The sequence below is a fragment of the Strongylocentrotus purpuratus genome, unplaced genomic scaffold, assembly GCF_000002235.5.
Source record: "Strongylocentrotus purpuratus isolate Spur 01 unplaced genomic scaffold, Spur_5.0 spur5_scaffold_18, whole genome shotgun sequence".
Classification (NCBI taxonomy): domain Eukaryota; kingdom Metazoa; phylum Echinodermata; class Echinoidea; order Camarodonta; family Strongylocentrotidae; genus Strongylocentrotus; species Strongylocentrotus purpuratus.
The window spans coordinates 5,939,395-6,011,483 of NW_022145603.1; the positions used below are offsets into that span (position 1 = coordinate 5,939,395).

Here is a 72,089-nt window from a genome sequence, read left to right on the forward strand (position 1 = left end):
ATGGATTCTCTATTTCAAAACAAGCAAACGGAAAGAAAAACAAGTAAACAAAATTCTCCCCCCCCCCTTTTTTTTTCTTCAAAGGTCCCATCTTCCCTTTTTTCCAGGATTGTGCCCCCCCCCCCTCCCCTTAATTCCTGCAACCGTTCCTGGAACAGACATCGGACATTAAAGGGAAATCCAACCTTGATAGCAAATAAAAGAAAAAACACCAGATCGGGCAATGAATGAAGCGTTTGGAAGTTGTAATCACTACTATACACGTATGAGAACTTTAGATTGGTTGTATCTTTAAAGTCACTATGATGTATTAATGTGTCGTACAACTTTCCCATTTGTTCGAACAACATATTACATGACTATCTTTTTTCTCAATTATGTATGAATTGGGATCGTCTTTTCTTTTTAGAGGACTGGTAATGATATACTCTCCATTAATATTTAGAGTAGTGGCCCAAGGGTGAAGACAGAAAAACAGAAACAGGGGGGGTAAGAGGTCACTTTTTTTTTCTTTTTTTTTTGGTCCCAAAAAATCGCAACGACTCAGTTAAAATTCCCAATTTGAGATTCGCATAGCTGTAGTGATCTCATATTTTATTGATATCCGATTTATATCAAAAATTCACCATTTTTTTCTTTTATTTTCCCGCTTTTATTCAAATTAACTTATTACAAGCCAGGATGGGATTGCCCGTTAATGACCACGTTGCCATGGTAAGTCCGGGGGGGGGGGGATATTTCCCCCCCCCCTTTCAGGACATGATTACACGAGAACATCCTATTATAAGTAGGAACAGACTCTATACGTTGACACTTTACCACAATTCGTGTTTGTAATTGAGTTAGTACAACATTACACATGTTACTATATACACTGTTTATTAAGCAGTTAAAATTCTTTGGAAGATAATTAAAGCAAATTGGTGTATAAAATTCATTATTAGTATTACTGAGTTTATCATTTATAGAAATTATATTGAATTTGTACAAGATATAATATGTTAAAACCAGACTTTGGAAAGAGGAAAAGGTAGAATTTAAAAAAACTATTTGCATTGTTCTTATTTTCGAAACAAATTAAGAATGTGAAACGAATATGTCAATTATTTGAACACTGTTAGTTTATATATTGATTTGTGTAACCATGTAAATATTGTACTCTGTAATGGAGTTCCTCGGAAGAGGTAAAAGAAAACAATATTTGTATACTGCAGTTTTTTAGTCTACATTGGAGACGTTTACGAGAACACATTAATTATTTATGACTTTGACTTTGTTGCATGGCTGCACGCCTGCACCATATAGTTACCTACATGACTGTGAGCAAGCTTATAGGAGAGAGGTGCCTAAGTTGTGTCTATACTATTCAGAATATTTTTTAATCAACATAATGTTAAGGTGGACTTTCTCTTTAATGACGCAATTTGATATGGTATTTTTGGCAGACGGTCGTTAATGTTGGAGAAAATGTCTTCATTAAAAGATGTGAGAACACCGCTTTCTTTTCATTTTCTTTATCATTCCTATTTTTGTTATACTTCTTCGTCGTCTTTTGGCTTTCTTCTATTTCTCTTTGACCATGTGCTCCTCTTGTAATAAAATTATTTAAACAAAAACAAAAACAAAGCTAGAAAACATCAGAGGCTACGCATGAGTTTCACCTCGAAATTAAGCAACGAACTGGAACAGGACAAATATATGGCGCTGGTGTGGTCATCACGCCATCGTTTAGCTTACTGTTTGGAACCAGCAACCTTGACATCTGGGCCATTATGACGTCACACTGAGTCATGATCGTCAAATACAATAAATGGTTACGAGACTATTTAAAGGTAATACAAAGTTTTGGTATGGGGTCATGAATTTGGTTCAAATGAATATACTGGAAGCATAAAAATGAAATCCCCGGATGCGATCCCACAATATTCAATGATCGTTGTCGCGGTTATAATCTGAGTCTATAAAGTGATCATAAAGTTGTGACTAATAAATTGTATAGCTCCTTCTCGAGATTGATGTTGATATTTCTCTAGCTTTAAAATCGACTGTTTGGAAATTATATATCACTTGAACTGCATATTCCTAGACAAATTCATGGTCGCAGCTACTATTATAGGCGTTATTTGAAATTTTGTCGGGAGCACCGAATAATTAGATATTTTAATTTCCCGAAACCCTTAGCGTTTTAGAGCCCTATTTTTTCAAAGTTGCTTAGTCTATAACACTAGGTTTCACAATGGTAATGCAAATTTCAAATTTCAATTATACAATCATGTTGAAATATTTCCAAAACTTTGATCGAAACGGGAGGCGAATTTAATATGGTTGATGATGTAGAGCTAGAAGCACCAGCAGGATTTTATATGTTTACCAGACAAAGCGCTTTTGTTTCTTCAAGGCTCGATTACATATTTGTAGCGATTAGATAAGCATGGTAAACAAATCGGATATTTTGACTGGCCTATAAAGCTATGTAATAGTGTTCTTGAAACTTGAGTCCTTGGACAACTCAACCCTTGATCGTGTGAAGCGATGCTGATTTTTTTAATTATATTATCAAAAACAATATTAAGCAATTTGAAGAAATCCATACTAGAACCAGTAATTCCAACTCCTTGGTAATTAATAGGCCTACAGACTTGCACAGTTAACATCTAATTAATAATACCCCCTCGTTAAATTTGATGTTTGTTTTTTTCATAACTCAAGAATTGAAAGGTGGACTGGTTAAATTATTGCCTTTGTTGAATACTTTTAAATGTTAGCTTTAAAATGTCTCATTTTAAGGAAACACAAATCGTGACAAATCAATTTGTGTACATGCATGCTAAAACGATTACGGCAAAACTTGGTAAGGGTATGAATAATTGAATTATTAAATGTAGGCCTAATAAGCTATATCCAAACACAAAATGTGATTCTGTTAAATGTTTTACAACATGTTATAGCCTACTGTGTTGAATATGGAACCAGGAAAAGTAAAGAGAGGAAAATAAAAATAAGGAAGCACTGATGGGTTGAATTGTGGATGTGCCCCTGATCACGAGTTTTACCATTTCATAAGATAGACGGTGCCTTGTTTGGAAATAAGCTTCGTCATCTTGTAAAACGTCATCTGCTATAAATAGATATCCCCATTGTAGTAGTACTAGGTTCGTGCGCAAATCTATGTTTATTCTTGGGGGAAAACAATTCGCTCACGTTATTGTGCGGGCGAGTTGGACTTTGTACTGGGTTTGTGTTTGTGTGCAAAACGAAAGGCGTTTTTCAGAGGGAGAAAAACCAGTTAAAAGAACACTGCTGAAGAACTGCATGATCACCTGACAAGAACACTGTTGCCAATTTTATCAATCGCTAGATTGGTGTTATATGTATATATTTTTCAACAATTTTTTTTAAAGTATCAAAATGAATTAAAAACAAAGTCAATTGCATAATTTTCTTTATATTATGAAAGCATTTTCAAATCTAAAAATGATACAAATTCACTTTACTCTTTTAAATTTTAAGTTGGCAATGTGATGATTGGGTCCACACATTGATGATATGCATTGATGTAGAAAACGTGCTCGAAGAGTCATTTTGCCATAATATTATGTGATGTCTCCTTTTCCTGGATTTTTCATCCCTGTGGCATTTTTCCAAAGGCTGGGATTTGCATGTGAACTAGGATGAAGAGTTCGAAAAACAGTTTTCAAACGTTTATTTCCAATAAATGCCACCATAAAGCAGCGAATATCTTGCGAATTTTCTAAATTCTAGGAAATATTATATGCATGCTTTTAAGATCATTTGTCATATAGGTTAACACGTGATAAGAAGGATTAGTTTAGGTTCTTCTTATTTTACCGTTAATCTGCAAAGGGCTATGCAACCTATACCAGGAAGATATTATGAAGGCCTGTGTAATTTACCAGTTTGGTATATGCCTACGCAGGCATGCACACTAACACCTGGTTTAGTACTCATTGCGAGATTATATATAATAGGCGAATATAATATTGTGTTCGTTTTAAAAACTAGTCAAATCATCATCAATAGTGATCTGTCAGTTTATGACAGGTTCAGTGACCCAATCAAAATTTTATATCAAGTGTTTCTCCAAGTTTCTCTCCAAGTTCCTCGGTCTTGAGCCATCGTTTCAGCGTTTCAATTGCTCCACATTCGGTGATTATACATGTCGTCTATTAAATTTACGAACTAGTATGTCCGATGGTCTATCTTCTTTCCATGAATACGACCTTCTATGACTCTGAGCCTCAAGCCCTCATCGTTGGACAGTCAAATGTCCAGAAGTAATAATGAATGCCACTAAATCAATTGTTCTTTGTTCAGGAATATATGTTTAGACAATGTATGAGTTTTCAACTCGATCATGGCAAAGTGCATTAATAGAATAGCATTCATGTCAGAAAATAGACTGTGACATAATTGCCATAATGTATGCTAAATGACAGATGTTTTTATCACCTCTCATCTCCCCCGAAACAATGGATTTTTGTGTAGCCTCCATAAATTATGAGCCCCATTCGACTGAGAGTAATTTTTCAGAAACATTCCCCAGACTAGCTCACTCGCTCCACCCGCTTGTTATAGTTTATCTCATTAAAATATATTAAAAACCTTATTTAGGGATTATGCCTAAAAAACCCATGAAGGTAATTTATTGCATATAATCAATCAGACCATTATCTACTAAAAACAGTTTGTTGTTGTTGGTGTTGACTGGGCTTTAAGGCTGTCCAATCTGAAAAGATTATTTCCGTCTGGCTATACACTGTCTTTCGAGTTATTCATCGATGATGATTATAAGGCGCCAAATCCAATTGACAGTCAAATGCTCAAGGCGCAGCTTGTGTAAAAGATGAAATACATACATGATACATTTATACAGAGTGCAATAGGAAAGGTACAGACATGAAAGGTTATGGTAATCAATTATAAGCTAAATTAAACAGATATTTCTTAAGATTGTTTTTTAACACTTCAGCAAAGCTGCAATTCTTAATCCATCGAGATGGCGCTATTTCTTTTTCTCTGGTTCATATATTGATTCAGCGAGTTTCACACAGCTTCCGTTCAATCGATGGTGTGGGCAATCATTGTACAGTAAAACCTGCTTTAGTGACCACCTGTCTACAAAGATCACCTGTCTACAAAGGCTACATTTGTTGTTTCCCTTGAAAATGGTTTCTCATTGAATTATGTACTAAAGGAACCTGTCTACAAAGACCACTTTTGTGTTTCCCTTGGGTGGTTGCTATAATAAGGTTATAGGAGTCGAACGACGTGAACAGGGTGCGAGTAGTAATAAAGGTTAACTGTGCAGTGTCAAACTAGGCTTTTCTTCCTTTATCTTTTGTAAATTTGTTTAAATCCTACGGAATATGTTAATTATCAATGTTCACAAATTCCACAGCCAAAATAGTGTTGAACTAGTTTTTTTTCTTTTCTGTCTGCTATTCAGTGTTCATTGTCGAATCAATTACCTTCCTGCCAGACATTCTGCATACAGCAATAAAAGGTCTTAAATATTTACAATAATATGCGATCAAAACTTATTAATATAAATTATATACCGTGTTCAAACCCTATTGTGATCAGGCGCGTACGCATGGGGGGGGGGGGGGGGGGTTAACCCTCTTCATTTTTTAAAAATATTTGTTTCTGTTGAGAATTAATGCTATCCCGCTCTCTCTCTCTCTCTCTCTCTCTCTCTCTCCATTGGCACTCCTTCCCCTCTTCCCTTCGTTTTTATCTCTCTTCCCATCTCCCCTCTGTCTCTCCTTTTTCTTTTCATTCTTCCGTCCTCTCTCTGTCCCTATCTTACCTTCCCCTTCACTCCTCTCTCTCTCCATTGGCACTCCTTCCCCTCTTCCCTTCGTTTTTCTCTCTTCCCATCTCCCCTCTGTCTCTCCTTTTTCTTTTCACTCTTCCGTTCTCTCTCCCCCTCTCTCGCATTCCTCCACTATCTCTCTCACTCTATAATTATACATTCAGCTTCTCTCCTATGAATACGCTCATCAGCTGCCTCTCATTCAGATAAAAATGTCTTGCATCTTTATAATATACTTTCATTCTGTATGCTTCATATTCCATTTGCTAAAAGAAAAATCCTTCAGGTACAATTTAAATTTGTTGTAAAATCAGTATAAAGTTTTATGAGAACAATATGAAATGTGTGGTGACAATGTCCTAGGGATGTTTCACAAAGACTAAGATCGACTTCAAGTTGGATTTAACTTTGACAGGCCATTCGTGCCACTGGTTACTCTCACTATTGGTCTCTCAATTATGATCTTTAGATATTTTTTCCTTCAATAATGAACTTTCAAAAATATAAATTCTGTAGATTTGAGACCACGATTTATACAATTTTATTTTCAGAGACCTATGCCAGTAAATGTGAAGACCAAACACTGAGTGGCATACACGGTCTGCCATAGCAAGTCCAACTTAAAGTTGATGTTAGTCTTTGTGAACCACCAACTGGAGTTCCTTCCAGATTACAGTTATGATTTGAGTGTTCATTGAAGTATTAATATAAGTCCCTTTAGAGTAAGTTGTAATAAAAATAATAACAATATTTATAAAGCGCAACATATCCATCTCCTGACAGATGCTCAAGGCGCATACAAACAATTTAAATTAATATTCAACATACTTACGATTAATGAAATATTAAATGTTAACTTACATTAGATAACACAACTTCAAGGTGCCATGGTACATACAATGTGGCACAGAGTGATTATTCGTTTTGCATGCATTGTATAAAAAGAACATTGAAAATTAACAATATGCATTGAGCATCAGGTGAGTTTTAAAAGTAGAGAGAGTGCAATATTACTGTTCCTATTTCATGGACGTGGCATTTTGTGTGTGATAAATACAATCAGAAATACAATCAATTGATTTGAATTTTAATATTTGGTAAAAAGTTATTTTGTTTTTTTTGCACATGCCTGCACATATTTGCTATCAAAAATGAAATAATCATCGTAGCTTGAACATATCACAGTGGAATTTACCTTTTCATAAAGTTGGTCTCTATTTTTTTACCTATAGTTTCTGAAATAACATTGAAATACCATGACAATTTATGACACGCTACAGAAAACAAGGTATGAATGACAAAAATTCAATTTGCTCATTGCGAAGTTCAAGGATGAGGTAGACAAAAATACATTGATTAAAAAAAAAACACAATACTTTTTCAAATTTTTCACGCAACATGTAAATTAAGAACATAGTATTTAGCATTCCTTTCTGGTTGATATCCATTCAGTAACATATGTAATACCTACTCTGTTCAAAATAATAAGATATATATATTTTTTTTTTAATTCCTTCTCCATCTAAAATAAATATAATAAAGATGTGACATGTCCATGGAAGCAAAACATGTTTTGCCAAAGCTGTTTACTCTCATGAAAACAATTTTATAGGTTCATGAAAAAGTTAATTACATTGAAAGTCCTCCAAAACAATTTTACAGGATCATGAAAAAGTTAATTACATTGAAAGTCCTCCAATTGATGTAGAATTATACAAGAGTTAAAAACAAGAATAACTAACAGGAACTTGAACTAAATTCTGAATAATTTGTGCCAAATCTAAAGCAGTACATGTATCAACAACAAGGTAAAAATGTACACTTTAAAATATCCTCTTTACATATGGAAATGATATATATTTAGAGATAAATCCATGATTTGGCAAAAAAATATCTAGAAATTAGACGAAAGCATTGTGAATATGCGTACTCCACATAAACCAATGTAATCAAATCAATAGCTAGTTTTTATGTAGAAAACTTCTGATTTTCAAAGCTTTAGATTTTGAGTTTTTTTTAGAGAACTGTTACTCCTCTGACAGACACTAAAATAGCATTTGATTAATATTATTGGAATCTATGGCTCATACACTTTCAATTGATAAATCATTCATCTACCGGTATGTTCTTTTACATTTCCGTTAAATTTAAACGCTAAGCAAAAATTCTTAATTTTTTTTTTATACAAAAAATTAATATATGATCTATTAAAATAGGTCAACATTAATAATAATTGATAATACTCAGCTTTTGTATAGCATCAATTACAATTAAGTCTCTAAGCGCTTCCAAACTTGGAGATTATTACCCGGCTTTAGCTGTGCTGCCATTACGGCGCTCTAGCATTTCAAGGAATTAATCCCGGCTTGTCAGGTACCTATTTGCATCACCTGGGTTTGGTGTGGCAAGTGTAGATCCATGTCTTGCCAAAGGACATAAGTGGCGCAGCGGGACTTGAACTGCGGACCTTGTGGTCAATAGTCCGGCGACGTAACCACTCGACCACAACATTAACTAGCCTTTGCTATGTGTTGACTTCATTTATACTCCACTGTCTTGCTGCAATTCTACGAAGCTCTGTAAATTCTGATGATAAATAAACACCCTATAACACAAACAAACAATACTATGCAATACAAGACATAGCCTATCAAGCCATATATCAAGTAGACCAGCCCGGCTTGCTGATGGCCACTGATCACTGGATGGGCGTCGTTGTTGAGGAGGACCTGGTTTGGGGGTACCAAGATGGAGGATCCAAAGAAGCCAGTCAGGTGATTGCAGAGGCAGTGGGTTGTGGAGGGCTTCGAAAGAGGCCCAACCTGTTTAGAATTATGAATTAAAAACAAAAATACAAGCAACATTAAAATGATGGCTAATGCAAGGTTATCAGCAGATAGGGACGGGACAAGGGTGACTGTCATATAAAGTTGTATACCATCAGTCCCAATATAAAGTTGCTTATTTTGTATTTAGATGTGGCTATTTCTTATGTAAATGTAAATGTGGCTATTTCTTATGTAGATGTGGCTTTGTCTTATGTAGATGTGACTATGTCTTATGTAGATGTGTTTATTTCTCATGTAGATGTGGCAGTTTCTTATTTAGATGTGGCTATTTCTTGTGCAGATGTGGCCATTTGACGTAGATGTGTTTATTTCTTATGTAGATGTGTTTATTTATTATGTAGATGTGGCTATTTCTTATGTAGATGTTGCTATTTCTTATGTAGATGTGACTATGTCTTATGTAGATGTGTTTATTTCTTATGTAGATGTGGCTGTTTCTTATTTAGATGTAGCTATTTCTTGTGCAGATGTGGCTATTTGATATGTAGATGTGTTTATTTATTATGTTGATGTGTTTATTTCTTATGTAGATGTGGCTATGTCTTGTGTAGATGTGGCTATTTCTTATGTAGATGTCGTTACTTCTTATGTAAATGTGGCTATTTCTTGTGTAGATGTGGCTATTTCTTGTGTAGATGTGGCTGTTTCTTATTTAGATGTGGCTATTTCTTTTGCAGATGTGGCTATTTCTAATGTAGATGTGGTTATTTCTTATGTAGATGTGGCTATTTCATGTGTAGATGTGGTCATTTCTATAAATCTCAGCTTCACCTCCTATATTTATTGAATTAAATCACAACTCCTTATCAAATTTGGGGTATACAGATAAAGAAAGACGATTACCATGTTAACTACTATGCATGGTTTTATCAAGAAATTCATATTACATTTGAAGCATTCAAACATGAAATACAACAGCATTCAAAATTTGTGTTGTACACAGTAATCAATCAATTACATTCTTCAGAAAAAAATTCTTCAAAACTCATAATTAAAGCAAGTATTCTGTATCAAAGGTCATGGCAAAGATTTGTTTTCAAACTGAGAAAACTAATATCAGGCATATATTTGAAAGCGGGAAATGTATAAACCTTAATGCTAGGCTTTCAAGGAATAATGCACAGTGGAAACTTGTTATAACGAGGTCCTAGTTTGAACCAAGGAAATTACCTTGTTACATCAGGGCCCTGTCTTACAAAGAGTTGATTTCAATCACAACTTATTTGGGACTGATATCAATCGCAACTATGTACATAAGAGATAGGAGACTGCAAACTTGTGATTGATTTGGATCAATCGCAACTGTAAGGCTGGGCCCTGGAATCTTGTTATATCAGGGTAAAAAAAGCAAGTGAATATAATGAGCTGGGACCAAAATCACCTTGTTATAATAAACAGATACCTCGTTATATCAGCGCTCCTTATGATAAGGTTCCACTGTAATGTACACTATACTGATCACCAATTGAATGGTGTAGTCCCATACCTTACATCCTGTGCTGTCCCATTCCTGCTGGTCTTCATTCCAAAAATTGCACTGTAAGGTGTGCATGAAAACAGACAGAGTGATGTTGTCATCTTGATAGCAAGGCTGATCTTCAATATCGTATAGTCTAATCATGATCCCATCCGCAGCTGCATAAAATAGATAATATGAACACAATAAGCCATTAAAATAATTCACAGCAGCGAGGGCATTAATAAAACTTACCCACACAATTAAGGTACATTTAGAACAGTCTAACGTTAGGACTGTTTTGAAGATACCGAGTCTGGATAATTTTACTAATGCCTGAACAAAATGATGTGTATTATTTGTTTTATAAGATTATGTTTTATTAGTTTTATAACATGATGTTGATAATGACCGGTCATTATCCAAATTAGGCGTCAGGCAAAATAAATGCCTGGTCAGGTGTACACTTTCAACCTCTCATTTGATTAGGATCCACGTCATCATCTTATGATTATTATAATTTAGAAGTGAAAAGAAAACTGAAATAAAGCTTGTTGAATATGGATAATAATCAGCATATAATTGTTTCAAAATATTGATGAGCCGGCCATGCATATATGTTTACATTACACTATGATAAACAACAATTTTTGTTATTGTTGCAAATATCTGAAAGAAGCTCTGAATCGATAACCTAGCTAGCTCACCCAAGAGTAATCTTACCAAAGTTTGTACAGATTTAGCATTCACACAGGTTTGTTGGTTTATAACATACAGGGTGGCTCCAAAAAAATGCAACACAATTTTTATTGGCAACATTTTAAAAAGTTACTTGATTGTTCTCATTGAAATATCAGAGATACTTAATTAATTGTCAGACTTTCTTTTACTACACTGCTGATCGACACACTTTCCAGTCAGATAAAAATTAGCTGATCATCTAATTTTTTTCCTGCAAATGTTCTTTTTCATGGCAAACAATTTTGAATGTAACAGCATCTCCAATGTGGAAAATTACATTGTTTTAGTTTTCATTTCGTCACTATAATTGTATTATTGTATTGCTAGTGACCAAGGATATCGCCGCCTGGCTGGCAAAAGGGCCTTAGCTCGAATTTTAGGTAAAAAATGAAACTTTAAGCAGAAGGGCGTTAGCACTAAATGGCCTCAAACTTTTATAAAACTGACTTATTTCCAAGAAAAAAATAGTGGCTGTGTTCTACTACAACATTTCCATTAGTCTTCTATGTCTTCAATTTTCGGGACGGAAAGCAGTCTAAATATAAAACAAATCTTTAAATGCGAATAATTCAAAAAGTAGTTTTTGAGCTGCTCTCGTGCTAACGCCCTTCTGCCACCCAGTCAACGATATTTTTGAATTGAATCCCAAATTGTCTAAATATCATAGTAAAATGAATATTGAATATGATACAAACTCCTGTTTTTTAAAGGGATTGTTCAGTAAAATAAATGAACATGAATCTGGTATTGTGAAGACTAACCTTTCAAGTCAACCAGAGGGACAGTCCATGTGAAGTTAGCATCAGTGTCCGGGACCTCATCGCTGACACCCAGTGTGGTGTCGTCCCCAACACAGCTAGTCTCAGAAATGCTGATTCTTGCTGTACATATAGACAGGGCAACCATGGGCTCAGTCTCAGATATGACCGTCAGGTGCAGAGCTCCTTCGTCAGGCATTGATGAATGGTCGATGACGATGGAAGAGGAGGAATTCTCGGTGATATGGACCAAGACGGGATCTGCTGACAGAGTTTCTCTCATTGGTATGTACACATCGATGTAAGCACTCAAATCATGGACTGTAATAATTGGAATGAGAAAAGTTTATATATTTATATCTAAAAATAATGGGGGCTTCTAGTACAAAGCGCCCATAAGAAATAGCCACATCTGCCCATTACGCTCTAACGGCCCTGGGCAGTGTTTCACAAAGACTAAGATCGACTTTAACTTAGACTTAACTATGGCAGGCTGGTCATGCCACTGTTTGCTCTGATCATTTACTGGCATTTGTCTCTCAAGGCACGTACAAATGCTGGTCACAAATCTACAGATTTTATATAGATAATTGATGATTTATTATTGAAGGAAAAATATTATCTGAAGATCATAACGGTGAGAGAAACCAGTGGCATTTAATTGCCTGCCATAGTTAAATCCAACTTAAAGTTGATCTTAGTCTTTGTGAAACACTTCCCTGGTGCTCTAACAGTATAATTACTCCAGTCATAGATGAACAGCCAAATGTGTACGAGGCTCTAGCAAAGTGTGTACCAATGACACCTGGGTGGAGAGTGGTAATTGTGGATTAATGTCTTGCCAACTGATGTCATATCAGGCTGGCCTTTGAACCCACAACCCTTTGATGTCATAGATATACAATCAATCAAGATCAACGTGCTATCGGTCATGAATCATTAGAGTGGCATTTAAGGTCAGTGAAAACATTATTATCATTTTTAGGAAGGTTATGGATTCGTCTGTGACTGCAATTATTATTATCATTATTATTATTGTTTTTATGAAGGTTGGTTTTGAAAAATATAAAACAGATATATCATTCAAACCACTAGTGAAATTATTGATTCCTCGGCGACAGAAATAATGCTATTCCTGCCACCTCGATCCATAATTTCAACTAGAGCCTCTCAATGCATGGTATATTTGATTCCATTTTTTATAAATGATCTTACACTCTAGTATATGATCCGCTTTGAGTTGGATTCCTACGATGCTAGACTTGACAGATTCTCCACCAGCTCCCAACCAACTAAATGGGTTCCATTTCATAGCTGACATCTGAAATAAAATAAAGCAACCCATGGAATCTCACATTCACAACTTAGTCAAGAGACCAATAATATCCACTATGCAACATATTAATTTAATGACATTTGAAAATGCGATATTTGACACGCTTCAAAATCGACTAGTTTGACTTCATTCATTAAAATTCAAATGCTTAAATTCTACATTAAAGAAAAAAAACTTTTATACTGGGTAGTCATTGTGTATGCCACAATAGTGATAGTGGTGGTTATTTTACCTGACAGCTAAGAAAGCAATAAATGCTTGTTAGTAAGCAACCAGAAGACCGACGGCTTAAGGTCCTCTCCGAGGGACCTGATAATGAGGATTAATGCCTTACCAAAGGGCACTAGCGCATCGACTTGATTTCGAACCCCGGGTCACGGGATAACGAGACCACTGCTCTACCGACTGAGCTATCGCGTCTCCTTTGCAACTGGTAGTTCTTGAAATAATTAATTCACATTTATAATTTCATGACAGAAGGGAAGAGAGATAGCCTGCCACGTGGAGTATATTCATATCTAATGAAGATGCCATGAATAGCGCTCTAATATTCTGACCACCACTCATCTTAGAATACATATCTCCTACAGAATTAAAATGATCAACTTCCTTTAAAGCTATTCTAAAGGTTGAGAGCCCCCCCCCCAAAAAAAAAAAAAAAATGGATGGCAAAATATCACTTCAATTGTATAATGAAGTGAAAGAGGATGTTATTGAGCACTGACTTTTGCAAGGATTTTCAGAATAAATGTGTTTGAAGACGAATTTCGATGAAAGAATACAAAATTCAGAATCGTAAGAGCCATATTGATTAATCATTTACGTTCCCAGAAGATATTAACTTTATTCATTAAGAAAGATATTAACTTTATTTATCAAGAATAACCATACTGTCACAATCATTTCATTAAAAATGAGGCAAGTATAAATAAAGTTGCAGTTAGAATGTTACCTTCATGCTCACAGTTGTCCCATTAACATGTGCCATTGTTTGATTCAGGACATCATCAGAAGGCATCCTAAAGCTACCAAGATCCTCCTCTGAACCTCCGAAGGTAGCCTCTGCAAGCTCGTCTCTGCTGATACTGCCTACTGCTATGCTGAGGGCAGGCGATGTAATGACGGTAGCTGCTTCACTGGGAATCTTGCCGGCTACTATCGCATCTTGTATGTCATTGACTGCAGACACAGTGACTTCTATCAAGTTCTTCAGGAGGAGCAACGATTTATGGTATGAAACGATATGATATGATGGCAAATATTTGCCATTTCTTGCCGGCTACCAGCTATTGCATCTTGTATGTCAATGATTGCAGACACAGCAACTTCTATCAAATTCTTCAGGAGGAGCAATGAGTTATGGTATCATCCAATATTTTGTTGTTGATTTGATTTGATTTCTGCATTTTTTCCAAATAAAATATAACTAAATAACAAAGAACATATAAATGTAAGGTATAATACAACATAAACAAACAATAATTTCTTCATGTCAAAATGTTTTTTTTTACATAATATATGTACATATAATAACAAAACTTAATAACATATTATCATAAATTTAAAGTATTATCCAAACTATTCTGTTGGAAAAGTGCAGGAGACCGCAATCAAAAGCAAAGATTGACAAGGATATGATATGATTGCATATTTTTGCCAAATAACAAGATGAAATAAATAATAACATTAACATTGTTGTTAACAATATGAACACGTTATTCAAATTTATTGTGAACAGAATAAAACAAGACACATGCAAATTCGGAATAGGAAATGGATAGAACTATCTGTGACATGTCACAATGAAAACAAAAAACCTATATAATCAATGTCAACCGACGAATATGATCTTGAAAGAAATCTCAATGAGATTGTTACAATTTCTTTCTGGCAATCTTACTATAAGGTGCACAAAACACCTCTATCATCTTTAACAACTGTACTGCCTTGCCATTTCTGGCATCGAAAGGCTTTGCCCCCCAAAAAACAAGGTTTTTATGGCGGTGTTTTATGAAAAAGAAATGACAGAGGAACATACAAAAAAGGGATAAAAAGAAGACAAATATCTTATCAGATTTTACCTTGTGATCCTCTGCCTGTTGAGTAATGTTGTTTGAAAGAAGACTTTCCGTTTCCTTGGCAGCGCTTAAGATATTTGACAACCCCTCAACCAAAATGGTTCCTGCTGACTCAATATTCTCCTGATCTTGCGTATAAGACCCAGATTGTGATTTGAGGAATGATGTCATTTCAGATAATGTACTTGCAGCTAGCATCTGGTTTAGGGGATAAAATTGATATGTTCAAAATAATGTACACTCAAAATTGAAAATAGAAAATAAAGTTTACACTCTTTAATATTCAATTTTTGTGTATGAATTACGATTCATTAATTAAACCGTTAGAAGGTCTCATTTGTATGAATCAAGAATGAAAGACGGACAAGTCTAATTAGGAACTTTGTTGAATACTTCTAGAAGCAAGCTTTAATATGTCTTATTCTCATAAACATGAATTGGGAAAAATCTTTTTTTTCTTCTTCTTCTCATACTTAAAAAATTACAAAACTTGGTAAGGGTATGAATAACTTAGTTGTTACCTGTACATGGACAGTCAGAAAGTGGATCATTGTATCATTTTAATTTGCCCACCTGTACTTCGGGAGATATCTCTTGCTTGTTGTAAGTTATGACGGCGAGGGCGGCAGAGCTCTGCCTCAGATATGTCATAGACTCTACCGGTATGGCGGCCACAGAAGTAACAAGAGAAGAGCGTATCTTTTTAAAAAAAGAATAAAGAAAGCTAAGGTTCATCACAGGTGTAGACGCTTATTCTCCACTTGATATTTGGGGCAGGAAATAAAGAATAGTTATAGTACCCTAAACTACACATTAGTGGGTCTTTGTCTCTAAAGTTAAGTGTCTGATAAATTTTAGACACTCAAAGCCGACTATATTACAAAATCTTATAGTTAAAAAAAAAAAGTTTAAAAAAAAAATTAAAAGAAAATATGATCTACTCTCTACTTTATCTAGTATTTCAAATCAAATTCATCATCTGTTTAGAGTACCTACACTTATGGGTCCATATAGTTTTGATATGCAATCCTAAAAGAATTATGGGCAAAAAAGACAGACAAAGAGTTTAGATTTTGATTCATATAGAAATAGAAATTGCTGCTGGAAGCAAATTCTCCATTCAAAAGAAGAACAAATAATGTCTTTGTTCCATACCTCTGACCTGGTTTCTCTCCCTTCCTGAGTTTCATCCTCCTCTCCAATGGAATTAAGAATGGACCCAAGGGCACTGATGAGTTGTGCAGCTTGTGCTGTATCTCCTACTGCTAACAATGAGTTCACATTAGATTCAACGTACAATGTCATATCCAGTAACTCCTGTGTGACGTTCATCCCTACAGCATCCATAGATAGAGGGTAAACCTGGAATTATTAAAGAAGTTATATTAAAGAGTTATAATAAAAAGAAACACCATATTAAAGTTGCTCAAGCGTGGGTATATAGAGGGAAGCACACAGACATACACACACAGGAGCGTAATACTCATTGTCTTGTGCTATTAGTGTTATGTAGTAAAGTGATCGCCAAGTTGCCTACTTCACGAACGACTATAAACCCGTCCCTGAACATCTTTAAAGCTTCATTTGGTCATGATGTGGTAAATCGAGTACATAAAGGAATATTATGTGTGTAAATAAATGAAAGGAAAAGGGATGTGAAGAAAAAACTAGCTGCACGCCTGAAACAGTTCATCGCATATATTTTCTAAATGTCATCAGTTGTTTTACTAGTATGTGCACTCAAACTGCAGAGATGCCAACCTTCTTCAACAAAAAAAAGTATTCTTAAGCGCAAAAAACAGTATTTTTGGACAAAAAACAGTATTTTTGAAAAAATCTCTCAACTTAACATATCGCCCTATCGAGCAGCTTAAAAAACCCGGCAGTACCACGTTTAAGTACCCGGATCGGAGCGTGACGTGCATACATTACATGTGGGTTGTTGGCAATGTGCGCAGTTTGGGGCCCGTATCACCATCCTGCGTGCATCGATTGAAGATGTAGGTGCACAATACACTTACGACACAAAGCCCATGATCAGAAATTAAGAAAAACGTCACTAAAAAAAAAAAAAAAAAAAAAAAAAAAAAAAAAAAAAAAAAAAAAAAAAAAAAATAAAAAAAAACAAAAAAACTAACAAAACATACAAAAAACGTACTGCCGTATTCATAGCGAAAAAACGGAACAGTTGGCATCTCTGAAACTGATACTTTCTTTCCATGCCAAAAATTATCCTCTTGTTTATTTGTGTTAATTAGAAAACCAAACATTTGCTCTGCATGCGCAGGTGACATCCAAATAGTCCACAGACTAACTTAATTTACTTTCAGGAGCAGTCATCAGTGCAACTTTCAAAAGGGCCGCACTACATTAGTCCTTGCACTAAAAATGAAGCACTATTAAAGTGCATGGGGTCTTTCAGGTATTACTAAGTATGTTATTCTGAATTAAACTCAATAATCTTAACTGAAATCTTCTTGTCCTCAAACTTAAAGATAAAGTTGAGTTCTCGTCATGTGATTGCATTGTGAAAGAAACGTTGTGGAATCGATCAGAAAAAAGTTGATCATGAAGCATACAAGTATTGGTGTGTACTTCAAGGTTCTGGAATCATCAAAATGATAAGAAATTTGGGCCAGTCTTGATAAAGTAAAGAGCACTGTTCACAAAAAGATGTTTATGGGACAACACAAACATGTGGCATAAACATCGAGCCTCATTTTTAAGCTGTTTCTTGTCGTATATAAATATGAAGACATTTAAAGAGCCATGCGTTTCAGGAATCATTTTTTCTCTGATGTTCTTCCACACTTACATGATAACAATGATAACGCTCACAAATTATTTTTCACCTCTTCCCAAAACACACCCATCTCTTTAAGTAATGAGATTTGTTTGTTTACAGCAATTTATAAAAACAGGAGAAAAACGGAGCTGTCAGCAGCAAAATTTATATCATTTCTAGAATAGAAAAGATAAATGTTTACAATTAATATACTCACTCTAGCACTTTTGTACACTGATGTCTTGGCAGTGTTACATTCTTTCACATTAACTTGGATTGAAACAGTATGAAGATCAGTACCAACTCCAGCTGGTAGATACAGGCCATCTCTGATTGACTCACTGCCTTCATACAGTTCAAAACCTGTATAGAAATTAATGGAACAAATAATTATAATGATAATAATTACAGCATTTGTGATGCGCCATCGATCTAGTAAACTGTTCTGAGGCACAGAGGGATAAAAAATAGAATAAGCTGCATACAGAAAAATGAGAACAAATATGCATAGATGTACATTCAACATATATTTAACTAAATAACATGCAAACATATATGGCTTTAGATTCTTTTAAATGATTTTAGGGATTCTAGTGATCGGGTCTACAAAGAAAAAGAACAAAAATGAGCAACTAAAAGCCAAAGATAAAATGCATTTCTCTCATTCATAAATATAGTATTATACAACAAAACATTACATGAAATACTTTTTAGTTGTACTAGCATTCCAAAAAATTATGTATGATATTTACAGCATTTTACATCATATTAAAAGGAAAACTGAACTATAGTTGAAAACCTGTATGTAAAGTAAGCAGATAAACCATGAAGAAGAAGAAAAAATAGGCAACTAAAAGCCAAAGATGAAAATTGCGTTTCTCTCATTCATAGATATACAACAAAACATAATGTGAAATAATTTTTAGGTGTGCCAGCATTTAAACAAATCATGTCTGATATTTACAGCATTTTACATTATATGGAAAGGAAAATAGAAATTTAAAGTTTCAGTGACTTAAGCGATCAACACATTCTATCAAAAATTGTCCTACTTGACATTTTCTTGAACTATTAATTAGTTTGAAGTCAAACTACTTGATATAATATGGCTGATTTTTACTGGAAATTGGTGAAGCTGGAAATAATATTGAACCCATTTCTAAACAAATCACTCATGCTTTTACAATCACATTTTTGACTCAGCTTTGGTTCTACCCAAGATCTAATGAAAAATGGGAATGGAATCATAACCCCCCACCCCCCCCCCCCTCCACCTGCCCCTTCCTGCCCTTTGGTCTCAGATTTAGGTCCAATGGTCTCCGCTACATCACTGGTAGGTGTACATTAAAAAAAATGTTGTATTGCCCTTTGCGATCGACCCAAGAATCTTAAAATCAACGACTAGCTTTAAAAAACTGTTTTTTCGAGAAAAAAATGTTGAATAAATTAATAAATATGTATTTTGTTTATTTAAGTGAGATATAAATACATGAATTCTCAAATTATTCCCAAATTTTCACTCATCTTCTGCCCTAGTTTTAACACCCTGCTAGCGTAAACAAGTAGACCCCGGCCTCGTGTACGTGTATATACCACGCACTGCACCAGCGAGAAACCAGTGAGTTTTGGGCAACGTTCCCGGTTTTGAGTTTTTGGGGGCAACGGTCGCTGTTTTGAGGGGAAAAAATATATATATATATCTGACTGACCGACCCAGGTTCTGGCGCTTAAAGGGCAATAAAACACCTTTTTTTCTAGGCCTTTAATACTTCAGAAATGTACCTTCTCCTCTGCCCACAAATATCCCATCCACTACATCCACACGGCTGAATAAAATGATCTGATATGTCAAGGGCTCATCCACATTAGTGAAGCCAAAACATGTGACGGTGAAATCAGTTTGTAGGGCATATCCCTCGTCGGGTGTCACAAGACAGCAGCCTAATGAGGGTGGGGCATTGAAGTGGACGTTGAATTCAGCATAGCCATCAGAATCGGACTGGTAACCTGTATAGTTGAAAATGGAAACATAATGAGTAAAAACAACCTCAACAATAATTTCTTTGGGTGGTATTCTTGAAAGCGGACTAACTTTATTAAAGTCCATGGTTTAATCCTCCGACTAAGTATGGAATGCCAAGTGTCCATATGAATATATTTTTGAATAATTTGATATGTCCCTAAATTGCCATGATAACATAATTATTTCATAATTATATTATTATTTATTAATTATGTTATTACATTTTATTTTAATTTAGTGGCACATTAAATTATTCAAATTATTCCTCTTTCGAGAATACCACCTTATATGTTTTTATAAAGTTTAACAGTCTAATCCAATCACTTGAAAATAATATCAAATCTCATGAGAACTTTCAAATATTTTGCAACTACAAATAGTTTGCTTTGTATTTGCAACATCAAGTATTCACCAAGTTTAAATATAAAAGCATAATCTCCATGTACTCTTCACACATGTCAGCTTTGAAAAGAAAATGACAACAACACTCACAAATTTTTAAGTCAAGAATCTCTATGATTGTGTACTAACCTTTGACTTTACATGATAATGCTTCATGCCTTACACATGAAATTGAATAACTGAACAGGTGCAGTCAAAAGAAATTCTATTAGCAGCTGCAATTTTGGAAGTATTACAGGCCTAAAATTTCAAAGCTTGGAATACTTAAAAGAAACTCATACAATGATATTACCCATCTCAGACATCAATTAAAGTGTTCAAGGTTTAATGACCAAGTATGGTCAGAAGGAATAACACCAGGTGACTGTTTTACAAAGACTAAGATCGACTTTAAGTTGGACTTAACTATGGCAGGCTGTTCATGCCACTGGTTGCTCTCGTCATTGGTCTCTCAATTATGATCTTTAGATAATATTTTTTCCTTCAATAATGAACTATCAAAAAATGTCAATTCTGTAGATTTGTGACCATGATTTGTATGTCCTTTAGAAACCAATGCCAAAAATGGTTAGAAGAACTAGTGGCATGAACGGCCTGCCCTAGTTAAGTCCGACTTAAAGTCGATCTTAGTCTTTAAACACTCTCCAGCAACAAGTTTCCAATGTACAGTTGAACCTGCTTTAGTGACCACTGTCTACAGAGACCACATTTATTGTTTCCCTTGAAAACGGCCTCTCATTGAAACATGTACTAAAGGAACCTGTCTAGAAAGACCACCTGTCCACAAAGACCCCTTTTTTGTTTCCCTTGGGGGGTCGCTATAGACAGGTTTGACTGTAGTCCAGGCCTCGCATTTTGAAGTTTGGTGTGCTTACCGGTAACGCGTAGAATGATGCTACCCGTTTCAGATATGGAATCAAATGTGTGCGGCTTGATGACCAGGTAGGGTTGGTCAGTCCCTGTAGAAGTCTGGGAAGACAAGTCACCTACAGCAGAGGTATGATCTGACTCAAGACTCCATTGGAAGACTACATCTTCATTCTCACCGTCACAGTTGGTGCACGAGGCATGTAGGACCAGACGCTCAGCTGTGGAGATGTACATGTTGCAGTTACTGATGCAACTATGGATACAGAGAAGACATAGTAAGGTATGTTATGATGTATATTATGATTTCTGATTGATATGCGTCTGTAAAAACCAAATCACACATTGAATTTTACAAAATTTGTAATGAATATTTCCACATCTTGAGTAGATGACCTGATTTCTGTGGTATTATTTGTCTAGAATAACTCTATTTTATTTATGTATTTAAATATGTTTAAATAATTGAAATTTCTCCCAGGAAGCATTAGATTTATAAAGTTATTGTCCTATGGCGGACTAATGAATATTAATAAGTCAGAATAAATCAGGAAAGCTTGGGTATTTTTTTCTAGTTCATCATGACTGTGCCATGGACCAGTGATGGTCTGGTGGTAAAGTCGCTACCCGGCAAGCTGTAGATGCAGGTTCAAGTCCCGCTGGTTTCAAGATTTTGTCTGACTTTTTTTTCAATACAGATTGATCAATCGATCTAATACTGGGTGTTAGCCACAAATATGTTTAAATAACTTTATCTTATGTTGTCATGATCCAGTAGTCAATCCTAAGCTAACAATTCCTTTGACCATGTCTTGTGAAATCTAAAATACACTTTGTTAACCCATAGCCAACGGGAACCGGGCGACTCCTGTTTTAAGTCTATGGGAATAAGAGAATTTAGGAGACAACGGGTTAAACAATCCCAATAAATGGTTTTACATCTAGAGTCAATTAGCTGTTGAATACGTATGGCCATATATCTTGCAGTCCACTGCAATCTATGATAAAATGACACACCAGTTCTCTCCCCATTTGTCTAAGCCATTCATATAGGCGTGATAGCTCAGTCGGTAGAGCAGTGGTCTCATAATCCGGCGACCCGGGTTGAAACCAAGTCAATGCGCTAGTGTACTTTGGTAGTGGATCAAATTCAGAAATCTCTCCATCAACACCGCCCCCGGCAACCTATCACGCATCCTAAAGATTGAGTTTTACTCGGAATAAAAGAGTTACTATCAACTCTTTTGACTCTGTTATTCTCCCACTGATGCTGCTACAGGTTAAAATGAAATCAGTTGTTAAATCCGGATACCAGGGCCCTCAGAGAGGACCTAAAACCATCGGTCCTCTGGTTGCTTTAATAACATATCAAATGTACAGAAACTTTGAAATGTGTCAATTTGGGGAAATGTTGAATGTTTTCATATCTCAAGTAGATGATATCTGATATCTATCTCTGGCAATAGTCATGAGGCCAACTGAATTTGTTGTTGTAGTGATCCATTTATTATTACTTCTCTTGCCTTAACTAATTCTTTAAAATGAAATTCTTGATGTAGTTCGATGCTGGAGATCTTAACAAATGTTTCAACATCTTAAAGCCCCACTGTACTACTTATAGCTACTTGCGCCCTCTATATAGCAAGCAATGTCTAATCAGTGACCATTGGCCCCTCATGGCCCCCTTTTTTAAAGTTAATTGAGAGCTGATTTGATGAGATAACCACCTGTCAGTGACCATGCAGGGAGGTCTAATCCCTTCTGGCCAAACTAGTGCAGATAGGATTTAAGTAGATTGCCTGATTTCTTTTTCTGGCAATAGCCCCGGGGTCAACTGGATTTATTGTTGTATTGAACCATATTTGTTACTCCTCTTGCCTTAATCAATCCTTTAAAATAAAATTCTAAATCTAGTAGGATCATGGCAATCTTAACAAATGTGTCAACATATTAAGAAGATTACCTACTTTCTATTTTTTGGCAATAGCCACGGGGTCAACTAGATTAGCTGATGTATTGATCCACTTTTTATTACTCCTCTTGCTTTTTCCAATCCTTTAAAATAAAATTCTAGATGTAGTAGAATGCTGGAAATCTTAAGAAATGTTTCAACATATTAAATAGATTACCTGATTTCTATTTCTGTCAATAGTCAAGAGGTCAACTGGATCTGTTGTTGCATTGATCCATTTGTGTTTCTCCTCTTGCCTTAATCAATCCTTTAAAATAAAATTCTAGATCTAGTAGGATAATGGGAATCTTAGCAAATGTTTCAACATCTCGAGTACATTACCTGATTTCTATCTCTGGCAATAAATATTCATGAGGTCAACTGGATTTGTTGATGTATTGATCTATTCTTTTATGCCTCCGTTACGAAGTAGCCGGAGGCATTATGTTTTCGGGTTGTCCGTCCGTACGTACGTCTGTATGTACGTACGTTCCGTTCTCGTGATCGCGTTATCTGAAGAACCGATCAATGGATTCCTGCCAAACTTTGGTCATGTATGTATCTTGCAGAGCCGGTGAACTGATTAGATTTTTGGGTCACGAGATCAAAAGTCAATGGTCACAGGGCTCATTATGTATGCAAAAAACAGCTTGTGATCGCGTTATCTGAAGAACCGATTGATGGATTCCTGCCAAACTTTGGTCATGTATGCATTCTCATTAGAACTGACAGATGGATTACTATTTAACTCAGGACATCTTGCAGAGCCAATGAACGGAGTAGATTTTAGGGTCATGAGGTCAAAGATCAAAGGGTCATATATGTATATGAGAAATTGCTTGTAATCACGATATTCTGAGAACCTGTTAATGGATTACAATTGAACTTGAATTTGAAAAATTTCTTCTGTTTCGGTTTGTAAAATTGCTCTATGACGGAAGCATCATTTTCGACTGCGTGCAGTCAAATTCCATCTAGTTTTTGTAATCCTCTTGCTTTTTCCAATCCTTTAAAATGAAATTCTAGAGGTAGTAGAATGCTGGAAATCTTAAGAAATGTTTCAACACATTAAGTAGATTACCTGATTTCTATTTCTGGCAGTAGCCCGGGTCCACTGGACTCTTTGTCGTTATTGCTTCTCTTGCCTTAACCAATCCATGAAACTCTAGATCTAGTAGGATACTGGAAATCTTAAGAAATGTTTTAACATGTTAACTAGATTACGATAATACCTGATTTCTATTTCTGGCACTAGCCCCGGGGTCAAGTGGACTCTTTGTTGGGTCAGCACGGATATTCGTCCTTCCTTAGAGATGTTGAGCCAGAAGTTCATAGTCACATCTGCATTAAGCTTGTTGGCAATCACTTCAATCATAGATGAAGTTGAATTCATCATTATTCCTTCATCTTCAAAACAGGCATCGTCTAGAAAAGAAGATTAATGAAACATTGTAGGTATGTTAGCCATTGCACAAATACTTACTGAAAAAAAATGTTGTTTTTTGTGGGGTACTGTGGCTTTTACAACCTTTTCTGTCGGCATTTCATTGTTACCTTTAAGTGATTTTTTTGTAAAATGCTATGTTAGATATAACATGAAGTGTGAGCCATTTACATTCTTAGTGTAAAGAGAATTTTCTTTTAACTTTAGCTTTATGCTATAAAGGCTGACTACATGTACCGTTGGTTGGGTTTTTGAAAAGATGCGTGATTGGCCAGATATCCCAATTTAACCCTTTTTTTATTTTTTAAATTCAATTTAGTGGTACATATACATGTGCAAAAGCAGTCTTAAAGGCATTAATAACAATTTTTTTCTTCAGTTTTACAAATTTGAGATGCATGGCCCTACATGTCTGTGATATGGTGTATTATTAACCATATCAGACATCTGAGCAGGGCAATTTTTGAATGTTATTGCCCTCAAGGTTTGATGGATAAGCCAACAAAATTACAATATTTTAGCCCGCTCAGAAAAGTCAATGGGATTTTGTGTGTAATTTGCCGGTCAATATGGTTATACAGTAAACCAATGAACAAATATTTTAGCCCGCTCTGAAAAGTCAATGGCAAAATGCGTGTTAAACTAGTGAGCAATAATATAGAGCCAGTTGTAATTTACATCGCGCATCAGCTACTGCAATTTACATCGCGCATCGTGTTTAAGAAAATGCGCATTTTGCGCGAACTCTATTGTGACGTAACAATCACACCCTAGGCAAACTGTTTGCAGTGTATCAAAAATTTGTCTAACACTGGATGAACAGTGCTGGTTTGACAATGTTTTTGCAACTTCTAATGCTAGGAAACCCTGTGTAGCCTACATCATTTAAGAGTATTAGATAGTAAGAGTTTTTTGTTTGCTCTAGATGTCTGATGTGGTTAATAATAGTAATAGTGACTGCCTAATTCAGGGCAATACGACTTGTCATATATCACCCTCACCTTCGGTTCGGGCGATATATGTCGTATTGCCCAGAAGGCAGTCAATATTACTTCAATATTGAAGCCCTACAAAAAATTGCGCTTCAAAATGATCATGAAGTGCCTCAAAAAGTAAAAATCTTTGAGTGACCAGTTTAACAATACTCTAATTTTCCCCAGTAGACTGTAATTTCGAATTCTAATCATGAATATCTTAATAAGATTAGTCAGGCAATCGGCTTGTAAAAGTCATGGGATTCCTGACTGACCTAAAGGTTTATAATTATGATTGCAGCATGAGCTAAATCCAGGATTTTGTTTAGAATCTGGGCAAAGATACCCACTCCCTTTAACATTATGTATAAATACCTGTATTTTGTATTGCTTCATCGAGAGAGGAGTACATGATGTCAGGACTAACTACTACACAGTACCACATAAAGGTCAGGTTACTGGATGACCCAAGGGGCACATCAGGGTCATATGAGGTCGAGCCATCCACTGTCAAGTTTGAAGATACACCTAAGGATCATGTTAAAAAAAGAACAGTTAGTCATATTACATGTAAAAAAAAAGGAGGAAACAAAAGTTGAGATAATAAATACAAAGCAAAAACTCATCAACCTGAAGTTTGGATGTCAAATAGATTTATTCATGAGTATGTTTTATGGCAGTATTACAAATTATGTTTCCAAGCATTGATCTGAAAACTTTCAATATTTGTTTATATAAAATAAATGATGAGTTTCATACATAAACAAAACGATGGAGAAGTACCATAGCGCTTAGAGACTTTGGTGGTAAGCGCTTTATAAGCACCGTTCTCCTTCTTCTTCTTCTTCTAATTATCATTATTACCATGTGACCGTGAGGCTCCGCCCTTGATAACAGCTACCAATGGAGACGGTTGTATCTCCAAACGGGTGAAGATCTGTTCTTCACCCGTCACTTCACCAGATGATTTTAGATGAGTTTGAGCTTTCACATTCAGGCTATAAACACCACAGGGTACGGTTCCACTTGGAATGGTCACTTGGCTTGTCTGGTGAGAGAGCATATTAAAGGGAGTGTAGCATGACGAGACTACGTGTCTTTCCTGTGGTCTGACTCGAAACCGAGGCATGAGGAGAACTTTGGTCTGTTTTGCCAACGCTAGCACGCGCTGACCAAGTAGAGATTAAGTCGTTGACTACCGTTATACAAGTCCATTCGTTTATGTGCAGTTGTCCAAAAGAAGACGTAGATGGCGTTAACCAGTATTTGCCAAGCTACACCCCCTTTAAGACATTACAAATCATGCACTAAAATGGTTTCCACTACAAGTTCAGGGCACAATGCATGCATCAATCTGATCATAGGAAAAACATGCTTGTGAGTCAGATACAATACACACCATAAAATTATTTTACAGTTCCACTTCAGTTATTCTTCTACCAGTAATACAAGCCGATTTGACTTATTTTACATTTAAAGATATTGCTTGTAAGTGTCGGCTTGCATGGTGATGTAGATATACAGTAGGCTTGCGGGTGCACCATGTGAGAGAGAGAGGATTGAGGAGTCCTGAAAATCAACCACCGCCACCCGCCGAACCCTCAAAGCAGCCGCCAGCCTCACAGCTACAATGCACAGCAGACGACAGCAGACTACAACGCCGCCTACGTCGGGGACACACACAGCGTCTTGCCGAACAACACACCCCACTCATGGATTCAAAATTCTCCTAAGTCCGCAACCCAGAGACTCCAGCCCAGACAGACAGTCAGACGGACAAGCAAACCATTCATGTCCACTCCCCGATGACTCAAGCCCACACAGTCATGTATTTTCCCCCGACGTCCGCACCCCGGTGACTTAAGCTCACGCACGCCAGCTATTCTCCACTCCTGACGACGGATAGTCAACATGTTCGAAACGTTGAGCCACTCCTGCCACTCATCCTCTCCAAGCGCTATAGTTCTCTTTAGAACTATTAAGCTAAGAATGATAACCAACAGTCTTTTTCAAGACTACACACCCTCAAGAAAGATTACAGAGAGTCCTTTTCAGGACTCCTCAATCCTCTCTCTCTCTCTCACACATGATGCACCCGCAAGCCTACTGTATATTTAACGATATGTCTTTACATCGAACTGGACTTGGCTATTGAGTTCAAGAACATCTTGCATTAAAACCAATAGACACACAAGTAAAAAAAATCAAGATTGTTTCAATATTTCTTTAAAAATCAATGCATCAGACATTCAGTACAGAGTGAATACTAAGGTACATGTATTTTGCCTGAAAATAGGTTTAGAGCAAGGATAACAACTGAACAGTTCATGCAACAAATTATCTGAGAGAAGAGATACAATGTAAATGTACTTAAAATTATAACAAATGATGATGCATTTCTACAATATTGATGAAATCATCAAATAATAATCATGGGTGGTATTCTCGAAAACGGACTAACTTCAGTCCATGGTTTAATCCACTAAGTATGGAGTGCCGAGTGTCCATATAAATATGTTTTTGAATAATGTCATCTGTCACTAAATTAAAATAAAATGTAATGACATAATTAATAAACAACAATACAACTATGATATAATTATGTCATCATGGTAATTTAGGGACATATCAAATTATTCAAAAATATATTCATATACATGTAGGCACTTGGCATTCCATACTTAGTCAATGAATTAAACCATGGACTAAAGTTAGTCCGCTTTCGAGAATACCACCCAATAAGCGCCGCCTATGTCTCGCTTTTTTGTTTTTTTGCTACACAGGCGAGACAAAAAAGATGATTCATTTCTACAATATTGATGAAATCATCAAATAATAATCATATATTTACATGTGTGATCTTTTCAAAGGCAGTCACTACATCATCGTCTACAGTAGATGTGAAAATCCACCACTCAAAGTGAGAGGTCATGGGGTCAATGCACTTTTCATTCAGCTCCATATGGGCCGAGATGTGAATGTTGAAGGTCCCGAGGTGTACGGCGGGACGGGGAGCATCACAATGCTCCTTCACAGACGTGGTGAGGCTGATGATGCATGAATGCTTGACAGTCACGTTCACCTGCACGATTCAGATCATAATCATAGGCATGGAGCCAGAACAAGTAGGCATTTATTGACCCGAATTCACAAAGAAGGTACATATAGCTCCGTTTAGTCTCATTTCACAATGCCCCCTATCGTCAGAGTCAGCAGCCATACATGTTAGCCTATGAAATTGTACCAAAAAATAATCGTTTAAAATTCATTTTTTGTTTAAACGAAAAGCACATCCACCCCAACTTTCATTATCACTAGCTCTTTCATTGGAACCCTCATGTCCCATTGACTTTTGAAAGTTCACCCACCGTAATTTGATCAAAATAGGTTGCAAGCTCGTCATTGCCTATAGTACACATGTGAAACAAGTCGAACTTTGGACTCTGTTTGCCAAGCAATTTTAAGATTATAGGTCAAGCACACAAAGGATAAGAAGCATGAATGGATCACTTCTGCTTGGTTTATTATGTCCATTTCATCCAACCCCCCACCGTCATTTTTCCATTTTGTTAAAGCAAACATTTTGCTGAGTTTAGCAAAAACATGAATATTCATGAACGGTCAGACAATACACCCTTTTAGTACGTAACGTATAGTGAATGGGAATGGGCGATGATCCGTCCAGGAGGTAGAGGTCAGTGGTTTGTGCTGGCAATGTTCACGCGAGCGAAAATGAGACAATCGGAGCAATATGTTAATTTAACCCACAGTTTAAATCTTCATTTACATAACCGATAAGCACGACACAGTCAGAGGTCCATATGACGCGCGCAAGACAAGGTACGCTTAATTTGCGCTAATTTTAAACCTGGGTTATGTAAACGAGGGTTTAAACCATGGGTTTAATCTAAACCTCCTTTGTGAATTCGGGCCATTTGGATCCATTCCTAATTAAAGTGAAGATTTACGACAGCAATGACTAATTCTTCGTCACCAATGAAGGTGATGGGTGCAAATTCTTGTTTACTCTACAATTTATTTGATGGAGCACCAGTATTGACAATAACAGTCGATAGCATGCCATTGCAGAACTGAATAATTATCAGAAACAATAAAAGTTGAAAACTGAGCAACTCTTTTAGTCCTCAGACAAAACATTTTGAAGGCTGCCATTTAGTGAAATACCTTTCAAGCTCTTTAAAAAAAAGTATAAAAAATAGTGAGCAGGGGGGTGTTTCACAAAGATTTTAAGTAGAACTTAACTTTAAGTTTGACTTAAAAATTATGGAGAGCCAATTGTAGCCTTAAATATATTCAAAAGCAAAAATTCAAGTATTTTAGACTTTTGATAAATTCTACATCAAGAACATGAAATATCCCATGATAATAGAAAATATGAATGATTTGAATCAACATTTTATGCCTTTTAAAATAAGTTATACAAAATATTTTCATAGATGATAATGGCTTTCCATAATTTTTAAGTCCAACTTAGAGATAAGTTCAACTTAGGATCTTTGTGAAACACCCCCTACTGTATAAGGTTAAACAAAAAAAATGACAAAAATCAGTAAAACTTATAAGACGTGCGTTGAACAAGATGTCTGCAATTGCTTACATACCTGCGTAGTCAAAGTATGAAATAGCGTAGAGGTCATTTCGTAAGTGCCAATGATTGAATATGCATGATTGAGAAAGCTAGCAAGGTAGCCATCCATTGAAGAGGCCCTGCCTATCATAGCATCAGGGAGGTCATCCAAAGACCAAGGTCTTGGATTGGCTATGAAGCAGGAGTCCAGGGAACTAGTAAAACAGAAGGTATAGTTTGAATGCTTGACAGCACTGTCGGCCAGGAGGGCGCACCATACTTCTCTGCTCGTATAGACATGATTTGGGCAGAGGATACGGGTCGTGGCTGGAAGAACTGTTGCATTCGCAGTAGCTGTAAGGTTGTAAGAGTTCCCGACAGCCGTCGCTTCAACGGTGAAGACTGAACCTGTGGTGAACCGGACGAGCACCGCATCTTCAGAGTAGACTGTGTATTGAACTGAGTCACCTGATAGATGGTTTGTGATGGACCACAAGATTTGAGATGACAGTGGTTGAAAGGACCCCGACACAGTTGCATTCACAAGGATGGTGTCATTAACCCTGAAGATGTTGTCAATACTGGACACTATCAATATGAACAGATTAAGATAGGGACATATTAAAAAGTGATATACCAGAAAACATTAACAACAACAAAAAAATAAAAAATAAAAAATAAAAAAATTCCTTTTGAAATTATGGCACATGATGCATTCACCTGTGAGTCAGTATTTATTCATTTATTGCAACCAAAAGGTTAGATTTCAAATACTAATTAAACATGCAAAGCAATACATATATCAATCAGACAATGGTAGAAATAATTTCAGCAATTAATTTATATAGAGTAAACAAAATGAGTGGTTCATAAATAAATCAATAAGTACACTGTATGTGATGGCTACAGTCAAATTATCGCACTGTATTAAATGAATTTCATTTCTATATTATTTCTGTTTTCATTGAATCTTCTTACCCGGGTATTTCTATTTGTAGGATATTATTTGATATCACTTACCTGAAATCATTAATAATGTACAGTAGTTATACTGTGTTTTTTCTTACCATTATTTGGAATCAGAAGAAGCTCTATGAGTATCACAGCTTCATTAGTGCTTGCTGTGGCAGGAATTGTGGTGGCAATGCTTGTTGCTGCTGTGGCAGGAATTGTGGTGGCAATGCTTGTTGCTGCTGTGGCAGGAATTGTGGTGGCAATGCTTGTTGCTGCTGTGGCAGGAATTGTGGTGGCAATACTTGTTGCTGCTGTGGCAGGAATTGTGGTGGCAATGCTTGTTGCTGCTGTGGCAGGAATTGTGGTGGCAATGCTTGTTGCTGCTGTGGCAGGAATTGTGGTGGCAATGCTTGTTGCTGCTGTGGCAGGAATTGTGGTGGCAATGCTTGTTGCTGCTGTGGCAGGAATTGTGGTGGCAATGCTTGTTGCTACTGTTGTGAGATTGATGATAATGGTTGCAGGAAAAGTATTTGTAGCAGGAATAGTAGTGGTGATAAGTTCATGAACTTTTTCGCACACAAACCTAAAATCATGGCTACATTCCTTAAAAAACCAGTATCCGTTATGATGTTTCATATAAACGCAATCACGATTTGCAGTCTGCCAGTTTTGTTCTGTAATAGAGAGAGTAAGAGAGGGAGAGAGAGAGAGAGAGAGAGAGAGTAAGAGAGAGAGAGAGAGCAATATAGAGAGAGAGAGAAAGAGAGAGAAAGAGAGAGAGAGAGTGAGAGAGAGAGAGAGAGAGAAAGAGAAAGAAAGAGAGAGTAAGAGAGAGACAGAGAGAGAGAGAGAGTAAGAGAGAGAGAGAAAGAGAGAGAGAAAAAAAAGAGAGTAAGAGAGAGAGAGTAAGAGAGAGAAAGAGTAAGAGAGAGAGAGACAGAGAGTGAGAGAGAGAGAGAGTAAGAGAGAGAGAGAGATATTATTATCTGAACAAACAGAATAACAAAAAAGGTTTTTAAAATGAAGTATATACTTAATAGAGAATTGGCAAAAAAAATATTGCATTGTAGCCCCGAGGCTGAATTATACTATATTGTTAGAATGACATACTACACAAATATTGAATGTTCAGGGCCCCCGTCTCATAAAGATATGCGATTGATCTCAATCGGTCAAATCAGGCGATTTGATATCAATCGCAAAATAGTTGCAATCAATATCAACTCTTTATAAGATAGGGCAGTGGTGTTCTAGATAAGGAAAGACATGAGGGTATATAGTTCATGTGTGAAGGAGGGGAGAGATTAATGGGAATGGAGAGGGACACAGAAAAGGCAATTTATGCAAAGAGAATTTATTTTTAAAATGGGATTAAAGGATTGAAACAAAAAGAGAGCTAGAATTTGGTAGACATATAAACAACAATAACAAACTCAAACTGGCAGGGAATGTTGTGAGGTCAGGGGCGTCGCCAAAGGGGGGGGGGGGGGTGTGGGGGGTGCGACACCCCTCCACATGTAGGGATATTGTCGGTAAAATTGCGCTGCCGTCGGGAAAAAAGAGAAAAGGGGGAGGGAAAAAAAGAGAGGGAGAGGGAAAGAAAAGAAAAAAGAAAAGGAAAAGAAAAAAAAGTAAGGAAAGAAAGGAAAGGAAAAAAAAAAAGGAAAAAAAAGGAAAGAAAAGAGAAAGAAGAAATAGAGGGAGGAGAGGAAAGAAAGGAAACGAAAGAAAAGGGAAAAAAAGAGAAAAAAAAAAGAGTAAAAGGGAAACAAAAGAAACGGGGGTGAAAGAGAGGAGAGAGAGGAGAGGTAAGAGCCTGAGAGAGAAGGAGTGGGAGTAAAAGAGAAAAGGGGGTTGTTGGGTGGAGACCTCTCGTCAAGGGAGCAAGAAAGTCACAGGTTAATATGTTGCTATGTCGGGTCAGCTGTGTCGGTATTCTTGCTCGATCCTCGTGTACTATATCAATGCAGAAGTTTGAAGACGGTGAGATGTATATTGTCGGTCGGCCGACAAGTTTTTTTTCCCTACGAACTGTGACTTTTTATCCGCTGTGACGACTTCAAGAGTGACTACAACTACCATACTTGTATTTTTTCGAAGTTTCACTTTCTTATAATATCAGCTAAAGAAATCAGAGGTTTAAAATTTTTGGGGAAACTAAATTCAAACAAGGTTTAAGAGTCGACAAATGTACGACGAATCGTCTTCCTTTCTCTATATTGTGATGAAACGCCCCCAAAAAATCCACGCTTCGTGTGAAAGGGGAAAATTGAATTCAGACAATTAGGGCTTATTAAGAGTCGAAAACGGTACAGCGAATCATCTTCTATCTCTAATAATTTAATGAAAAGTCAAAATTTCCACGCTTCGCGTGGGAGGGGGAAGCTTTATTCAGACAAGGATTAAGAGTCAAGCACGGTTCAACGAATCGTCTACTTTCTCTAATAATTTAATGACATGCCAAACCGTCCGCGCTTCGCAAGGAAGGGGAACAACTGAATTCAGATAAGGATTAAGAGTCGAAAACAGTACACCACATAGGGCTTATTAAGACAGAGTCAAAAACGGTGCAAACGAATCGTCTTCTTTCTCTAATAATTTAATGAAACTTCAAAGCTTCGAGCAAGAGGGGGAAACTGAATTCAGACAATTAGGGATTATTAAGAGTCGAAAACGGTACAACGAATCGTCTTCTTTCTCTTATAATTTAATGAAACGTCAAAGCTTCCACGCTTCGCGCTAAAGGGGGAAACTGAATTCAGACAATTAGGGCTTATTAAGAGTAGAAAACGGTACAACGAATCGTCTTCTTTCTCTAATTTTTAATGAAACATCAAAACTTGGGAGGGGGAAGCTTTATTTAGACAAGGATTAAGAGTCGAGCACGGTTTAACAAATCGTCTACTTTCTCTAATAATTTAAGGAAACATCAAAACTTCTGCGCTTCGCGCGGAAGGGGGACAACTGAATTCAGATAAGGATTAAGAGTCGAAAACAGTACACCAAATAGGGCTTATTAAGAGTCGAAAACGGTACAAACGAATTGTCTCTAATAATTTAATGAAACGTCAAAGCTTCCGTGCTTCGCGCGAGAGGGGGAAACTGAATTCAGATGAATAGGGAGTAATAAGAGTCGAAAAAGGTACGACAAATCGTCTTCCTTTCTCTATATTGTGATGAAATGCCAAGAATTCCGCGCTTTGCGCGAAGGGAGCTAAAAATTCATTTAGACGAGTCGAGAACGGTACAACAAATAGTCTTCTTTCACTAAATTTAATGAAACGTCAAAATTTCTGCGCTTTGCGCGGAGGGGAAAGCTTTATTCAGACAAGGATTAAGAGTCAAGCAAGGTTCAACGGATCGTCTACTTTCTCTAATAATTTAATGAAACGCCAAAACTTCCGCGGGAGGGGGAGAAACTGAATTCAGACAAAGATTAACAGTAGAGAACGGTACAGCAATTCGTCTTCTTTTCATAATAATTTAATGAAACGTCATAGCTTTCGCGCTTCGCGCTGGAGGACTTCATTTAGACAAGGATTAACAGTCGGGAAAGGTACAATAAATCACCTTTTTTTCCTAATAATTTAGAGGCCTATCACCCACACCCCCTAATGAGCGCTCTTTAAGTGATTCGCTTGCTCACTACCGCCCTCCCTAAAATAAGATCATAGCTCCGCGCCTGCATTAAAATATATCAGCTATGATGCTGACTAAGTTGACGAAATAATTTGTATATGTCGTCGAGGAAAATGACCATTTGCGCATATGCAAGTACTATAGAAAGTTCATAGAAAAAACAATTTAGCCTTCGGCCCCGGTTTACAGGGTTAAATTTGTAGATATTGGACATTTAATTTTGTCGGTAATTGGTCGCTAGTTTTGTCGGTAATCTTTGGCCTCTACACCCCCCCCCCCCCCCCCCCCACGACGCCCCTGTGTGAGGTTAAATACAAAGCACTCATAATAAATTTTACAAGCTATCGGTTGCATTTGGTGCTACATATTTGTTATTTTAGAAATGATTGAAGACCAAGATTTCAGTGAATCACCAGGCCCATAAAACAGCCAATTATTATTGCTCAAATTGCATTATGATCAGTAATTTTGGCACAAATTGCACTTAAAAGGACAGTATTCCATTTTAACTGATAGTTGTTGTGTTTTTTTTTTTGGGGGGGGGGGAGGGGTCAACAAGATTGAACAAGATCAGTTATATATGATAAGACACCTATCAATTATTGAACAAACTTTTTCATCATATTTCTTCATTTACAGTAGGCTTGCGGGTGCACCATGTGACAGAGAGGGAGGATTGAGGAGTCCTGAAAAAGAACTCTCTGTAATCTTTCTTCATGTTTTAGCAATCGCTACATTTACATGTATATATATATAATTACCATCCCAATTTGTGTAGCCAACTGGAGATCCATCGGTAAATGTAGTTAACACTCCTTCAGTATCCTGATCATGTAGTCCCATCCATACAAAATTTAAAATTATACCTGTAATAGAACACACACACACAATCTAAATTATCCTTTTGTTAACATGAAAGGTCAAATTTATCACATCCAAATTGCTTGAGGAACATTTTATTAATTCAAGTTCACAGGAGCGCAAGTTTTGGTGGTCACGTTTTTTGTTCTTTTAAACACAAAACAGGAAATCCCTCGGTGACTCAAATGGCAAGGGCTGCAATGAAAGCCAATGATATGAGAAAAGGCAAAATGTATTAATAATACTTGAAACGAATCTAATTTTTGATATTGTAAATTATAACATAACAAAATATCTGTGTAAAAATACAAAAAAATGAAGTAAAATTAAATCTCAAAAAAAAAAAAAAAATATGATATTGAATTAGTCAACATGTAATATTAAGTCAAAGGTGAACTCTCTTAGAAAGTCAGGGTGGCATATTACATTATTGTTTATCTCTCTTTGACTTCTTGAAATCAAAGGCAAATTAAACCAAAGACTCTACACTTTCTTCTGAAATGGACTTTTCAGACATGCAAAACAGTATCAAATTCCAGATTTTTTATTGTTTGAATTGCAAGAGATTAAATTTCAGTTGCAATGGTCATTTGAAAACATTTGCTGAGCCAAGAAAAAGCAATATCACCTCTATATCCAAAAAGGTCTTCCACAATGCTATAAATACTTTGTTTGCAACTTGGTTTACTTCAGCAAAATCTGGACTGTCTTTAAGCTTACGTGTAACACACTTCCATATATCAAGAGTTTAATTCCACAATGAGCTAAATCCACTTTTGATGAAAATTGATTTAATGATATCAGGACATTGTTTACTTCAGAGCCCGTCTTAGTTCAACATAATTATTATTCTAAATTTTGCGAACAATAATGAAAACTAGATTTGTAATACTTGTTTGGAACAAGTATAGGTGGGCTAATCCAAAAAAAAATTGAGACAAAATGAAGGGTACATTTGAGATAGCGTTTTGTCTCAGCTACAACATACTCGAAGTTCAGCGTAAATGAGGCTAAAACGACGTAGATATTGCTCGCGAAAGACGGGAATGTAGAATCAAGTTTTGAGAAAAAGTCATGTCCCATAGAGAATACACGCAAAATGTGCAAAATTGACATGCCTCCTTTAATCGCAAAAAATACGCCATGATGCCCTTGTCATAATGAAAAATCGTGACGACTAGATTTGTAGAGAATTGTCTCAGCTAGAACATATCAAAATTTTTAAGAAAATTGATCAATTTTTTACAAAGATACAATCAATTTTCCAAAAATATGCTGACGTCATAATATGCAAATTGAAATTTTGAGTTCGGAGGCCATTATGATGACGTCATGAGTTAATTGAGGGTCAAATGAGACATGAAATTATATCTCCGATTCATACTCAATCAAAATATGAAAAAAATTGGGGTCACCTTGCATCCTAAAGAGCTACAATAGATTTTGCATAGGCATGTTTTTGCCCATATATGCTATGTATTACAAGAGCTCGCGCGCACGGAAATTTATGTTTAACTGTCGATCATTCCGTCATTAATAGTCATAAAGAGATAAACATGTTATCAATTTGTTTGTAAAAATATGTGGAATATTATGAAAGAAAAAAAATGGCGATTCTATGTTGTGCAATAGTCTGACGCGCGAAAACGCGCACGCATGCGCGTATGCGCGTGTGCGCGATTTTTTATAAAATGCTTAGAATGGCCTAAAACGTGTGCAAAATGATTTTGAGACGATTTTGAGCATTTCAACATTTTACGCGCGCATTGACGCGCGGACGTACGCACACGCGCGCGTTATTTGACCTGCAATTGACCGGACGGATATTGACCTTGATCATGATAAATATGATAGAGAAATACCTTTTGGTTATGAAGATATGATCATGAATTGATTTTCGTAAAATTTTACAAAATGGCGCCTAAATGACGTCATCAGTCAAGGTCAAGGTTGAAAAAATTTCTGTGCTTTGTACATATGCCTATACATTTGTGTGCCAAATTTCAAGGCATTTGATTGAGTAATTTCTAAGTTATCTTGCCAACAAAAAAGTGGTTAGAAATAAGAAAAATATTTAATAATAATAAATAAAGGCAATTCTAACGAAATTATAAGGTGGTCTGTACGTTATACAGCCCACCTGAAAATGCACCTTAAATATCAATTTTCCTTAGACGCATGTACAAAATCTGGTAAACAAATTATATTTTCTCTGAAGTTACAATTGAACTCTTCATAATGGAATAGAACTAGAAGGTGACATACCCATTGCAATGCAAACGATGGGCCAGGGGGCATTTCACAAAGCCTTTTTTCAATGACAAATAACAAAAATCAGTGACAAATCTGCTGATAACCAATCAGAAGCAAGGATTTCAGTAGCTTATAACACAAATTGTCATTTGTCACTGATGACAAGTTTTGTGAAACGCCCCCCCAGATTCTTACTATGTATAAAAGCATTCTCCTCTGCACTGTGGATGCTGAGTAGCTCAGCGCCTACTCCTAAGCAGTAGTCTCTGGCTTCCTGCCACGGCAAATACCTTTTTGCTGCTAAGTAACAGTATCCACTGGCAGGTTCATGGACCCATTCTATAGGACATCCATACTCTGATACGCATGGCATAACAAGAATTTAAACAAAGAAAAGACAATTAGCAAATTTATCTTCTACTTTCTAGCACCAACTTTTACTTGTAAATCTAGAAATCTATAGTAGATCTAGGGAGTCTATAGATCTAGATCTAGGTGTAGGTATAGTCTAGAGTAGAGGAATAAGTTTTAAACAATTGCTCCACTGAAATTTAAAAAATTAAACCATGATCATGTATTTGAGGCCCCCAACATAGATCTAAAGTTAGCCCCAACTTCAAATAATCTTTTCAGAAATACCTTAAAAGATAGATCTAAGCCTAAAAAGTTAGACCTAGATCTAGGCCTATTTCAAAATGGTTTTCGGTTCCAGGCATAGGGTCTATGGTCTAGATCTAGTGATTTGTTGTCCACATGGAAAATGAAAGTTGGATCAAATTAAGAATTTGGTGATTTTCCTCTTTCCCACACGGAATTGCCCACAACGTCTAGTTTTAAAGCACACATCATCATGTTTACTTCTAGACCGAATTTTCCGTCTCTTTCGTTCGTTAGCCTCTTATTGGGGTAGGGTCGGCTCTCTCTTTAGAGACGGAAGCCGTTTATACACATGTCCTTGCTAACGCCACGGCCAGTCCTGGTCGTAGCGTTTTGCCCCCAAAATCCCCCAAAATGTCATTTTACCTCGAGCATGTTATATTGTAAATTAGGCCTAGATCTAGGCTATAATAAATCAGTTCCACTTACCAACTTGACTGAAATAATCAGTTTAATAGTCCCTTTTTAGGAAATTATGGGTCAAAATCGAAATCCATTTTGAAAATCTTTTTCAACATGGATTCCGATTTTGACCCATTATTTCCTAAAAGGGACTATTAAACTGATTATTTCAGTCAAGTTGGTAAGTGGAACTGATTTATTATAGCCTAGGCCTAATTTACAATATAACAAACATGCTCGAGGTAAAATGACATTTTGGGGATTTTGGGGGCAAAACGCTACGACCAGGACTGGCCGTGGCGTTAGCAAGGACATGTGTATAAACGGCTTCCGTCTCTAAAGAGAGAGCCGACCCTACCCCAATAAGAGGCTAACGAACGAAAGAGACGGAAAATTCGGTCTAGTTTACTTCATGATCATGTTTACTTCAGCAAATCTGGACTGGCGTAAATATTCATCATTGAATTTGAATGACACACGCCCTTAAAACTAAAACAACAACAACAACAACATCATGACATGGTGACATGCCGACACACTCAGTCTGCAACAATCTTCAACTGTGAAGGAGGTAGACTTGACCCAAATGCCAAAGAAGAAGAAGAAGAAGAAGTAAGAAGAGATTTGAATGTTACCTTCTAGTCTGGCTGTCCTGAATTTGAGGATTGCGATGAAAAGAAATAAGATGTAAACGGTACTAATGGCAGGCATAGCTAGCAAAACGTTCAGTTCGGTCCAGCTATACTGAGCTAGCTAGCTTCAAACGTTAGTGAGCCAGGCCCTAGCTGGCCTAGAGTCTAGGCTTAGCCTATAGTACGTAGGACCGTCCAATGACCGATGCAGGGCAGATTCAGAGAACATAGAATGAGTCTGCATCTGAGACAAAACAACTTTAACAAGCCTGCCACTTTTTTGTACGGATCCATTAGAAATAGAAGCTAAAATAGGCTAGGGCCTAACTTAGAGGCTTTATGAAACATGCACCCCATTTATGAATGTTTAGATTAGTAAAAGAATGCACGCGTATCATATCAGCGCATGCGCATGATCGCCTAATATGTAACTACGATAATTTATTTATCATGTTATGTTGCGCGTACGTTAGCGATCGACGCAAGTAATTCAGACATTCAGCCAATCAGAGAGGATTCTTCTGACGCGACTGTGTTTTAATACGCGCTTTAACTTGTATTATCGATCACAAGAAATGTACTATGGCACCCCCATAAGAGGCCATAGACAAGCGCGTAGCCAGGATTTCATTTGAGGGGGGGCGGTAGTGAGCACGCGAAGCGTGCGAATCACTTAAAGAGCGCGCGAAGCGCGCTCCCTAGGGGGGTGGGTGCAGGGAGGGGGGAGATTCCCCCCTCCCGCGCGAAGCGCGGAAGCTTTGAAAGAAGACGATTCGTTGTACCTTTCTCGACTCATAATCCTTGTCTGAATTCAGTCCCTCCCCTCTCTCGCGCGAAGCTTTGACGTTTCATTAAATTATTAGAGAAAGAAGACGATTCGTTGTACCTTTCTCGACTCTTAATCCTTGTCTGAATTCTTCCCCCCCCCCCTCTCGCGCGAAGCTTTGACGTTTCATTAAATTATTAGAGAAAGAAGACGATTCGTTGTACCTTTCCCGACTCATATTTCTTAATTTGAACTCAGTTTCCCCCTTCCCGCGCGAAGCGCGGAAGCTTTGACGATTCATTGTACCGTTCTCGACTCCTTTTCCCTTTTTCTTCCTACGTCCTCTTTCTTTTTTTTCTTCTCTTTCTCTCTCTTTTTTTTTTTTTGGCCGGCGTTTTGGGGGGGGGCGACCGCCCCCACCGCCCCCCCCCCCTGGCTACGCGCCTGGCCATAGAGATTTAAGGGAAACCCTCCAAAAGCAAAAGAAATAAAATATAGATTATTGGAAAATAGAAATGAAGAAAACTTTCATTGGAAAGAGACACACTTTCAATTCATTTAAGGAAATGTTAAACTTTGGAAAGTTTAGAATAAATGATTTCTGTTTTTTAATTTTCTCAATATACAACTTCCAGACTTTCCTTTCTTCTGTACCTTTGCTTTAATTTTTTCCCTTCTTTTTTCTCTTCTTTTCTTTTGTTTGTATGTTCGTTCTATGTTGGTGTGTGTTTTGTATACTGTTGTATTCGTTATGTGTTTAAATGTTGTGTGGGGCGGGGGTAGTAGGTGTTTTCTAACTCTTTCTCTTTTTATATATATATACATTTTTTTTTATCTAAAGGAAATTTAAGAGGAAAACAAAATATTGTGGAAAAGAAATAATTTGAGATTTATAATCAAACTGGTCGAGAAAATAATATAAACTTTATTTGCGATTTTTTTTATTGATGTTGAAAATATAATTTTGTTTATGTGAATATTTTTCATCTGTAAATGTGTAACTTTAGTTGGAACCTTGTATGTAAATGTAATAGTTCATTTGCAAATTTATTAAGACCTATGTTAAAATTATTTTGTTAGATTGTATACAATGTTATAAATTATGTACATTTTTTCTTTATGAGAGAAAGGAATAAAAACCTATGAAAAAAAATGGGAAAATAGGCGCCGTAAGTGGAGGGAAGGGGGGGGGGGGGACAAACAATCTGTTCAGGAGCGAGAAACTCCCCTTTTCACCTCTGATATTTTTGCCCCCTTTTACTTCGACTCGTGCCCCTTTTTTCGTTTTTAATAAAGTCACCTTTTCCTTAAGATAAATGCCCTTTTCCATTTGTTCTAAGAACCGCTTCCATTTCTCTTAAATGCCACTTTTCCCCCTCAAATAAACGCCCCTTTTATTTTGACACGTGCCCCTTCGTAAGAGGACATATTATTTTTTTCTTTGGGTCCCGAAATTTGAAAATTTGACCGATCGACATTCCGTTTCGTTGGGGGGGGGGGGGGGGGGAGAGGGGTAAGGTCATCTTTTTTAGGTCCGTGAGGATTTTAGAAAAAAAAACCTCATAAGGGGGGGGGGGGGGGAGGATACACATAAAACAACTGAAGGGGTTACACCCCCCCCCCCCTGCGTACGCGCATGTCCAGGATGATGTAATCATTATTAATGCTTTTTTAATTTATGTTGAGTTCTAATATCAATCACCAATCACAATTGCTATATATATAATGCGGAGGTATTGCATGAGCATGTGCTGAACTGGGGGAAGTTACGTACCACTGACTTTTGTTAGCTCACTAATTATCAAGGGTGTCGATTTGTATCCGTGTTTGGGGGGGATAATAGGTGCCAAAATATTTTCGGCAATGGATCAAAGCAACCAAGAGGGAGAAGCGTATGGCAGCTAGGTTACACCCCCTCTCCAAGCGCGTAGCCAGGATTCATTTAGGGGCGGTATACACGCGAAGCGCGCTCCCTAGGGGGTTGGGTGCAGGGAGGAGGAGTTCCCCCTAACTTTGACGTTTGATTAAATTATTAGAGAAAGAAGACGATTCGTTGGACCGTTCTCGAGTCTTAATCCTTGTTTGAATAAAGTCTCCCTTCCTCCGCGCGTAGCGCGGAAGCTCTGACGTTTCATTAGATAATTAAAGCTTATCTGCCGTAGTTTACAAGAGGGATTAGACCGCTCTGCAAGGTCACTGGACAGGTGGTTATCTCCAGGCGCGGATCCAGGATTTCTTAGGGGAGGGGGCCAACTTTTTTTTTTTTGCTCCCGAAAATTTGAAAATCGCGCCGGCCGAAAAGTCGCTCAGTGGGGGGGGGGGGGGGGGGGGGGGGGGGGGGGGGGGGGGGGGGGGGGGGGGGGGGGGGGGGGGGGGGGGGGGGGGGGGGGGGGGGGGGGGGTCCTCGAAAATTTTAAAATTTGGGGGGGGCCCCCCCCCCCCCCCCCCCCCCCCCCCCCCCCCCCCCCCCCCCTCTGGATCCGCCACTGGTTATCTCATCAACTCAGCTCTCAGTTAGCATAAGAAAAAGAGGATCATGGGGGACTAACGGTCAGGCATTGTTTGTTATATAGAGGGCGCAAGTAGCTACCAGTAGTGCAGTGGGCCTTTAAAGAAAGAAGACGATTTGATGTACCATTCTCGACTCTTAATCCTTGTCTGAATCAGTTCCCCCCCCCCCCCCCGCGCGAAGCGCGGAAGCTCTGACGTTTCATTAGATTATTAATAGGGGGGGTAAGCGGACACTTTTTTTTTTTGGGGGGGGGGGGTCCTCGAAAATTTTAAAATTTGCCCCCCCCCCCCCCTGGATCCGCCACTGGTTATCTCATCAACTCAGCTCTCAGTTAGCATAAGAAAAAGAGGATCATGGGGGACTAATGGTCAGGCATTGTTTGTTATATAGAGGGCGCAAGTAGCTACCAGTAGTGCAGTGGGCCTTTAAAGAAAGAAGACGATTTGATGTACCATTCTCGACTCTTAATCCTTGTCTGAATCAGTTCCCCCCCCCCCCCCCCGCGAAGCGCGGAAGCTCTGACGTTTCATTAGATTATTAAAGAAAGAAAACGATTCGTTGTACCATTCTCGACTCTAAATCCTTGTCTGAATTCAGTCTCTCTCCCCCCCCCCTTCTCGCGCGAAGCGCTGAAGCTTTGACATTTCAGTAAATTATTAGAGCAAGAAGACGATTCCTCGTACCGTTCTCAACTTTTAATCCTTGTCTGAATTCAGTTTCCCCGCTCCCGCGCGAAGCGCGGAAGCTTTGACGTTTCATTAGATTATTAAAGAAAGAAAGCGATTCGTTGTACCATTCTCGACCACTAATCCTTGTCTGAATTCAGTTCCACGCGCGCAAAGCGCGGAAGCTTTGACGTTTCATTAGATTATTAGAGAAAGAAAACGATTCGTTGTACGGCCATTCTCTAAATCCCGTTGTATGAATTCAGTTTCCCCGCTCCCGCGCGAAGCGCGGAAGCTTTCTCCTTGTCTCCGATCTCATCCCGAAATCGTCAAAGAGTTCATCTATGTTTACACTGTCCAGGATTGTCTGATGTGCATTGCAGATTGCTACTTTTGAGCTTCGCGCTTAACATTTAGCTCGTTGGTTTTTAACGCTGCGTCTTTGCATTTGGCGCACTGCATTTCTATGAGACTATGATGCTGTTGATTGAACAAATTGAATAAATTCATCAATTCCTGATGAAGCTGTATGAGCGAGAATTCAATTTATTCTTGTCTCATTATACGGTTGTCTCATTTACTTCGTATATTATGTATGTATTATGAAAATGAGATAGCAAAATGTGTATATTGATGGTCATCTTGCGAGTAATAACTTCCATTAACTACTCTCATCGGGTTCTCATCATTAACTTTTCTCTTCATTTTTTTTTTATGGTGAATTATTGGGGAAAAATTGTACAGGCCATCCCCCCCCCCCCCCCCCCGGGAACGACACCCATGCTAATGACTGACAGATGATGTCACAGGATGAATGCAGATCTGGAGCATTTTTTTTAAGGTACGTGTAGCTTAATTAGCAGGTCTGAGAAAATTATTTAAAAATCTATGAAACATATTAAGATGTTTAAATAACAAATATTGAGTTGTATGCAGCCCTAGCTGCACACCAACAGGAATTAATCAACTTATATTTGGATGTCACCCGACCCTTAACATGCTAAAAAATTACGTACTAATATTTATACATCTATCTGTTTGCTGATTCTAAATTCCGTAGAATTGCGTGTTCCTAAATGGGTGTATCATAATCTCAAATTAAAATTGAATTGAAATGTTTTCAGTGCTTGAAATTACAGTTCATAAGGTGTAGTTTGTTCTACTTATAATGTGCCAGGTTTTATTTTACATTGGAGACTCTACTAAAAAAAAAAAATAATTTGTCTTCATTTTCCGTTTTTTTTAAAGACATCATAGATTGAATTCTATTGTTATCCGAGCTAACTCTGATCTCTACGGATTTTTCCGTAGAGATCAGTGAGCTAACTTCGCCCGAATCTATAAGCTATATAGTTAGTAGTAGCCGCGCCATCCATCATATCTCAGCTCGTATCTCAGCTCGTTCAAATTGTATTTCTTGAGTCAACTTTGTGCTTGTTTCAACATGGCAGAAGTCTCAGCTGTACGTCAAAATTACCATGGAGAATGTGAAGCTGCCATCAATAAAACGATAAACCACCAACTCACTTCATCCTACAGCTATTTAGCAATGGTAATTACCCGTTGTTAATTGTCCTTTGCCTTTGTTGATGGACTGAGTTGTGGGCTCTAAGCGCATGGAGCGCCATAGCTCAGTCCCTGTTATTGCGGGCAGCGCAGGCAGGCAGGCGCAGGCTAGTCCGCTGCACTATGACTGTGGCTATCGCTGTGCCAGCGCGCCAGCTGGCGCTGGCTGTGTGTGTTTAATAGGAAATGCACACAATGAATTCAAAGCGGTAAGGTTGTAAAGGGGAAGTTCACCCTGACATTATGTTGGTTTTAATAGAAGCAGAAAAATAAGAGAAATAAGTCTTAGCAAGTACTATGAGCTAAAATGAGAAAGCTAAGCATGAAGAACTTTGCGCATTGTCATTGAATCATATTCATAGACCCCTAGCCTAGGTCTAGTTTGCAAGAATCTTCAGGAGGCAGACTTAATCAGAAGAGGAAGAAGAAGAGCGCGCGCTGTAATACATGCACAGTGAGTTTATGCGCTCCCATTGGCTGATCCGCTCGAGTGGCTTCAAATTTAAGTGAGAGAGGGCCTACTTAACTTAAGCGCAACTTAAGTTCAATGGCAAAGTCAATAGGCCTACGTAATATTGCGTCACACCACAGAGATTTTGACATGTCATGCTTTAAACAGGTGACGCACTTCAAACTTTTGCACACACATAAAATAGAAAAAATCGGCGCTAGTTCAGAAGTCCATCCAGACTTTGACCCGGAACTCCGGCGTGGAGATACCCTACTAGGTCTAGTACTAAAAAACATTATGATAATCGACTAAATCTTCATTAATTCATTCAAGTAATGCCTTGTTGGTCATGATTTAAAGTCGTTATTTTTCTTACCTGTTTCGTGTCAATTTTCTTATCTTTTTTGGAGTATTTTTCCTAAAAAACAAAGACTTATTACACGAGATTCATGGCAAAGTGCTGCACAATACAATTGCATACCGTACCGACGGTGGGGTGCGGGCGCGCGTGTGTTAAGTTGGCGACAGTATTGATGAATTGCTTAGATTACAGTCGCTAACAGTAACACATGTATGTTTTAGTAGGGTAACTGATTAGATCGAAAATGCAGACGATTCTTATTTTTAAGATGGAACTTGTCCTCGTTTATGCGGATGATCCTCTTTCTTGGACCAACCCCCCTACTGATTAGCGGGATAATTTCAGTATAACTAATAGAAACATGTGTATGGTTGTTTCCATTGCTCCCTGACAGGCATTCCACTTTGATCGTGCAGATGTTGCTCTGAAGGGTTTCCAGAATTATTTCGAAGCTATGTCAGATTCCAAGAGAAGCCACGCCATGATGCTCCTGAAATACCAGAATGAAAGAGGAGGTCGTATCAAGCTGTCAGATGTCTCTGTAAGTTACTACCCTAAAGAATAAGAACATGATGACAAGGTTTAAGAAATCCTTTTTAGGGAATTTTTCAATTTCAAAGTGTAGAGGTGTCATGGTCTCTTCTTTTTCTTCCGGTTAAGTACAGACTGCCGTTGGCGTATTATCGTACTTATGCTTGTTGAGTGCCCAGATGAATAGTGCAAGTAAAAATCTCATCACAAGTTGATACTACGTGCAGCTAAAAAAACAAAAGAGGCTTAACGAAGCCTCATTTGTTGCATCCCCTGCTTGAAGATCACTAAGGAGTGGATATAGTGGAAAAGTATTAACTGGACTGTGTATCACGGTCATGGTTCAATGCACCAATGCCCTTTGGCGAGGATTTAATCTACATTTCTCACTCTCCACAGTTGTTATAAGATGATGAAGCGGATCCTAATCAAATGATTGGTTGAGAGCGTACACATGACCAGGCATTTATTTTGCCTAACACGTTATTCAAAATACTTATGGCCGGTCATTAGTAAAATCATTTTATAAACAAACAAAAAACATCTTCTAAAACAAATTTTGTTCGGCATTAGTAAAATGACCCACACTTGGTACCCTCGAAACAGTCCAAACACTATCGGCTATCGCCTCGGGCGTGTTGGACTGTTCCAAAGGTAGGCCTACCTAGTGTGGGTAATTTTTACTAATGCCCTCACTGTTGTGTATTATTTGTATTCAATAATACAGTCACAAGAGAGATTTTGATGCTCAAATTTGACGAAGTAACAGATTTTTTTTTAGGAGTTTACCGAATATTGATTTGATTTGTTTGTTCCCAGCAACCGTGCAAGGATGACTGGGGTACTGGACAAGAAGCTATGACTCGGAGTTTAGAAGCAGAGAAGGCTAGCAACCAAGGGTATCTAGACTTATACAATCTAGCTGAGAAGTATGGTGATGAACAGGTAGGGTTTTAAAGATAAAGACCAGTTATGGTCATGCGATTGCATTGTGAAAGAAACGTTGTGAAATCGATCAGAAAAGGTTGATCATCTAGCATAGATTTACTGCAAGGTTCTGGAATCATCAAAATGATAAAAAAAATTGCCCAGTCTTCATAAAGTTACAAGCACTGTACACAGAAAGATGTATATGGGACTACGCACACGTGCGCAACACGTGCGTTTTTATCTCTCACACTGTGAGAGATAAACTAATTTACCAAATATATCAATTAGTAGGCGGTTTCCCGGCAAAATTTGTATCATAATGTACTAATAAGAGCTTCCATTTCATTTTTTTGAAATTGGGGCATTACCAATACTGGTCTTTACCTTTAAAGTGACTTCATAACATTGGTGAAGGTTGATGAAAACACTGTTTATTTTTTTGGATGGAATGTTACTTATTATATTACTTCTACTGTCCTAATTCTCTTACATGCAAAAAATCCTGAAAAAATTATTCAAACCAAGATATTTATACAATCTAGCAGAGAAATATGGTGATGAACAGGTATGGTTTTAAAGTGAACCACTAACATTGTTGAAGGTTGATGAAAAAAATGCATAATCTTTGTATAAAATGTTACTTATTAGGTATATATTCTTTTTACTGAAACTGAACTGAACTGAACTGTCTATCATGCAAAAGATCCTGAAAAAATATTAAAACCACAAAGAATTATCAGAGCCTTTAATGCGGGACTGCACTACTTGCTGCTCTTTACGCCCTCTATATAGCAAACAATGCCTAAGCAGTACCTGTGCGTCCCCCATGATCCCCTTTTTCTGATGTTAATTGAGAGCTGTTTTGATGAGATAACCACCTGTCAGTCACCATGCAGGGAGGTCTAATCCCTCCTGTCCAAATTAGTGCAGATAGGCTTTAAGCAAGCCCTGGAGCCTGTTCACAGGGGACTTTGTGCTTCATACTCTTTCCACATTCCAATTTTGTTTGTCTGATTTTGTTTGTGGACAACTCTGATTCTAGCAACAAAATGAAACGTTGTGATCTTTTGATTACTTGTTGACCATACATTGCGAGACAATCGAATATCACTAGCGATATTATATTTCGATACTTTATCCGCAATGAGTAATATATTTAGCATTAAAGATGATTTGTTTTCTTTCTCTCCTTGCTGCAGCTTGGAGACTTTGTAGAGGATAACTTCTTGGCATCCCAGACAGAATTGATCAAGACAATCGGAGACCACATTTCAAACCTCTCGAAGGTTGGAGCAGGACTAGGAGAGTACCAGTTTGATCATCATCTGGGCAAGAAATAATGCTAGCTAGACCAGGACTAGGTCTACATCCAATCCAGGACCAGTAGACTCTGCATGAAATCATGTGGACCTAGATCTAGATAGATAAGTACAGTAGAGTTTGCACATCACATGCATCCAATCACACAAAAGGCCTTTTGTCTTAAACCTGTGGGCCAACATTTCACAAACGGGATATCAATCGACACTGGGACTAAAATCCTTTTAGAGTAAAATCAAATAACTAATAAGGAAGTTATGATTTTTATGCCTCCGTTACGAAGTAGCCGGAGGCATTATGTTTTCGGGTTGTCCGTCCGTCCGTACGTCCGTACGTACGTACGTACGTACGTCTGTACGTACGTACGTCCCGTTCTCGTGATCGCGTTATCTGAAGAACTGGTTGATGGATTCCTGCCAAACTTTGGTCATGTATGTATCTTGTAGAGCCGATGAACTGATTAGATTTTGGGGTTACGAGGTCAAAGGTCAAAGGTCACAGGGCTCATTATGTATGCAAAACGAGCTCGTGATCGCGTTATCTGAAGAACTGGTTGATGGATTCCTGCCAAACTTTGGTCATGTATGTATCTTGTAGAGCCGATGAACTGATTAGATTTCGGGGTCACGAGGTCAAAGGTCAAAGGTCACAGGGCTCATTATGTATGCAAAACGAGCTCGTGATCGCATTATCTGAAGAACCGATTGATGGATTGCTGCCAAACTTAGGTCATGTATGTTACTTGCAAAGCCAAAAAACTGATTAGATTTTGAGGTCACGAGGTCAAAGGTCAAAGGCCACAGGGCTCATTATGTATGCAAAACGAGCTTGTGATCGCGTTATCTGAAGAACCGATTGATGGATTGCTGCCAAACTTAGGTCATGTATGTTACTTGCAGAGCCGATGAACTGATTAGATGTAGGGGTCACAAGGTCAAAGTTCAAAGATCACAGGGCACATTATGTATGCAAAAACAGCTCGTGATCGCGTTATCTCAAGAACCGATTGATGGATTCCTGCCAACTTAGGTCATGTATGTTTCTTGCAGAGCCAATGAACTGAGTAGATTCTTGGTTCATAAGGTCAAAGGTCATGGGCTCATTATGTATGCAAAAATAGCTTGTAATCACAATATTCTGAAAACCTGTTAATGGATTACAATTGAACTTGAATTTGAAAAATTTCTTCTGTTTTGGTTTGTAAAATTGCTCTATGACGGAGGCATCATTTTCGACTGCGCGCAGTCGAAGTTCCATCTAGTTTTGGTTGAAGTATGAACAACTATTAAACTTGGAAATTCACTACACCAAATGCCAATTTAGTTATCAGTTGGGTACATGTAAAAGTACTAAATGACTCCATCCAAAATAGAAGGTATATAACTATGAATTACTTAGGCTTCCCCCACTCCCCCCCCCCCCCCCCAAAAAAAAAAAAAAAAAATTCTAATAAGGATTACAATAAAAAACTATCAAATTTCAAATCACTGTCTCAGGGTAACTACAGTAGGACAGGCCTTCATGTGCTATGTTTTTCCACTGACTGTATCATGTAAACTGTAAACGACTTCCAAAGCATTCATGAATAGCTACCAACTGTTCCTATTTTTGAGAATGATTCATATTTGTTGGCCTTCTGAAAAGTATCATGAACCTTAATTTCTTTCTTTTTTATGAAAACTTCTGACAGAAAAGCATACGAAATAGACAGTAATTCTAATTTTACCTCAAGAGATTCCTTATTTTTGCTGCGAAGGGTTGTCAGGTATGATATAGTTTGTCCTTATCATATAGGTATATGACTAGTCCTTAAGTTCACTTCAATGAATGTGGACCATTTAGGAAGTTAAGTCGGGATTATCAGAGATATTTTTGCATCATACTGTCTGTGCTGCATATATTTACATCCCATTTGTGCCTTGTCAGATTTATGTATATTCCATTTGATATAAATTCCTCAAAAAAAAAATTCTGCAATTCAAAGCATTGATATCTTTCTAGCTAGTATATTTTCATACTTGATGTTGGTATCATTGAAAAACTTGTTTATTTCCCTTAATGGGATCGTTTAACAATGTTAAATCTGAGATGCACGGCCCTACGTGTTATCAGTGTCTGTGATTTGGTGTTTTATTGAAGCCCTAAAAAAATTACGCTTCAAAATGATCAAGAAGTGCCTCAAAAACGTAAAAATCTTTGAGTGAACGGTTTTACCATAGTCGTTTTCCCTAACAGACTGTAGTGTTATGAAAACCGTTTGGCAAATGGTTTTCAAAATGTGTAATTCCAATCATAAATATCTTGATAATCAAATAGGCGATCGGCTTGTAAAAGTCATGGGGTTCCTGACTGACCTTAAGGTTTATAATTATGATTGCAGCGTGAGCTAAATCCAGGATTTTTTTTCAGAATCTGAGACAAAGTTACCGGATCCCTTTAACAATGATGCCCCATGTGTAATGATAATATATTCATGGAATGTGCAGCACACCTGAATATGGAGCCAATTTGAAGTGAAATGTGGCGAAATGCTCCATACAAATGAAGAATTCACTGTTAAAAAAATTCATCCAACGTGCGATAGCATAACAGGTATACATTCAATCAAAGGTTTGAATAATAAAATATTGATGCCCGAGGACATATCAGCTCGGAACTGTAGTGACACAATATAGTTCCGCGATTATTTGAAGGTTTAAATTGACCTAATGTCAATTATTAGTATTCATATCCTTATTCAGAGTTGCAGTGAGGGAGATGGTTTCTTCACAATTTTCATATCAAATGCAACAGTGACTTCTTTAAAAACCGAATCGTGTAAGGATCGTGGTATAGTTTGTGATGGGCTTTATAAATGATCATGTTAATCTCTTTTTCCATTTACATGTATGTACCTGTATGAAATTACACATGTAAGTGTCACCAATTCAGAATCGCATTGAGGAAGATGGCTTTCATTGATATGTCTATTTAAAATGCAATGTCATCAATTGGAATTAACAGTATTCATGCATGCACCAACTTGATCATTACATCGTAAAATTGCACCAATTCTGACAGTATTTGATATAAAGTGTAAGTAAGTAAGTTCTGTTTTGTAGTTGTTCAATTTGTTTTGATATCTGTAAAGAAATGTCAATTGTACTTGAAATATCTCCACTCTGAAAGTCGAAGATTTTCTTTTCTTTTTAGCGCATTGTTTTCAACCTGTGAACCTATAAATCTGAAAAATGCTGAATTCAATTGTTTGTGTTGATATCTATAACGAAACATAGATTGTACATGTACTTAAAATATCCTCACTCTAAATGACAAATATTTTCTTATCTTTTTTAGCGCATTGTTTTCAAGGGCTGTGAACCTGAAATATGCTGAAGATAATTATTAAACTCGGCTTTACGAGTATTATTCCTGACCTTTACACCTTGAACTGAGTGTGTTATCTTACAACCATTGTCATTTGATCGATTATTTAGCCTTTATTTATAATACATGCTGTACTAGTTAATATAAAAGCTTACAAAGCTACTCAGTGCACTGGAATACGGATGATAGATTGACAATTCCAAATTGTAATTGTCTTGACCTATTTATTTTAGTGTTCATGTAGCCTGTATGAATTTGTTATTTTTTATTTATTTTTGTTAACAAGTCGTTTAAAATGTGTGCATCATTGATAACCTGAAATAATGGTATTCTTTATAGTGTGTTATGGAAACCAATTCCACTTTCCTCCATTAGACATTTTTTTTCATTTATACAACATTATGTTTACAAATGTCCTGGTATTCTTTTCAGGGTGCTTTTTGAAAGTATTCCCATGATATTCATTGGACAAACAAGATTTCATTTATTCGACATATGTTTAGAAATGTCTTGGTATTCGGTATGACATTTGGTGTGCTTTAAGAAAAAGAAAACCAGTAAAATCATTGAACAAACTAGTTTTCATTTGCAATTACTATTGAATTACTAAAATGACTATCATTATGGATATTATCATGTAATGTTTACAAATGTCCTGGACTGGTATTATTTGCAGTGTGCTTTTTGAAAAGTATTCCCATGCTATTAATTGGACTGACATGATTTCAGAAACGCCTTGGTATTCAGTATGACATTTGGTGTGCTTTAAGAAAGAAAAAAAACCATCATTAAAACTCATTGAACAAACTAGTTTTCATTTGCAATTACCACTCACTTACTGTATCATTGTGGATATTATCATCATTACAGCAAATGTTTCTCTCACTTATTAATTTCAGAAGCCTTTCATGCACTTGTTTTCCATTTGCTATTCTTATTTTTGTCATTACTACAAAACATTCCACGGATCAGAATGCATTGGACTGTATTCTAAAATTAAATGTGACGTTAGATTCAAGCTTTGTCTGATCAGATAGAGAAAGCATTGGACTGTATTCTAAAATTAAACGTGACGTTAGATTCAAGCTTTGTCCGATCAGATAGAGAAAGCATTGTGTTCAGTGTTGAAGAACCTGGTGGTCAATCTAGACAGGTTCTTGAACTTGATTGTCAAGCAAGTGTCGTAGATCTACCACATGTACCGCCACCTGAAAGAGGCAATAATGAGTGAATATAGTTTTGTATGAGGAGATATGAAACCAAATGTCTCACAAAAAATATTCTACCCCAGAAATTTGTAAAATAAATGTTGCTTATTTGTGTATAAACAAATTGTGTATCTTTTGCTTTTGTGGATTAATAACAAAGATGTTGACATTTGTATTGATGTTTCTTGGTTTTTATCTATAATCTTCAAAGGACTTTGCAGCCTATCACAATTAGCCAATCAATTAGTACGACTCAAGTTTCTTGTTATAAACTATATCCCCCCCCCCCCCCCATCTCTGAGTGTTCTGTGTGTACTCTCTCCCTCACTACCCTTTTCTCTCTTTCTCCGGCTCTCACTCCGACTGTCGCGTACATGCATTCTCTCAACCTCTCTATCGTTTGCGTGCCATCTCTCTCGTATGCATGCACTCTGTGTCTCTTGTATTTGTTCACTTTCTCTGTCTCTTGTATGCGGCACTCTCTCTGTCTCTTGTATGCGGCACTCTCTCTGTCTCTTGTATGCGGCACTCTCTATGTCTCTTGTCTGCGGCACTCTCTCTGTCTCTTGTATGCGGAACTCTCTCTGTCTCTTGTATGCGGCACTCTCTCTGTCTCTTGTCTGCGGCACTCTTTCTGTCTCTCGTCTGCAGCACTCTCTATGTCTCTTGTCTGCGGCACTCTCTCTGTCTCTTGTCTGCGGCACTCTCTCTGTCTCTTGTATGCGGAACTCTCTCTGTTTCTTGTATGCGGCACTCTCTCTGTCTCTTGTATGCGGAACTCTCTCTGTCTCTTGTATGCAGAACTCTCTCTGTCTCTTGTATGCGGAACTCTCTCTGTCTCTTGTATGCGGAACTCTCTGTTTCTTGTATGCGGAACTCTCTATGTCTCTCGTCTGCGGCACTCTCTCCGTCTCTCGTCTGCGGCACTCTCTCTGTCTCTCGTTTGCCAGCACTTTCTCTGTCTCTTGTCTGCGGCACTTTAGTCTCTTGTCTGCGGCACTTTCTCTGTCTCTTGAATGCGGCACTCTCTCTATCTCTTGTATGCGGAACTCTCTATGTCTCTTGTATGCGGCACTCTCTATGTCTCTTGTATGCGGAACTCTCTATGTCTCTCGTATGCGGAACTCTCTATGTCTCTCGTCTGCGGCACTCTCTCCGTCTCTTATCTGCAGCACTCTCTCCGTCTCTCGTCTGCGGCACTCTCTCCGTCTCTCGTCTGCGGCACTCTCTCTGTCTCTCGTTTGCCAGCACTTTCTCTGTCTCTTGTCTGCGGCACTTTAGTCTCTTGTCTGCGGCACTTTCTCTGTCTCTTGAATGCGGCACTCTCTATGTCTCTTGTATGCGGAACTCTCTATGCCTCTTGTATGCGGAAATCTCTATGTCCCTCGTCTGCGGTACTCTCTCCGTCTCACGTCTGCGGCTCTCTCTCTGTCTCTCGTTTGCCAGCACTTTCTCTGTCTCTTGTCTGCGGCACTTTAGTCTCTTGTCTGCGGCACTTTCTCTGTCTCTTGAATGCGGCACTCTCTCTGTCTCTTGTATGCGGCACTTTCTATGTCTCTTGTATGCGGAACTCTCTCTGTCTCTTGTATGCGGAACTCTCTCTGTCTCTTGTATGCGGAACTCTCTCTGTCTCTTGTATGCGGAACTCTCTCTGTCTCTTGTATGCGGAACTCTCTCTGTCTCTTGTATGCGGAACTCTCTCTGTCTCTTGTATTCGGAACTCTCTCTGTCTCTTGTATGCGGAACTCTCTCTGTCTCTTGTATGCGGAACTCTCTCTGTCTCTTGTATGCGGAACTCTCTATGTCTCTTGTATGCGGAACTCTCTCTGTCTCTTGTATGCGGAACTCTCTCTGTCTCTTGTATGCGGCACTCTCTCTGTCTCTTGTATGCGGAACTCTCTATGTTTCTTGTATGCGGAACTCTCTATGTCTCTCGTCTGCGGCACTCTCTCTGTCTCTCGTTTGCCAGCACTTTCTCTGTCTCTTGTCTGCGGCACTTTCTCTGTCTCTTGAATGCGGCACTCTCTCTGTCTCTTGTATGCGGAACTCTCTCTGTCTCTTGTATGCGGCACTCTCTCTGTCTCTCGTCTGCGGCACTTTAGTCTCTAGTCTGCGGCACTTTCTCTGTCTCTTGAATGCGGCACTCTCTCTGTCTCTTGTATGCGGAACTCTCTATGTCTCTCGTCTGCGGCACTTTAGTCTCTTGTCTGCGGCACTTTCTCTGTCTCTTGAATGCGGCACTCTCTCTGTCTCTTGTATGCGACACTCTCTCTGTCTCTCGTTTGCCAGCACTTTCTCTGTCTCTTGTCTGCGGCACTTTAGTCTCTTGTCTGCGGCACTTTCTCTGTCTCTTGAATGCGGCACTCTCTCTGTCTCTCGTATGCGGAACTCTCTATGTCTCTCGTCTGCGGCACTTTAGTCTCTTGTCTGCGGCACTCTCTCTGTCTCTTGTATGCGGAACTCTCTCTGTTTCTTGTATGCGGCACTCTCTCTGTCTCTTGTATGCGGAACTCTCTCTGTCTCTTGTATGCAGAACTCTCTCTGTCTCTTGTATGCGGAACTCTCTCTGTCTCTTGTATGCGGAACTCTCTGTTTCTTGTATGTGGAACTCTCTATGTCTCTCGTCTGCGGCACTCTCTCCGTCTCTCGTCTGCGGCACTCTCTCTGTCTCTCGTTTGCCAGCACTTTCTCTGTCTCTTGTCTGCGGCACTTTAGTCTCTTGTCTGCGGCACTTTCTCTGTCTCTTGAATGCGGCACTCTCTCTATCTCTTGTATGCGGAACTCTCTATGTCTCTTGTATGCGGCACTCTCTATGTCTCTTGTATGCGGAACTCTCTATGTCTCTCGTATGCGGAACTCTCTATGTCTCTCGTCTGCGGCACTCTCTCCGTCTCTCATCTGCAGCACTCTCTCCGTCTCTCGTCTGCGGCACTCTCTCCGTCTCTCGTCTGCGGCACTCTCTCTGTCTCTCGTTTGCCAGCACTTTCTCTGTCTCTTGTCTGCGGCACTTTAGTCTCTTGTCTGCGGCACTTTCTCTGTCTCTTGAATGCGGCACTCTCTATGTCTCTTGTATGCGGAACTCTCTATGCCTCTTGTATGCGGAAATCTCTATGTCCCTCGTCTGCGGTACTCTCTCCGTCTCACGTCTGCGGCTCTCTCTCTGTCTCTCGTTTGCCAGCACTTTCTCTGTCTCTTGTCTGCGGCACTTTAGTCTCTTGTCTGCGGCACTTTCTCTGTCTCTTGAATGCGGCACTCTCTCTGTCTCTTGTATGCGGCACTTTCTATGTCTCTTGTATGCGGAACTCTCTCTGTCTCTTGTATGCGGAACTCTCTCTGTCTCTTGTATGCGGAACTCTCTCTGTCTCTTGTATGCGGAACTCTCTCTGTCTCTTGTATGCGGAACTCTCTCTGTCTCTTGTATGCGGAACTCTCTCTGTCTCTTGTATTCGGAACTCTCTCTGTCTCTTGTATGCGGAACTCTCTCTGTCTCTTGTATGCGGAACTCTCTCTGTCTCTTGTATGCGGAACTCTCTATGTCTCTTGTATGCGGAACTCTCTCTGTCTCTTGTATGCGGAACTCTCTCTGTCTCTTGTATGCGGCACTCTCTCTGTCTCTTGTATGCGGAACTCTCTATGTTTCTTGTATGCGGAACTCTCTATGTCTCTCGTCTGCGGCACTCTCTCTGTCTCTCGTTTGCCAGCACTTTCTCTGTCTCTTGTCTGCGGCACTATCTCTGTCTCTTGAATGCGGCACTCTCTCTGTCTCTTGTATGCGGAACTCTCTCTGTCTCTTGTATGCGGCACTCTCTCTGTCTCTCGTCTGCGGCACTTTAGTCTCTAGTCTGCGGCACTTTCTCTGTCTCTTGAATGCGGCACTCTCTCTGTCTCTTGTATGCGGAACTCTCTATGTCTCTCGTCTGCGGCACTTTAGTCTCTTGTCTGCGGCACTTTCTCTATCTCTTGAATGCGGCACTCTCTCTGTCTCTTGTATGCGACACTCTCTCTGTCTCTCGTTTGCCAGCACTTTCTCTGTCTCTTGTCTGCGGCACTTTAGTCTCTTGTCTGCGGCACTTTCTCTGTCTCTTGAATGCGGCACTCTCTCTGTCTCTTGTATGCGGAACTCTCTATGTCTCTCGTCTGCGGCACTTTAGTCTCTTGTCTGCGGCACTTTCTCTGTCTCTTGTCTGCGGCACTTTAGTCTCTTGTCTGCGGCACTCTCTATGTCTCTTGTATGCGGAACTCTCTATGTCTCTTGTCTGCGGCACTCTCTCCGTCTCTTGTATGCGGAACTCTCTATGTCTCTTGTCTGCGGCACTCTCTATGTCTCTTGTATGCGGAACTCTCTATGTCTCTTGTATGCGGAACTCTCTATGTCTCTCGTCTGCGGCACTCTCTCTGTCTCTCGTCTGCGGCACTCTCTCCGTCTCTCGTCTGCGGCACTCTCTCCGTCTCTCGTCTGCGGCACTCTCTCTGTCTTTCGTTTGCCAGCACTTTCTCTGTCTCTTGTCTGCGGCACTTTAGTCTCTTGTCTGCGGCACTTTCTCTGTCTCTCGTCTGCGGCACTCTCTCTGTCTCTCGTCTGCGGCACTCTCTCCGTCTCTCGTATGCGACACTCTCTCTGTCTCTCGTTTGCCAGCACTTTCTCTGTCTCTTGTTTGCGGCACTTTAGTCTCTTGTCTGCGGCACTTTCTCTGTCTCTTGAATGCGGCACTCTCTATGTCTCTTGTATGCGGAACTCTCTATGTCTCTTGTATGCGGAACTCTCTATGTCTCTTGTATGCGGAACTCTCTCTGTCTTTTGTATGCGGAACTCTCTCTGTCTCTTGTATTCGGAACTCTCTCTGTCTCTTGTATGCGGAACTCTCTCTGTCTCTTGTATGCGGAACTCTCTATGTCTCTTGTATGCGGAACTCTCTCTGTCTCTTGTATGCGGAACTCTCTCTGTCTCTTGTATGCGGCACTCTCTCTGTCTCTTGTATGCGGAACTCTCTATGTTTCTTGTATGCGGAACTCTCTATGTCTCTCGTCTGCGGCACTCTCTCTGTCTCTCGTTTGCCAGCACTTTCTCTGTCTCTTGTCTGCGGCACATTAGTCTCTTGTCTGCGGCACTTTCTCTGTCTCTTGAATGCGGCACTCTCTCTGTCTCTTGTATGCGGAACTCTCTCTGTCTCTTGTATGCGGCACTCTCTCTGTCTCTCGTCTGCGGCACTTTAGTCTCTTGTCTGCGGCACTTTCTCTGTCTCTTGAATGCGGCACTCTCTCTGTCTCTTGTATGCGGAACTCTCTATGTCTCTCGTCTGCGGCACTTTAGTCTCTTGTCTGCGGCACTTTCTCTGTCTCTTGAATGCGGCACTCTCTCTGTCTCTTGTATGCGACACTCTCTCTGTCTCTCGTTTGCCAGCACTTTCTCTGTCTCTTGTCTGCGGCACTTTAGTCTCTTGTCTGCGGCACTTTCTCTGTCTCTTGAATGCGGCACTCTCTCTGTCTCTTGTATGCGGAACTCTCTATGTCTCTCGTCTGCGGCACTTTAGTCTCTTGTCTGCGGCACTTTCTCTGTCTCTTGTCTGCGGCACTTTAGTCTCTTGTCTGCGGCACTCTCTATGTCTCTTGTATGCGGAACTCTCTATGTCTCTTGTATGCGGAACTCTCTATGTCTCTCGTCTGCGGCACTCTCTCCGTCTCTCGTCTGCGGCACTCTCTCCGTCTCTCGTCTGCGGCACTCTCTCCGTCTCTCGTCTGCGGCACTCTCTCTGTCTCTCGTTTGCCAGCACTTTCTCTGTCTCTTGTCTGCGGCACTTTAGTCTCTTGTCTGCGGCACTTTCTCTGTCTCTTGAATGCGGCACTCTCTATGTCTCTTGTATGCGGAACTCTCTATGTCTCTTGTATGCGGAACTCTCTATGTCTCTTGTATGCGGAACTCTCTCTGTCTCTCGTCTGCGGCACTCTCTCTGTCTCTCGTTTGCCAACACTTTCTCTGTCTCTTGTCTGCGGCACTTTAGTCTCTTGTCTGCGGCACTTTCTCTGTCTCTTGAATGCGGCACTCTCTATGTCTCTTGTATGCGGAACTCTCTATGTCTCTTGTATGCGGAACTCTCTATGTCTCTTGTATGCGGAACTCTCTCTGTCTCTCGTCTGCGGCACTCTCTCTGTCTCTCGTTTGCCAACACTTTCTCTGTCTCTTGTCTGCGGCACTTTAGTCTCTTGTCTGCGGCACTTTCTCTGTCTCTTGAATGCGGCACTCTCTATGTCTCTCGTCTGCGGCACTTTAGTCTCTTGTCTGCGGCACTTTCTCTGTCTCTTGAATGCGGCACTCTCTCTGTCTCTTGTATGCGACACTCTCTCTGTCTCTCGTTTGCCAGCACTTTCTCTGTCTCTTGTCTGCGGCACTTTAGTCTCTTGTCTGCGGCACTTTCTCTGTCTCTTGAATGCGGCACTCTCTCTGTCTCTTGTATGCGGCACTCTCTATGTCTCTTGTATGCGGCACTCTCTCTGTCTCTTGTATGCGGCACTCTCTCTGTCTCTTGTATGCGGAACTCTCTCTGTCTCTTGTATGCGGAACTCTCTCTGTCTCTTGTATGCGGAACTCTCTCTGTCTCTTGTATGCGGAACTCTCTCTGTTTCTTGTATGCGGAACTCTCTCTGTCTCTTGTATGCGGAACTCTCTCTGTCTCTTGTATGCGGAACTCTCTCTGTCTCTTGTATGCGGAACTCTCTCTGTCTCTTGTATGCGGAACTCTCTGTCTCTTGTATGCGGAACTCTCTCTGTCTCTTGTATGCGGAACTCTCTCTGTCTCTTGTATGCGGAACTCTCTGTCTCTTGTATGCGGAACTCTCTCTGTCTCTTGTATGCGGAACTCTCTCTGTCTTTTGTATGCGGAACTCTCTCTGTCTCTTGTATGCGGCACTTTCTCTGTCTCTTGTATGCGGAACTCTCTCTGTCTCTTGTCTGCGGCACTCTCTCTGTCTCTTGTATGCGGAACTCTCTCTGTTTCTTGTATGTGGAACTCTCTCTGTCTCTTGTATGCGGAACTCTCTGTCTCTTGTATGCGGAACTCTCTCTGTCTCTTGTATGCGGAACTCTCTCTGTCTCTTGTATGCGGAACTCTCTCTGTCTCTTGTATGCGGAACTCTCTATGTCTCTCACTTGCCTGCACTTTCTCTGTCTCTCGTATGCGACACTCTCTCTGTCTCGCGTATGCGTGCACTCTCTCTCACACACACACTAGTGCACCCCGTCTCTTTTTCAATGTCTAGTCACCTATTTCTTGGGATAAGATCAACTAAATTCATGATTCAATTAAAATCTATTGTTTTTATTATTATTATTTCCATTGTTTCTTTATTGCAACATATAAATGCAAGACAAATTTTATTTATATTTATTTTAGACATTCAAGCGATCCACAAATCATTTTTACAGGTGATTGAGACACTTTGTAATTGTATATTTCACTATAAGCAACATAATGGCCAATTTATACATACATATTGCATCATCGTAATTAGTACATAAAAGGATAGCTACCGAATAATTGCGCATTTAAACAGTTCACACCTTAGCCTAACATTTGTTGTTGTTTTTCCGTTGGAAAATAGAAGAAAAATAGTCTACTGGGTACTTTTCTAGGAAATACCATAAAAATATGGAGAAAATAGCCCCAAAAATGTCTTTCTTCACATGTGGCAAAAGGACCAGGGTTGTGGAAGTAATTGTACATGTACATCAACGGAAAATCAAGACAACTAAATCACAAAACACAGCCAATGTGATAACACACATGTAACTACTTATTGAATGTCACTTACATATCAAGGTATTTATTTTTCACTTGGTAGACATCTTTCTCGATGTTTACAAAAATAATGTATTATCGTCAATCAATGCCTTTGGATTACAGCTGTAATAAAAATACCATTGTAGAGTAGAACGATATTAAAAGAGATAATTAATATTGTAAAAATAGAGATATTTATTGAAACATATTGTACTGTAGATAAGTGGGAAAATACACAATACACTAAATAATAAGAAAATGATTGGCGCTAGTTCAGAAGTCTCCAAACTTTGACCCATAACTACGGCGCGCGCACCCGCACCTGACCGTCGGTATGTAATTGTATTGCGCTTCAGTTTGCCGTAAATCCTGTGAGAAAGTGCAGATTATAAGTCTTCCTTTTTAGGAAAAATACTCTGAAAAAGATAAGAAAATTGACACAAAACAGGTAACAAACATATCGACTTTTAGATCATGACCTTTATTTGGACATTTGATGAATATTTACTTCATTTTTGGTATGTTTTAGTAGGGTATCTCCACGCCAGAGTTATGGGTCAAATTTTGGATAGACTTCTGAACTACCGCAAATAATTAACAAATTACCAAATTACATTTAAAAAGTAACAAATGAATAATCATAGAGAAAAATAGAAGAAATTATAGACTACAGAAAAGAGCAAACAAATAATAAAGCAAAGCAAAATGGTACAGTTTCATAAAAAAGAGCAAATTCATGAAAATGTACAGATATTTAATAGCTTGATATACTTGCTGAAAATGTCAGAGGTAATAATGTCAGAGGTAAAAATGTCAGAGGTAATTAAAAAAAAGGTCTGAGGTACAACAAAATGACGGGGTAAAAATCAGTGGCGTCGTAATATCTCGGCACTTTATCACACAAAATGTTGAGACGTTAGTTACTGGGTTAGTCTATTATATTCCCTTCTTCCATATCATAATGTATATTTCATAAATGACTGTGTATCAATGGATTGTACTAATTTGTACATGTCCTGAAGATAATACAATGTGTAAATAAAAGTAGATAAAAGTTAAAGAAAGAAGAAAACAAGGCATCGCTGAATTAATGACTGCAGAGAATCCTTCGTTATTCTTTCTCGATAAGCATAATATACAACCATTACATTTATTCAACCTGTATTAAACATGCTTATGTTTTTATATTTTTTACCTCTAGACATTTTTACACCGAGCCTAAAAATGACAGGACTAGTGTACCCTGATGAAGCCAAAAGAGATTCCCTTTCCTTCTGCCTATCATGGTGCAGTACTGAATGACAGGCAGGACTCTTTCAATCTGCGTAGACCTGCAAAAATAAGAAAAGATAAACTTAAAGGGATCTTTTAACAATTTTAGATCTGAGATGCAAGGCCTCACATGTTATCAGTGTCTGTGATATGGTGTAATAGTGAAGCCCTAAAAAAATTCTGCTTCAAAATGATCAAGAAATGCCTCAAAAAAGTAGAAATCTTTGAGTGACCTGTTTTACCATACTCGTCTTCCCCAATAGACTGTAGTGTTATGAAAACCATTTGGCAAACGCAAAATTTGGTTTCGATTTCCAATCATAACTATCTTGATAATTAGACAGGCGATCATCTTGTAAAAGTCATGGGGTTCCTGACTGACCTAAAGGTTTATAATTATCATTGCAGCATGAGCTAAATTCAGGATTTTGTTTCAGAATCTGAGACAAAGTCACCAGATCCCTTTAAAAAGAAGGTTGAGTCCTGGGAAGACGTGAACAAAAAATTGTGAGCGTTATCATTGTATTATGCAAGACTAGTGTAGAAGAACATCAGATAAAAAATGTTCCCTGAAAAGCATGGCTCTACAAAAGCCTTAATATTCTAAATATGGCTTGTAACATAAAAATCAGGACAGATCTTTATGCCACATGTTCGTGTACCCCATATACATCTTTCTGTGTACAGTGCTTGTAACTTTACCAAGACTGGGCCAAATTTCTTATCATTTTTTTTGGTGTACCATGTATAAACCGCACCCCCGACTTTGAATTTTTTTCGGCGGCAAAAAGGTGCGGTTTATACATCATTAATTACGGTAGTACCTTTTAGAGAACTCATTGTATATTTGTCAATATCTCTAAAGGATTATTAAAAAAATGATGTTACCTTCCGTTAATCTATGTCTTGGTACAGCAAACATTATCCGATACCAGCCGTACTCTCCCCCACAGTAACCAGCAGAGGGCGACAAACCAACCCCACCCTTCAAGAGGTGGAATGTAAGGCGCTTCTCCCCCTCCTCAGTGTCCTGCGAGAGGAACTAGGGATAATGATGAAAAAGAAAGTTAACATGACGAGTGAGATCAGAGAGTGGAAGAGGGGGACAGAGAAATACGTGGTAAGGAGGAGAGAGGGAGGGGGAGAGGGAGGGGGAGAGGGAGGGGGAGGAGGATAGAAAGATGGGGGAGGAAGTGGGAGAGCGGAGAAATTAGTTGGAAGAGGGACAGAAGGGCAACAGTGGGGGAGAGAGGGAAGGGGAGGGGTAGAGAGGGAGGGGAGAGAGAGAGAAAGAGAGGGGGACAGAGAGGTGAGGGAGAGAGGGGAAGGTTTAGAGTGGAGAGAGAGGGGGAGGAGAGAGGGAGAGGGTAAGATTTGGGGAGAGACAGGGGTGAGTTTAGCATGGGGGAGGGACAGTGGGAGGGGAGGAAGGAGAGAGAGGAAAATGAGAGGGGGAGAGGGAGGGGAGAGAGGGGGAGAAAGGGAGGGGGAGAGAGGGAGAAAGGGAGGGGGAGAGAGGGAGGAGGAGAGGAAGGGGGAGAGGTAGGGGAGAGAGGGAAGAGGAGAAGGGGAGGGTAGAGAGGGAGGGAGGACAGAGAGATGAGGGAGGAACAGGGAGAGAGGGGAAGGGTAAGAGTGGGGAGAGATGGAGGGGGAGGAGAGAGGGAGGGGGAGGAGAGAGGCAGGGGGGAGGAGAGAGGCAGGGGGGAGGAGAGAGGCAGGGGGGAGGAGAGAGGGAGGGGGGAGGAGAGAGGGAGAGGGTAAGATTTAGGGAAAGACAGGGGTAGAGGTTAGAATGGGGGAGGGACGGAGGGATGGGTGGGGTTGGAGAGGGAGAGGAGGAAGGAGAGAGAGGAAAATGAGAGGGGGAGATGGAGGACTGAGAGACAGAGGGGGGAGGGGGAGGGGGGGGGGGGAGGGTTAGAGAGAGATAAAAACTGCTCAAACTTTCCAGAGTTTCGCACTCCTGCCAAATTGGTTTTGAGATATATTAGACATGCAGTCAAACCTGTCTATTACGGACACACAAGAAATGGCCACTGTAGACAGGTTCTTCAAACATTATAGATGAAGGCTATATGGATGATTACTATAGCTGGTGGCCTTTATAGAGTGGTGGCTAAATCACACAGGTTTGAGAGTACTACACAGTGACCAAGGTGACTGCCAGTCCACCGCACACTATAACATCCTCATAACATCCACATTTCAAAGAAATGGCAATTTATATTGGTTCTGCATCCATCTCCCTAATTTCAGGTTCTAAATAATGATAAGAATACTAACAACTGGAACTTTTAGGGCGCTTAACTCTAAATAATAATAAGAATACTAACAACCGGAACTTTTAGTGTGCTTAACTCTTTGAGCCAGAATAAAAGCCAATTTGGCTTCAAATCGTAGACAGCCGCACTACTGGCGTGACGTCACTACGATTCTGAGCCGATTTAACTTTGTTCTTCTCCAAGGAAGCACTAAGATCCCTTGAAATGTCTATATCACTATTTTCGTATGACAATTTAGATCCTTGGTTAATTAAAATTTCAAGTTTTTGATCATTTATATAAAAATTATATTGCAAATTCTACCAAAATCAGATCGTAGTCACATCGCATAGTGTTTGTGTGTGCGGAGGGGTTAAGGCAACCCAAGCAGATAAATAGGTAAAATGCATCATTGTCTTCAATACAATCTTGAACATGCTCTTTACCTTGCCAAGGTTCGCCCATATGAAGAGACCAGCCTGAGGTCTGAAGTATGAAGCTCCTATCTCATCCAGGGTTTCCATGGTAATCCGACATGCATCTCTTATTCGTGAGAGGTTAGTAGGGAAGTAGGTACGCCTCAACCAATCTAAGAAGAGACAAGGAATACCCAAGCTTTATTTATTGACAACATATCTTCGCAGCAGAATGGCTGAATCGTTACAATATTTACAGATAATAGAGAATAAAAACTAAATTTACAATACAAAAGTACAACTACAAGGAATATATACATACAGAATAAGATATTTAAGAAAATTAACGTTGACGAGGCTACGTGTCTCTCTCGTGGCCTGACTCAGCCAATCGGGTATAATACGACTACGGACGGCACAACAGCAGTATTCACGTGCGTGCAACAAACAGGAAACCAAAGGGCGAGGAGAATTTTAGTCTGTTTCGTGAACGCTAGTGTACGCTAACCGTTTAATAATCAAGTCCCTTCGTTTACGTGCAGTTGTCCAAAAGAAGTTGTAGATGGCGTTAACCAGTATTTGCTACATCCCCTTTAAAGATTTGTGTTTGTAACAGAGAGAGTGAATATTAAACCAAAAGATAAAGATGATATCCACTCAAGCATTCATGCTTATGATAGTTGGCCTCAGCATTTATCTTGATTCTTTGATTTCCCTCCATAATTTCAAGTTTTCAAATTAAATAAATGTATTTTTTTGTTGTTAGTTGGTATTTCAGTTGTCAAATTGTATGTAAATGAATTATACTAGATACTATTATTGTTAATTGGATGATTTGTGTTTGATATTAATTCAGAAACATTGCTTGATAAAGACAAGTCTAATTAGCTATTAGGTCCCATACATTGTTTCATACAGTAAACAACCTACAAATAAAATGCTTCAGCAAATAATTAATTCAGGCTTGTTCAGCTATGGCAAGATAAACGGCTGAAAAAAAAAGGCCAGCACAGAGATACAGAGATCATCTTAACCTGTTGACTACTGAATTATTTAATTCCCATAGACTTAACACACGGTCTACCATGTTCCAATAGGCAAAGGGTTAAAAAAAACCTGAATGCTAAGGAAATTATTACAAGGGTTGGAATGCCCTTAAAGGGATAGTTGAGTTCTGTTGCAGAAGGCACTATGTACACAAAATATTTTTTTTGGTGAGATAATGAAAAACTGAGTGTCAAATTTGAAAGAACATACAATTTAAATGACAAAATCATCTTTGCTCGATCAAAATGGGTTCAGAGACGGCTGAAATATCAATAAATATAACGATTTCTAATATTTGGGTACCACCACAAATATTAGATAATTTGAAAAAGCCGTTGAAAAAACGAAATAGCACCTTTTACGTCATATTTCAGCCAATGCCGATGTTAGCTTTTTTGTTGGCATTTTTGGTTGCTTATATTACGCACAACCAACCGGCCTATGTATTGTTATTTTTAATTAAATAATGAATTAACGGTCACAATATTATTTTAAAGTGGAGCTGAATTGGTATGATCGTATTGGCTAAAGTTCACACATTTTGGGGTCTAAAATTACCTTCATAGCAATTTTAGGTTCTAAAAGGGCACTAGCAATGTCGTAGATTAGAATAAGAGCAATAACCATGCACTTTGAAGGCATTTGCAGTCTGAAAACAGAACTCAACTATCTCTTTAAGGCCCCTCTAAAGTGTTGGGAGCCCCAAATTCGCCAACAATTTGATGGAAAAATCAGGACATGTATCTACAGAACAAAGCAAAATAAAAAAAATCCACCTCTGGAGATGGGCATGCTATTGTGTTTTGACACATCTTGAAATTTCCTGAAATGTCTGGAAAAGACTGGTAATTGATGGTATTTGAAATAGAAGGCACGATCGATAGCTCAGTTGGTAGAGCAGTGGTCTTGTAATCCAGCGACACGGGTTCGAAACCAAGTTGATGCGCTAGTGCCCTTTGGTAGTGCCCTTTGGTAAGGCATTAATCCTCATTGCCAGGTCCCTCGGAGAGGACCTAAAGCCATCGGTCCTCTAATTGCTTACTAACAAGCTTTCTTAGCAGTCAGGTAAAATAACCACTACTACTTAAGTGTAGAAACACACCGGTTGAAATAGAAATCATCTGGGAGTGTCGTGGTCGAGTGGTTTAAGGCGCTTGACTGGAGATGCGAAGGTCGAGGGTTCGAATCCCGACATGGCACTAATATCCTTTGGCAAGATATTAACCTGCACTTGCTACTCTCCACCCAGGTGTCAAATGGGTACCCGGTAGGTTGCGGCCGTCATTGTTGGTCAAACAGCATGTGAGCGTCAAGTAACGCCCGGCTAAAATGCTCCCCAGGGAGTGGAGATTGTGAACACAGTGTGTGCGGGCAAGCACTGAATCCAATGACTGGGGTAATAATATATTTGTAAAGTGCTTAGAGACAGTTGTATTAAGCGCTATATAAAAATTAAATATCATTATTATTATACCTTTATCTTCTAGCATCTTAGCGGCGGCTGATTGGATGAAGCTGGATGCTTGCTGATAGTCATTCAGACTAACACATCTCTCAAGGACATCCTGGTTCCAGGTGTGTAGGACACCTAATGGAGATCCAGGAATACCAAAGTCCTAGAAAGAATGATTATAAAACTCAAATTAGAAGGGTACGTAGGCCAACCTCATATTTACGTTTCAAAGGGAGTGTAGCATGACGAGACTAGGTGTCTTTCCCGTGGCCTGACTCAAGGCCAATCGGGTATAATAGGACTACGGACAACGTAAGCAAAACTGAAGCGTGAGAAGAACTTCGGTCTGTTTCCGAATGCTAACACGTTGACCATTTATTCAAGTCCATTCGTTTACGTGCAGTTGTCCAAAGAAAGTCGTAGATGGCGTCAACCAGTATTTATCATGCTACATCCCCTTTAATAAAATAGCACAAAAATGAAAAACAGAAAGAAAGCTATGAATTTTGAATTTCTTATCAATAAAAAACTAATTGGCAACTCTGTGATGCCCTGTACATAATTTGTTTTCTTTTCTTTTTTCTTAGCTATTGATGAAGGAATATTTTTTTTCATGACGGGGGTTTGAAAAAAATCCGAAAAAAAAATCTTTTCGATGATTATCATGAACAATCGGAAATGTCCTTTAGAGACTAGTGATTTTTATCGGAATTCAGTTTTGCTTTATCTAGACTTAATAGTTTGATTTACAAACATGATAATTGGAAGAAAATAGATCTAATTTATATATACTATATACATTGAAGATATTTAACGAACAAGAGAGTATGAAAGAATATTTTAGAACACCATTTTCTACTCTGGTAATAATTGTCTATAAACCTAGTGACAACATGGGTTAAAGAGTCATTCTCAAATAAACCTCAATGAAAGATGAGGTATAAATGAAACACTGGTTAAAATAATTATGCAGTATGTTTAAGAAAATATGGTATTTTCCAAAGTATAGTCCTTCTCTAAACCCAAACTCTAAGTGATGAATATTACCAATAGTAACTATACAGTGCGTCCCAGAAAAAACAAAACCAAGAATTATTAGACAAAAGACTTCATGCCTGGCCGATTGTCAACGAAACGGAGTTAAGTCTTTTGTCGATTCTGCTTGTTGGTACGGCAGGCAGCCAGTGAAAACAAATTTGTTTGATACAATTATGGAAATACAAGCACTACTTTAAACAAACAGAACTTTGTTATTCCTACCTCATTTTTCCTGATTGAGGTGTCATATGAAAGAGTAGAAACTCAACTTTCTAGAAATGTGATTTTCTCTTAAAAATTCAGGACACCGCCCGCCAAATGACTTTTTGGTTTCCTCTCTTCAAATTGATTTTAATCACTCATGCATGGAATATGCATCATATGAGTTGCATCACATGAAAGAAGAGGGTCTAAGCTTTCCAAATATATGTCATTTATTAATCATAAATTCAACTAAGTTATGATAAAACAGCGATAATTCTCGGTTTTTCGTTTTTTCTGGGATGCACTGTACAGTGCAAAAAAGCAGCTTGACACTTTTTACTAAAGTTTCAGTTCGAGCACTGCAACTACAAAAAACCTGCTATAGTTCACCCCGATGGAGAGAGAGACAGCAGTAGATAAATGCCTTGTCTAAGGACATCCCATGTATCAAATTATCAAGTTTATTACGAGAATCGACACTTCAAAAAATATGATTTTTGTTGACATGTTGGTTAACCCATTGCATAGCAGTACAAGGTTCCCCTCAGACTTGTGGAAGTTCTGGTTCTGTAGCTTATTGTCACAGTGGGCAGAGGTTGATTAAAGTGGTGTAGTTCTGTTTCTCTTATATCTGTATGTGTTCCCCTCTTATTTGTATTCACTGTTTATATCTACATGCAAATATGTCAGTTTTAATTACATGTTCCCCTCTTATTTTTATTGCATGTTTATATCTACATACAAATAAGTTGGACTTAATTTTTGCTCTCACCATTATGATCATTAGATATTTTTCCCCCTTAAATAATGAACTATCAAAAATTGTAAATTCTGTAGAATTTTAACCTTCATTTGTAAGTCCCTTGAGAGACCAATGCCAGCAAATGGCGAGAAAAAATAGTGGCATGAATGGCCTGTCATAGTTTAAGTCCGACTTAATATTGATCTTAGTCTTTGTGAACCACCCACATGGACCTCTGCTCTTGCAGCTGAGTCTGGAATAAAGTCTTGAATTGATTTCACGAACATACCTTGCTGAAGCCATACAACATATGAGTCCTCTGTGGGTCAGGCACGGCCACTAGAGGGAGTCCTAGTACACTTGAGTTAGCTGTTGATTCATCATGGTTACTGCATTGATAAATCTCATCCATGATAACATGCAGGCTGTACCTAGAAAGATAAAGAAATATTGGACAGAGGAAGTAGTTGTCCTGGGGAGTGTTTCACAAAGACTAAGATCAACTTTAAGTTGGACTTAACTATGGCAGGCCGTTCATGCTACTAGATGCTCTCACCATTAAGATATTTAGATAATATTTTTTCCTTCAACAATGATCCATCAAATAATGTAAATTCTGTAGACCTCGATTTGTACGTCCCTTGAGAGATCAATGCCAGTACATGGTGAGAGCAAACAGTGGCATGAACGGCCTGCCATATCTAAGTCCAACTTCAAGTTTATCTTATTCTTTGTGAAACACAGTTGAAAGAGGTCTAGGCCCCACCCATAACACAATAAATTGCACTTTTGAATAATTGATTATGATTGGGTTAATAGTCAGCCCTAGCTGTTAACAATAGGTGCATGCAATGATGATCTTAATTAGCTATTACCATTTTGCAATTGATTACAAAGCATTGTGTTATGGGGCCCACAACCGAGTCCCTCATGAATTCATAATACCATTTATTATATTAACAAAAGCATTTTCTTCCACTTTTGCACACACCCCCCCCCCCCCCCCCCCTGGCTAAAATCTGCCTTAATCTTCACGCTCACCCTCCTTTTAATTTCTTAACTTCAACCCTGCACTCAACATTATTACGCTTAACTTAACCCAAGACCCCATTGCAACCCTTACCCTACTCTTCTGACGTAAGAAAACCCAGATATATTGTAGCGAGAGCGAACGTAGAAGCACCAAAATGGCATCCCTAAATACATCACAACCTCTTGGGTTTTTCCTCTATTTCGCCTTGCCTTACAAGACAGGAGACAATGGCACTGTAGAGATGCTATAGTGGAGTGGTTTGAACACTTCACTACAGATCCAATGGTCATGGGTTCAATCTGCGACAGGGTACTTCCGTCTTCAATCACGGCATTTTTGTCTATATTGCTTTTCTGCACCCAGGCGCGTTTAAAAATAGAACCTAGCCAGAGTACTTCCCAAGGTCGAACGGAGCATATTTTCTAACATGCAGGGAATAGCAAACAAATCCATTAGCCCAGGAATTACAATGTAAAGCACTAATAAACTCTACAAATGTGACTACAAAGTCTTACTTCTTGCAGAATGCTAGATAGGCCTGGACCTGTTCCTTAGTATAGACCAGTCCCAGCGGATTGCTCGGATTCACAAGAAAGACCCCACGAACACGGTGACCCTAGAAAAAAAAAGGAACATTCAAAAACACCTGTTACGTTGGTTACCTCACATTTGCTCTTGGCTTTTAATGTTTAATGTTTCATGTTTAATAAGAAACATAATAATAATTTTCCAGCAGATACAAAGAGCTGTCCCTTAATCAAAACAAATTATAAAGAATTGTAGAGATATGTTTGCAGATGTATTTTGAAGGAGTCAAGTGAACTATTATTTCTTAGAAATGCAGGGAGGTTATTCCTTGAACGGATTTCAAGCCAGCCTGTTTTTTGGGATTTGAATTTGGGAAAGAGAAGGGAAGGAGCTGATGTAGATCAAAGTGAATATGATGTTCTCTGATGCTGATAGAGGAATGGATAGGAGGTAATGCTGTCTGGCTCTCAACAAATGATATATAATGAATGTATGTCTTTCATGCACTCTATTGAAGTTCACAGAGTGCATGAACAGAGGTCTTACAGCACGCTGCATTTATTGCAAATGAATATTAAAGCCATCTCCCCCATCCCCCACCCTTTGACCCAGATATATGCGGGCACACCTGAACTTCTAAAGACCGGTAGTTTAAAAGGGCATCAACCTTCATCAGCATCAAAACAGGAAGACCAGGGTGCTACAAGAATTTTTTTCACCACTTGCCCTGTCGGGCAAGTGGGTTTTCAATTTACTTGCCCAAACAATATTTCCACTTGCCCAAAACTTTAAAGCGAAAAAGGACTCGAGGTTAAAGCATTTATTATCTCGTAATGATAAGTTAGTGTTTTAGATAGCAAATTAATGCACATACATGTACAGTGTAACTGTACTGAATAATAACCTAATATGTCAAAGAAAATGGTCAACAAAGGATGGTTGAAGGTTTAAAAAACGCATTTTATTGATTCTCCATAAATAATCAGATTCACATGAATCTCGGCAAGGTAGAATGGTTCAAGCAGGTTTAAGTTTTTAATATTCAGTCATGTAAAAAAGCATAATGACCCTGTTGTAAAAAATATGATACAAACATGTCATTAATGGTAGCCACATGTACCATGGTGCAACATCACATGTGTGTCTGTGCAAGCC

The 72,089-nt window shown here is 38.6% G+C and overlaps 3 protein-coding genes across 6 annotated transcripts in view; 1 reads left to right on the forward strand and 2 right to left on the reverse strand.

Annotated features, from left to right (window-relative positions):
• Positions 1-6,134: 6,134 nt before the first annotated feature.
• rej2 (receptor for egg jelly 2 protein) lies at positions 6,135-39,882 on the reverse strand. Of its 4 annotated transcripts, NM_214637.1 has the most exon segments (21): positions 8,404-8,658; positions 10,172-10,320; positions 11,644-11,961; positions 12,856-12,961; positions 13,929-14,183; positions 15,058-15,252; positions 15,628-15,753; positions 16,210-16,416; positions 18,057-18,202; positions 19,622-19,846; positions 21,140-21,387; positions 24,315-24,507; positions 25,876-26,028; positions 26,365-26,548; positions 28,352-28,582; positions 30,123-30,676; positions 31,156-31,306; positions 31,343-31,716; positions 35,443-35,547; positions 37,991-38,152; positions 39,490-39,565. In NM_214637.1, coding segments are annotated over 21 exon segments (4,413 nt in total).
• A 4,890-nt stretch (positions 39,883-44,772) lies between these two features.
• On the forward strand, positions 44,773-48,702 carry LOC591499 (soma ferritin). Its single transcript, XM_791059.5, has 4 exons — positions 44,773-44,981; positions 46,202-46,348; positions 47,158-47,283; positions 48,468-48,702. Exons 1-4 carry the CDS (start codon positions 44,874-44,876, stop codon positions 48,606-48,608), a joined length of 522 nt encoding a protein of 173 aa, XP_796152.2. The 5' UTR covers positions 44,773-44,873; the 3' UTR covers positions 48,609-48,702.
• Positions 48,703-60,454: 11,752 nt separating this feature from the next.
• Positions 60,455-72,089, reverse strand: part of LOC585444 (1-aminocyclopropane-1-carboxylate synthase-like protein 1) — a 23,829-nt gene continuing 12,194 nt past the window's right edge. Inside the window, exons 7-12 of the mRNA XM_030989101.1 lie at positions 70,922-71,022; positions 69,663-69,804; positions 67,411-67,552; positions 64,920-65,062; positions 63,098-63,251; positions 60,455-62,268 (exon numbers count right to left, since the gene is read on the reverse strand). Coding sequence (XP_030844961.1) covers positions 62,219-62,268; positions 63,098-63,251; positions 64,920-65,062; positions 67,411-67,552; positions 69,663-69,804; positions 70,922-71,022 — 732 coding nt within the window. The 3' untranslated portion in view covers positions 60,455-62,218. The remainder of the gene's footprint in view (positions 62,269-63,097; positions 63,252-64,919; positions 65,063-67,410; positions 67,553-69,662; positions 69,805-70,921; positions 71,023-72,089) is intronic.

What these genes read in the sequence shown, in the direction of transcription:
- rej2 (XM_030988779.1), bottom strand. Translation starts at nt 39,565, where the DNA reads ATGCCTGCCATTAGTACCGTTTACATCTTATTTCTTTTCATCGCAATC. An exon ending in TGGCTACACAAATTGGGATG is followed by an intron (nt 31,717 to 35,442) that starts GTAATTATATAT and finishes TCTCTATTACAG; the next exon opens with AACAAAACTGGCAGACTGCA. An exon ending in CCTTTGAAAAGATCACACAT is followed by an intron (nt 26,549 to 28,351) that starts GTAAATATATGA and finishes CTCTCTCACCAG; the next exon opens with ACAAGCCAAGTGACCATTCC.
- LOC591499 (XM_791059.5), top strand. Translation starts at nt 44,874, where the DNA reads ATGGCAGAAGTCTCAGCTGTACGTCAAAATTACCATGGAGAATGTGAA. An exon ending in CCTACAGCTATTTAGCAATG is followed by an intron (nt 44,982 to 46,201) that starts GTAATTACCCGT and finishes GCTCCCTGACAG; the next exon opens with GCATTCCACTTTGATCGTGC. An exon ending in AGAAGTATGGTGATGAACAG is followed by an intron (nt 47,284 to 48,467) that starts GTAGGGTTTTAA and finishes TCCTTGCTGCAG; the next exon opens with CTTGGAGACTTTGTAGAGGA.